At 36.8% G+C, this 72,089-nt stretch overlaps 3 protein-coding genes across 6 annotated transcripts; 2 read left to right on the top strand and 1 right to left on the bottom strand.

Annotated features, from left to right (window-relative positions):
* The first annotated feature begins 38,830 nt into the window (after positions 1-38,830).
* Positions 38,831-54,922, top strand: LOC107796724 (agamous-like MADS-box protein AGL11). 3 transcript variants are annotated; one of them, XM_016619520.2, is made up of 9 exons: positions 38,831-39,042; positions 39,947-40,129; positions 43,406-43,487; positions 43,984-44,045; positions 44,201-44,300; positions 44,773-44,814; positions 44,931-44,972; positions 53,752-53,942; positions 54,511-54,922. In XM_016619520.2, the coding sequence occupies exons 2-8, from the start codon at positions 39,948-39,950 to the stop codon at positions 53,935-53,937; spliced, it is 696 nt and encodes a 231-aa protein (XP_016475006.1). In that variant the 5' UTR covers positions 38,831-39,042; position 39,947; the 3' UTR covers positions 53,938-53,942; positions 54,511-54,922. The 3 variants fall into 3 exon arrangements, with proteins under 3 accessions (XP_016475006.1, XP_016475009.1, XP_016475007.1); XM_016619521.2 differs by lacking the exon at positions 38,831-39,042 and adding an exon at positions 39,372-39,780; XM_016619523.2 differs by lacking the exon at positions 44,773-44,814 and having other exon boundaries at positions 38,832-39,042.
* A 543-nt stretch (positions 54,923-55,465) lies between these two features.
* LOC107796727 (immune-associated nucleotide-binding protein 9) lies at positions 55,466-61,149 on the bottom strand. 2 transcript variants are annotated; one of them, XM_016619526.2, is made up of 6 exons: positions 60,992-61,149; positions 59,081-59,306; positions 57,862-58,139; positions 56,898-57,062; positions 56,691-56,825; positions 55,466-55,941 (listed from the first exon to the last, which is right to left on the bottom strand). In XM_016619526.2, the coding sequence occupies exons 2-6, from the start codon at positions 59,304-59,306 to the stop codon at positions 55,726-55,728; spliced, it is 1,020 nt and encodes a 339-aa protein (XP_016475012.1). In that variant the 5' UTR covers positions 60,992-61,149; the 3' UTR covers positions 55,466-55,725. The 2 variants fall into 2 exon arrangements, with proteins under 2 accessions (XP_016475012.1, XP_016475013.1); XM_016619527.2 differs by having other exon boundaries at positions 59,081-59,311; positions 60,992-61,132.
* An 8,128-nt stretch (positions 61,150-69,277) lies between these two features.
* On the top strand, positions 69,278-71,490 carry LOC142180150 (uncharacterized). Its single transcript, XM_075251085.1, has 4 exons — positions 69,278-69,397; positions 69,492-69,719; positions 69,926-70,421; positions 70,934-71,490. Exons 1-4 carry the CDS (start codon positions 69,278-69,280, stop codon positions 71,488-71,490), a joined length of 1,401 nt encoding a protein of 466 aa, XP_075107186.1.
* Positions 71,491-72,089: the final 599 nt, after the last annotated feature.

Genomic DNA, 72,089 nt, shown 5'->3' with positions numbered 1-72,089 from the left:
ATAGGTTCTACGAGTCACGAACGAGTCTAGTAGAGTCTTGTGGGTCGGTATGGAGACATCTGTACCTATCTTCGAGAGGCTACAGAACTGTTAGGAAATTTCCTTTTCTTTCATTCTTGTCGTGCCGAATTTGTTAAATTTGGAATTTGAACCTTTGTATCTCCATTCTCTCACAGATGGTGAGGACACGTGCTACTGGGTTAGCTGAGCAGGTATCCGCACATACTGCTAGGGCTGCAAGAGGCCGGGACCGAGGTAGAGGCCGAGGTAAAGGTCGAGGAAGGGCACGTGCTGCGACTAGAGCACCTGTCAGAACAACAGTTGAGGAGCCACTAGTAGCTCCAGTTGGGGGACAGGTACCAGAAGTACCTGTTGTTACCCCTGGACTTCAGGAGACTTTAGCACAGTTCCTGAGTATATTGGTATATTAACTCAGGCGGGAATGATCTCTGTTGCACCAAACATTCCGCAGATTAGAGTAGCTCAGACTCCTATCTCAACTCCAGAGCAGCAGGTTCACGTTGGTCGGGTTCCAGGTATAGTACCGGTATAACCTATTATTCCAGTTCGACCTGAGGTAAGGCCCAAGGCATCAGAAGAGAACAAAAGAGACTTGAAAGGTTTAAGAGGTATAGTCCACCTACTTTCAGTGGCACAACTATAAAGGATGCCCAAGAATTTCTAGAAAATTGTCACTGTATTCTCCGCACCATGGGTATTGTGGAGGTGAGCGGAGTTGCCTGGCAAATCTATGAAGAAGGTAGACCAGCCGATGCCACACCACCAACTTGGGCTCAATTTTCGGAAATGTTCTTGAAAGAATTTGTTCCCCAGACTCTCAGAGATGCATGGCGCGTAGAGTTTGAATGGTTGCGTCAGGGCACTATGATAGTGTCAGAATATGCTATCAAGTTTAGTGAGTTAGCCCGTCATGTACCTATCTTGGTTCCTACAATCAGAGAGCGGGTCCGCAGATTCATTGAAGGGCTCGAATATGATATTAAAATATGCATGGCTCAAGAATTGCAAACTGATACTCCATTTCAACAAGTAGTAGAGATTGCAAGGAAGATTGGGGGTGTTTTAGGCGAGGAAAGGGAGTCTAAGGAGGCCAAAAGGTCTTGAAGATCTGGAGGGTTCAGTGGATTTTACTCTTCAGCTAGAACCCATTATAGCGGAGGCTCGAGCAGTTGGTCAGCTAAGTCCGCACATCAAATTACTCGGAGTGCTCCAGTTTACAGTGCACCACCGACACAAGATTCTTACAGTGGTTATTCCAGTTATCCGGCACAGACTCAGTACGAGCAGCCCGACTTCAGAGGGGTTGTTATGAGTGGGGTGATACTAAGCATATCATGAGAGATTGTCCCAGACTTGGGAGGGGTGAATTTCATCAGAACACTCCAGCTACAAGCTTTATTCCAGTTGATACTCCACGTGCACAGTCAGCTAGAGGTGGAGGACAGGCGGGTATTGGGCACCTAAGAGATGGAGGCCCGACCCGTTGATTTAATCACTATAATTTGGCTGAGGCCAATACACCAGATGGTGTCGTAACATGTACGATCCCAATTTTATTATAAAAGGATATTTTCCTTAATTTGATTTGGTTCTGAATATTGAGGTGATTCCTCCTATTATGCTCCACTTATGGGTGAGCTTCTTAAATTTGTGACCCACTTATATGTTTATCCTTGTTGGGAGATTTGAAGGTGTGAGCCCGTGTCTGTCATTTATTTTTGTACATCATTGAGGGCTATAAGTCCAAAAGTAATTTTTATTATTCATTATAGTGGGTTTAATGTATTTCGGAATAATTGATTCCAATTTTTATGAATTATACGCCCTACCGGTATGAGGGTTCATTATGTGTTGTGAAAACTGTTTATGAAATATATTGAAAAGAAGAAAGAAAGGAAAATTAAAATTTCAGTTGGCATAATGTGCAAAATACTTGTGATTCGGAGTTGAGGACGAGATCCTCGCATTTTATATATGATGTGAAATATTTAAACCGGGCTACAAGTCGTGGTGGAAGTTATAAGGACGAGGTCCTTGTGGTGAAATATTTATGAGTTTAAAATTATCCCTTTGTGAAATTAATTTGTACAATAATATCAATAGAGAGTCATGCCTGTTAGACTTATTTGATAATTCTTGTATATTTTTTTGTTCATATTCATCTATTTTCGTGCTGTAAATATTGAGTTTTAGCCTATGATGTGAGTGCCCAGGTGGCGTTAAATATGACTCATTAATCCGAGTAAGTAATCATGGGGTCTTCATGCCTCACATTCCATTGTCAATGTTGTGAAAATTCAAAATGAGGTGGTGGTTAATATGAGATTAATATATGATACTAGAATTAATTATGAACGGCTTTTAAGACCAGAGATGTGGTGATGAGCATACATATGATGTGCTTCATGTCCTGATATCATTGTGATAATGCAGTGTTTGTAATGCTGAGATTGTGTTATTGATATATACATTGTGGATATGTTGTTAGGAGTTGTTTTGGTGTTACTCTGGCAGGTGGTTAGACCCAATTACAAGGGAGACTCTGCCGAAATTTCTGAAAAATTTTGGGGTTAGAAAAACATTTGGGAGATTGAGACGTGCAAAGAAGAGACAAAATTACGTTATGTGTTTGAGGGCGAATGATCCTAAGCGAGGAAGAATATAACACCCCGAAAATTTTTTGAAGTACTTCAACACTATAAAAAAAATTGATGTGTGCGTAGGCACGAGTTGCTATAGTCAGTTGAGACTAATACCATGCGTTGTTGTGAAAATCAGACATTTTGAAATGTTTGGAGTGTATGAAATTGATCTTAAAGTTTACAAATATGGATAAAAGAAATAAACTCAAAAGAGATGATGTTGTCAGGCTTATCTCAAATGCGGTAGTGTGGAATCAACTGTGAGTATATGTGTAAAAGTAAAATCATCAATTTGGTAACCTCAGAATAATTCTTAGAACGTTCGAGGACGAACGTTTGTTTAAGAGGTGGAGAATGTAATGACCCAACTTGTCGTTTTAAGAATTTACGCCCCGTTCGGTGACGTAAGGTCTCGAGCAGCTTCGTAATGTGTATTATGACCCGCAAGTGTGGTCGAGTTTGATTTTCGGAAGATTTGGAATTTAATTAAGAGAACAATTCTCATTTTTGAAGCTTAAAAGAAAAAATAATTTGACCGGAGATTTGACTTATGTGTAAACGGCCTCGGATTCGAATTTTGATGATGTCAATAGCTCCGTCTGGTGATTCTGGACTTAGGAGCGTGCCTGAAAAATTATTTGGAGGTCCGTAGATTAAGCTTGAAATGCCGAAAGTTAAATTTTTGGGAAGTTTGACCGGGGGTGACTTTTTGATATCGAGGTCGGAATTAGATTCTGGAAATTTGAATAGCTTCGTTATGTCATTTATGACTTGTGTGCAAAATTTGAAGTCATTCCGGATTGATTTGATGTATTTCGGCACAAGATATAGAATTTGACAGTTCAAAGATTATTAGGCTTGAATTGAGGTGTGATTCGTGGTTTTAGCATTGTTTAATATGATTCGAGGCGTCGACTAAGTTCGTATGATGTTTTAGGACTTGTTGGTATATTTGGTTGAGGTCCTGAGGGGCTCGGGTGAGTTTCGGGGTGATTTCGGACCATTTCTAGATCATTTTTAATTGCTGGTTTCTGCCTACAGAGGTGTGCATCGCGATCGCGAACTTTTGGTCGCGTTCGCGAAGAGCAAACAGCAGTTTGGGGCCTTGTGAATCGCGATCGCGGAAGCTCTTTTGCGATCGCGTAGAACAAATCTCTGTTGCACTGACCCAATTTTGGAATCTTATATCTCACAATTTATAAGGAATTTGGAGTTGATCCAAAAATAAAAGTTGTAGCCCTTGATGTATAGTTTTCAGAACAGTAAACTATTTGTCATTTGGAATTGTGTACAAAATGTTATAGTAGATACACTATAGGCTGTCTGGGAAGAGTTTGGAAATCTCTGTTGTACAGGGCTAATTTTGGAAGCTTATATCTAGAAATATATAAGGAATTGGGAGATAAGAAACAAATAAAAGTTATAGCCCTTGGTGTATAGTTTTCAGAAAGTTAAACCATTTGTATTTTGGAGGTTTGTACAAAAGGTTATAACTATTATACTAGAGGCTGTCTGGAAGAGTTGGGGGAGTATGTTCTTCGCGATCGCGAAGAGCAATTTTGGGGCTGAAAATTTTTGTGCTTCGCGATCGTGAAGCATTTTCCGCGATCGCGAAGAGTAAATACCTGGGCAGTAGCTATATTTCGAGGTTTCAGCCATTTTTGACATATTTGGAGCTATGGAGCTCGGATTGAAGCGATATTTTAGGAGATTTTCACCATATGGATTAGGATAAGTATTCTATATCCTAAAATATTTATATTTCATGAATCTATGATTATATTCACCGTTTAATTTGGATTTAATGGAAGAAATCAAGATTTTTGTAAAATCTTCCAAAAACAAAAATTTAAGATTTGGAGGTCGAGTTGTTATTGGAATTCAATAAAATTGGTATGGTTGAACTCGTATCGGAATGTGTGTTCGGATTTCATGAAAATTATATCGGGTTCCGAGGGGCGGGTCCCACGTTGACTTTTGTTGACTTTTTGGAATAAATTTTTAAGTCGACATATTATTATCCGGAATTATTTTTGATGAATTTTAATGGAGTTATACAATTAATTTGGATAGATTTGAGCTGTCCGGAGGTCAATTCAAGTAAGAAGGTTATTTTAGAATATCGGCCTAACTTCAAAAAGGTAAGTGTCTTGCTTAACCTCGAGTGGGGAAATTTTCCCTTAGGCATTGAGTCTTATGTGCCATTTGTGAAATGTGAAAAGCCGTGTACGCGAGGTGATGAGTACGTACTCGGGTTTATACGTGCAAAAATTCATTGAATTAAAGTCTTAGGTATTATTGTGTAGTAAATTGGGAAATTATAGAAAATTATTAAATCATGTGTTTGCCATGCCTAAATCCTTATTGTTGAATTTGTTTTTATATGATAATTTGATGTGATTGTTACTTGAAATATTTATGAAATTTTGTGAGTATTGTTGGTTTAATATTTCTTAGAAATTAATTCCAATATGAATTTTCTTATGCAAATAATTAACTTAAGCGAGCTTAAGAATAAGTATTAATATAATTATCTAAATTTGTATTAATGAAGGCTTTGCTTTATGCTGAGTAATTTTTATCTCTATTGATTGTTTTTGGGTGTTATATATATATTGTGTGGAGCCTTGAGCTATTTGTTATGAAATGAATTGGTTTTGTTATATCTTGAGAATTTGGTTGTGAAAATTGGACAAATTGTGATATAAATTGATTTTATTATGTTGCCGTGTTAATTTTTCGTGTAAATTATTGTGTTGTATGAGTTATTATTTTGGGGAGATTAGGGTAGAATTTCACCGTTGATATTATGTGGGTATAAGGGTGGCTATAGGAGCGATAAGGGTGGTAATAGGAGTGATAATAGTGGCTATTGATATTGTCTGGGCGGAGCGATAAGGGTGGCTATAGGAGTGATAAGGGTGGCAATAGGAGCGATAAGGGTGGCTATTGTCAGGGACGATATGTGATGATGTGGGGTTGTGGTGTTGATGATTTTTATGTGATGTTGTGATTTTTCTTGTGTTTATTTTTATGCCTTGTGCAATTGGTCTTGTTGATAGTAAATTGATAACAATCTGTTTTATGTTGAAATTGAGAGCTTGTGGCTATTGCCAGGCGGATTATAAAATGAAATCTGGGCACGAAGTGCCATGAGTAAATAATGAGGATATTTGGCACGTGAATTGTCCGTACAGTTGTGATATGAAATGTGGGCACGAGGCGCTGTGATGAAATGATAATGATAATTGGCACGTGAATTGTCCGTGCAATTGTGATATGAAATGAAGGCACGAGGTGCCGGGAAAATATGATGATTTAATTATGGGCACGAGGTGCCGTGGAAATATGAAAATGGGCTGAGACCCATATTTAAGAAAAATATAAAAATGGGTTGAGACCGTATTTTTATGATTATGAAATGAGGTGTCACATGATGACTTTTTAATTGAAAGAATTATATTCAAAATATTTATTTGGAAGGATTTTTACTTAGAAGGTATTATATGAAATAATTGCATTTAAAAGATATTTATTTGAGAAAATTATATTTGAAAAGATTTATTGAAAGAATTATATTTGAAAAATAATTATTTGATAAAATTATATCTAAAAGAGAGCTATCTGGAAGAATTATATATGAAAGACATTTATTTTAAGGACTTGATTTAATTGGGTATAATTGTGTTTATTAATTATTGAGTGATATTAATGGTACTTATTGTCTATTGTGCATATAACTGGTTATTTTATGTTGCCCTTATTGTTATTTGTTTTCAATTATTTTGTATATTATATTGTACAGGTTATTAGACTAGTGAGTGTCTTGACTGTACCTCATCTCTACTCCATTGAGGTTAGTCTTGATACTTACTGGGTACCGACCGTGGTGTACTCATAAAATACTTCTGCACATTTTTGTGTAGAGCCAAGTATTGGAGATATCGGACTTGAGCAGAGTTAAAGCAGGATCGTAAGGATTCAAAGTAGACCTGCTTGGTCGTCGCAGTCCCTTGGAGTCTTTTCATTTCATTGTACTGCTAATTTATAATCAAAAAACAGTATTGTATATTCGGTACTCGTGATCATTCCATGTATTCAATTAGAGTTTGTGACTCGGTACTACCAGTTTTGGGAGGTTGTATATCGTAATTATTTCCGCTGTTAGTTTTGATTACTTAAAAAAATAGCTTCAAAATGTAATTGAAATCGGCTTACCTAGTCTCAGAGACTAGGTGACATCACGGCGTCTGTGGTGGGATTTTGGATGGTGACAAGTATTTACACGAGATAACTCTATTTATCAATGTTGTTAGAATTTGTCAAATGTTTCTTAATCACGAGACATAAAATAAGCATTCTTAACAAAGTTTACATGATTGTCAATCTTGACATATTACTATTTAGAGTGAAGTTTTCGGTCTAAGAGAACTTTAACTCATGTAGTTCAATGATTTTAAGCCGATTAATCAGTTAAATACTGATTAGTATTCCTGGACCACAAAGTTTATGTAAATGCTAGAAAGTACAATAATTTAATTTCTATACCAAGCAAACATGTTCATGTAGTTTATTGGGTTTTGCATTTTTGAGCAATATATAGCTTCAATAATTCACCCCCATGTTTTGCCTTATTTAGCTAAGAAGTGCAACAACCATTAACAATGAAAAATAGCATTTTAGCTAGTGAAACCATCAAAGTCTTGGCTTGCACGCCCTTCAAAAAGCTAAATAATACTCCCTCCGTCTCATATTATCTGTTATGATTATTTTATACACGTTTCTTAAGAAAAATTAATTAGGATGAGATTTTGACTACTTTACCCTTATTCATGTCTTAATATTTAATCTTTCTTCATTGTTATTTGAACAAAGTTAGGTGTTTGTAGTATTCAAGGATAATTATTACTAAGGATAAAAAATGAAAAAGATAATCAATTTTATCTTGAACTTCTAAAGTGACAAATAATTTGAGATAATTATTTTTAGTAACCACGACTGATAATATGATACGGAGAGAGTATCAAGAAGGGAACATATCAATTCAAAGAATTTTCATTTTTCAGAAAGGAATTACAAATATGAATATATACTATCACCTACACTTAAATGGATGCAAACCATTTTCCGTGTTTTTTGCAAAATCCAAATTTGACAGAGACTATCATTGACAAATAAATCAGCCACTAAAAGGGTCAACATGATTTTCAAGTAGTCCAAAGTGAATGCCATAAACAGAAAAAATAATGGGGTAAATTTCATAAATGGTCGAAGAGAATATGTATGATGTTTGGTATATATAACACCTTAAGCAAATTTAATATCAATAAAATACAAGTATATTGGGTATATAAGAAAACAATTTAAACTTCAGTGATGCATTTTAAAATTGTACAAAACAACAAATAATATCACCAGTGAACTCGACTCTCACAATAGTTCTGCAATCTTAAAAATAAATATAAAAAGAAAAAAAAATACTCATTATTTAGATATGGGATTTTTACCTATATGTACTACATTAGAAACTTATTTACCCTCACTGTTTAGGTTTTAACTTAATTACAAGTTGATATACAATTTACCAATTATATACAAATTGGTATTAATGAGTATCCCATTATATTAGGAATTGAATAGGGAATTCCCTATTCGCTCTCTCTCTCTCTCTCTCTCTCATTCTCTATGACTATGAGAGATATTAATATCTTCATGTAGATTAACTGAAGAAATGATACTACTGTTAAGTGAAAAAAAAGAGAGAACATTAGTACCTATCAAAGTTCTTGCTTCAGATCCTATGAAAACGAGGAAGTAAATAAGAAAAATATTAGCTATGATTAGGGGTGACAAAATAATTAAAAGAACACAATTAACCACCCATATTATCCACTAAAAAATGGGTTGGATAATAAACTTTTTAAAAATGGGTCAAATATGGATAAGAACCATATTATCTATTTAGAAAATGGATAACCAATGGGTAACCAATGGATAACTAATGCGTTTAACTTTTACATTTGTAAAGCCTCAAATTGGGGGTTCCTCAAGTTTGGGAGACTAGGAATTATACCAAAAGAGTTCATATTTAAGAAGTCATGGATAATATGATTACCTATATTATCCGTCGATTAACCCATTTTTATCCGTATTAAATATGGATCGGGTCGGATAATTTATCTGTTTTTTCATTATTCATTTTCGACCCGAACCATATCCAACCCGACCCGCCCGTTTGCCACTCCTAGCTATGATGAAGAGAATCATTTTATTTATCATTCTTTTAGCTTTTTGGAATCAATAAACAAAATAGCATTAATTAGTAGCGAGTAGATTGAATTGGAAACTATGTTAATGTCACGACCCAAAATCCCACCACAGGCGTCGTGATGGCACTTAGTCTCTAAAACTAAGTAAGCCGATTATAATTACAATTCAAGCCAATTTTTTTTAAACATATAATTATAATACAAGTGTCAAAACCAACAACGGAAATAATTACAAACAACCTCTCAAGACTAGTAATACTGAGTCACGAACTTTAACTGAATACATGAAGTGATCTCAAGGATCGAATACTCAATACTGTTTGATTAATAATTAACAGTACAATAAAATGGAAAGACTCCAAGGGACTGCGATGACCAAGCAGCTCTACCTTGAATCCTTGCGATCACACTCTAACTCTGTCCGAGTCCGATATCTCCAATATCTGGCTCTGCATAAAAATATGCAAAAGTGTAATATGAGTACACCGCGGTCGGTACCCAGTAAGTATCAAGACTAACCTCAGTGGAATAGTGACGAGATACAGTCGAGATACTCACTAGTCTAATAACATGTGCAATATAGTATACAAAAATAATATGAAACAAATAACAATGATGGCAACAATAATCAACCAGTGATATACACAGCAGGGCAAGAAGAACACCATAAATACTGCTCAACAAATAATGAATACAAGTACAACCAATTAATCAAGTCTTTCAAGTATAAATCTTTCGCCTATATGTTTTTTTTCAAATAATGATCTTCAGGATATAATACTGTCCAATAAATATATTTCGAATATATTCCCTTCAAATATAATTCTTTCAAATAAATCTCTTTCAAATAAATATCTTTCGAATAAAAGTCACCGTGTGACACCTCATTTCAAAATCATAAAAATACGGGTCTCAGCTCACTTTCATATTTCCACGGCACCTCGTGCCAATTTCTCTATCACAACTACACGGACAACTCACGTGCCAATATCATCATCATTTACTCACGCCACCTCGTGCCCACATTTCATATCACAATTGCACGGACAATTCACGTGATAATATCATCATCATTTAACTACGGTACCTCGTGCTCACATTTTAAATCACAATTGCACGAATAATTCACGTGCCAATATCATCATTATTCACTCACGGCACCTCGTGCCCACATTTCATTTCATAATCCGTCTGACAATAGCCACAGGCTCCCATTTTCAACATAGATCAGACTATTATCAAGTTTACCGAAACAACAAGACATAGAAATAAACACAAGGGAAATCACAATATCACATAAAAATTACCAACGCAATAACTCCACATCATCACATATCATCCCTGACAGTAGCCACCCTTATCTCTCATATAGCCACCCTTATCACTCCTATAATAGCCTCCCTTATCCCTCCGCCTTGACAATATCAATAACCACCCTTATCGCTCCTATAGTCACTCTTATCTCTCCTATAGCCACCCTTATCACTCCGCCCGGATAATATCCCAACACACATAACAACAGTGAAATGCCACTCTTATACCCACATAATATCAACAGTGGAATGTCACCCTTATATCCTCAAAATAATACAATAATTTATACGGAATATTATCACGGCAACATAACAAAATCAATTCATATCACAATTTTTCCAATGGCCACAACCAATTCCAAAGATATAACAAAATAAATTAATTTTATAACAAATAGCCTAAGGCTCCACACAATGTGTATAAAACTTCAAAACAACAACAGATATGGAAAATACTTAGTATAGGGCAACGCCTTCATTAATACAAATTTTGATAATTATATTAACGCCTCAGTTTAAACTTATTTCATTAATTATTTACATATAAAAAATTCATAATATAATTATTTTCAGAAAATATCAAATCACCAAACTCACGAAATTCACATAAATATACAGTTAATAATTACATCAAATTGTCATATAAAAACAACTTCAACAAACGCGAATTGAGGCGTGGAAAATAGGGCTGTGTATGGTTCGGATCAGATCGGATTTAGCACATTTCGGATCGGATTTTTGGATTTCGGATTCTAAAAAATGCAATCCGAATTCGATCCGAATTAATATCGGGTCAGATCGGATTTTAAAGTTTGGATCGGATCAAATTTTTAAATTTCGGATCGGATTATTATACCTCAAAGTTGCAAACTCATATGTATATTTTCTTTGTAAAAGAGGCAGTACAGTAAGAAAAATTCATGTTTATACAATTATGAGGGTACTATGGTGCCAATAGAGCTAAATCCATAAATTATAAAAGTAATAACTTGGAGAAAAATGTAAAGGAAGTACTAATTAACCGAATTAAAGTTTAGAATTTATACATGCCCTAATAATTTTGGATTTCGGATCGGATCGGATCGGATTAAAATTTTACCAATCCGAATCCGATTCGAAATCCGAAATTTTAATAAATACAATCCGAAATTCGATCCAATTCGAAATTGAATGGATCGGTTTGGATTTTGGATATCCGATCTAAATGAACAACCCTAATGGCAGATAGATGATTTAATAAATGGCAACAATTATCCAATTTACTACACAATATGCCTAAGACTTTAACCCAATAAATTTTGTACATATAAGCCCGAGTACGTAATCGTCACCTCGCGTACACGGGTTTTCACATTTCACAAATGGCACATAAGATTCGATGCCTAAGGGGTAATTCTCCCACTCAAGGTTAGGCAAGATACTTACCTTTTTGAAGTTATGCCGATATTCTAAAATTACCTTCATGCTTGAATTGACATCCGGACATCTCAAATCTATTCAAATTAATTGTATAACTTCATTAAAATTCATCGGAAATAATTCCGGATAATAAAAAGTCGACTTAAAATTTTATTCTAAAAAGTCAACCAAAGTCAACGCGGGGCCTGCCTCTCGGAACCCGATATAATTTTTACAAAATCCGAACACTCATCCCGATACGAGTTCAACCATACCAATTTTATCAAATTTCAATAACAAATCGTCCTCAAAATCTTGAATTTTCGTTTTAAAAAGATTTTGCACAAATCTTGATTTTTTCCATTTAAATCCGAAATAAACGATGAATATAACCATAGATTCATGAAATATAATCACTTTAGGATATATAACACTTACCCCAGTCTAAGTTGTGAAGAAATTCTCAAAATCGCCCAGAAACCAAGCTCCAAAAATCACAACCGAAAATGAAGAAATGACGGATTTTCAATCCTTAAGTTTCTGCCCAGGTTTGCATTTGCGGACAAAAACTTCGCATTTATGAATGAACAGTAACCTCCCATGAACAGTGTTCATAATTGCGATACTTTGTTCGCAATTGCGAACTCCACTAAAATCCAAAAATCACCGCAATTGCGAAAAATTGTTCGCAATTGCGAATGAACAGTAACCTTCAATGAACAGTGTTCGCAATTGCGAATGAACAGTACCTCACCAGAAACCAAAAAATTCAAACTTCTCCGAAATGATCTGAAACCACCCCCAAACTCATCCGGAACCTCCTAGACACAAACCATATATGAATTTCAATCATAAAATACGCTACAGACCTGCTCACGCACTCAAAACAATGAAAAGAGGTCATCTTTACCCGATATTGACCTTGGTCAAACTCCCAAATTTCTTAACTTTACTAGTCTCTCAACCAATGATCCAAAAATACACCCAAGCCCCTTGGAACCCCGTCAAATCATACCAACAAGTCCCAAAACATGATACGAACTTAGTCGAGGCCTCAAATCACATCAAACAATGCCGAAACTTTGAATCGCGCCTCGAATCGAATTATGAGTTATGAAATTTCCAAATTCTATAATTTACGCCGAAACGTATTAAATCATTCCGGAATGACTTCAAATTTTGCACACGAGTCTTAAATGACGTAATGGCGCTATTCCAATTTCCAGAATCAAAATCCGACTTCGTTATCAAAAATTCAACCTTCAGTCGAACTTTTCAAAAATCTTCTATTTTTTCAACTTTCGCCAAAATGCGTCGAATTATCCTACGGACTTCCAAATCCGAACATACGCCCAAGTCCGAAATCATCATACGAAGCTATTGACACCATCAAAATTCCATTCCAGTGTCGTTTACTCAAAAGTCAACTCTCTGATCAACTCTTTCTATTTAAGCTTCAAAAATGAGAATTGTTCTTTTAATTTAATTCCGAATCTTCCGAAAAACAAACTCGACCATACCCGCGATCATAATATATATTACGAAGCTGCTCAAGACCTTTAGTTGCTGAACGAGGTGTAAATTCTTAAAACGACAAGTCAGGTCGTTACATTCTCTCCCATTTAAATATACGTTCATCCTCGAACGTGCCAAGAATCTTTCTGAGGACTTAATTTACTGAATATATTTACTGCACACATACTCGCGGGTGATTCTATGTCACCATAAATTTAACATGGATCCAACAACGCCATCTCAGTTGAAGATTACTTCTTTCATCCATACTTATAAACTTTAAAACCAATTTCTTACACTCCAAATATTTTCAAAAGGACTGATTTTCACATCAACACACAGTATTAGTCTCAACTGGTTATAGCAACTCGTTCTTACGCACACATCAACTTTCTCGATAGTGCTGAAGTACTTCAAAATTTTTTGGGGTGTTACGTTCTCCCCCACTTAGGATCATTCGCCCTTGAATGAGAAGTAGAGTTCGCTCTCAAATATATAACATAACTTATCTCTTCTTTCACACGTCTCAATCCCCCAAATTTTACTAACTGCCAAATTTTTCAGAAATTTCGGTAGTCTCCCCTGTAATTGGGCCTATCCACTTGCCAGAGTAATACCAAAATAACTCCTAACAACACATCCAGAACCCAATAAAGCATCATAATGTATATATCAATAACACTAATCTCAGCATTACAAGCACTGCATTATCATAATGATATCTGGACATGAAGCACATCATATGTATGCCCATATATCACGATCCAAAATCCAATTAGTCGTGATGGCACCTAACCAAACCCGCTAGGTAAGCCAATTACCAACTATCCAATTCCAATAAAATTAATAAGGCAATTAATTAAAAAAAATATCTAAAATCAATACATTTTCCCAAGAAATGGTAGTACAAATCATGAGCTTCTAAGAATAGAGTTTACAAAGTAGGTATGAAATAAATAAATCATCTGTTTGAAAAGTACATAAACAGAGTTTTATGAATCTAAGGCTACCATGAACAAGAGGCAGCTACAACCGGAACGCAAATACATCTTCAAATCCAGCTCCCATCGAACACAGCAATATCAGCAGTCAACATCTGCACGCAAGGTGCAGAAGTGTAGTATCAGTACAACCGACCCTATGTACTGAGTAAGTAACAAACCTAACCTTAGGTTGAAAGCAGTAACGAGCTAACACAAAGGTCAGGGTCCAGCTCCAATAACCAACAACAGTTCATAACAACATGAAGCGAGTAATACAAGAAGTAACTCAAAGAATAAATGCTCAGCTACATCATGATTTCTGAAAATAATTCTGCCTTCCAATGTATTAGTGAAAATCCAAATCATTTACCAAAAATATAAGTAAGTTTGAAAATAGTAATTTTTCCCAAAAATCCTTTCAACAATGATAAGATGTTTTATTTTCTTTCCAGATAACCAGTGGAAAATGCATCACTATGCCCATATGCCAATATGTGTGAGAAGTCATGAATGACGTGATACCGTACAACATGAGGAAAATGCATCTCTATGCATGTATGTCAAGTGTGCATGTCAATGCGATGCAACTCAGTGATAAAATCATATGCATACTCTCAGAGTATTATTTCACTCAGTCCTCCCACTCACTCAATCCTCACAGTCACTCAGTCCTCACAAACACTTATGCCTCACAGTCACTGAATCCTCCCAAATCACTCGGCACTCGCGCTCGACACTTGCACTCGGCACTCGCATTCAGTAGGTACCTGCACTCACTGGGGGTGTGTACAGACTCCGGAGGGACTCCTTCAGCCCAAGCGCTATAATCTGCACGGACAACTCACGTGCTGCACGGACAACTCACGTGCTATAATAAAGCCAATATGGCCTGTTGCGGCGTGCAACCCGATCCCATAATTATCCTCACAATCAGGCCCTCAGCCTCACTCACTCATCAATCTCTCCAGTCTCTTGGGCTCACAATGTCATAAAAATAGCCCGAAAGTGATGATATGATGTATCAATAAATAACAATAGAGACTTAGATATGATATGCAATGAAATAAATATGACTGAGTATGAATTTTTAATTTAAAACAAATAATTCATAGCAATATGACCTATGTGGGTCCCAATAATACTGGCACATAGCCTCAGCATAATTTTTAATATGATTCTCAGCTCAATTTCTTTAACACATAAAACTGCATGGAAAATGCCAAGATTATTTGACTACAAAATTCCACGAAACAATTACGTCATAATTTTTATGGTGCACGCCCATACGCCCGTCACCTAGCATGTGCGTCACCTCCAAACAATTCACATAACACGTATATTTAGGGTTCATACCCTCAGCTCCAAGATTAGAAGAGTTACTTACCTCGAACAAGCCGAATCCAATATCGAGCAAGCTAAACAATGCTTCAGAAATTCCATTCTGTGCGTAACAACTTCCTAACTGCTCGAATCTAGTCACAATTAATTTGATTCAGTCAACCCAAATTATAGGAATTTATTCCATATCAAAATACTAATTTTTCCACAAAATCCGAAATTACTCTCAAAAATTGCCCGTGGGACTCACATCTCGGAACCCGACAAAAGTTACAAAATATGAATGCCCATACAATCACAAGTCCAACCATACAAATTTTACCAAATTCCGACATCAACTCGACCCTCAAATCTTCAATTAAAGTCATTGAAGATTTTTACCATTTTCAACTCAATCTTTACCCATTTGAACTCAACAATCTTTTCATAAACCTTATTGATATGTATAAATAATACTATTATACCCAATAATTCTACTTTTAATCACCCATCTTTACCCATACTCGAAATTGAAGACTAGGGGTTAGAACCTTACCTCTTGGGTGAAGATCTTGTGATATTTCCTTGTTGGATTTCAAAGCTTGAACAAGATGTTGATGAACAAAGCACTTGAGCTTCTTCCTCTCTCTAGAACACTCTCCCTTCTCTCTAAAAATGTCAGATTTATGCTCCAAAATGAGTCCCAAAGCTTATTTATCAAAATGGGATTGGGTTATGAAAGTAGAAAAATTAACCCTCCGAAAGCAGGTCTGCGATCGCATAATGGACCGCAGAATGGGTATGTGGGTCGCAAAAATTGGTGCCCAGAACTGGGCTGTTCTGGTCCATTATGCGACCAGTTTGCGGTCGCAAAAGCACTTTCGCGATCACAGAATTATTCTGCGATCGCAGAATTGTCGCAGAATCTTATTTTTTTTCTGCCTTTGGTAATTTGGTCATAACTTCTTATAGGAATGTCCAAATGATGAACGGTTTGAAGTGTTAGAAACTAAACTCAAAGACCTTTTATTTGATAGGTAATACAGTATATAACACTTCCTATACTGAGAGGTATGATCATTTGAAGTTAGGTCTTGTGCGAACTCACTTGAAACTTTAGTCTATTATGAAATTTCCAACTTCTACATTCGATGCCGAAACCTATTGAATCAAGTCCGATCGACCTCAAATTTTGAATACAATTCATAAATGACATAATGAAGCTATTCCAATTTTTAAAATCGAATTCCGACCTCGATATCAAAAAGTCAATCCCCCCGTCAAACTTCCCAGAAATTCAACTTTCGGCATTTCAAGCCTAATTCCACTACGGACCTCCAAATAATTTTTCGGACATGCTCCTAAGTACAAAATCACCATACAGAGCTATTGGAATCATCAAAATTAAATTGCGAGGTGATTTACATGTAAGTCAATATCCGGTCAACTTTTTCAACTTAAGTTTTCAATTATAAGACTAAGTGTCTCATTTCACTCTGAAATCCTTCCGGACCCGAACCAACTAACCCGATAAGTCATAAATTAATTGTAAGGTATAAATTGAGCAGTAAATTAGGGAACAGGGTTGTGATACTCAAAACGATCGGTCGGGTCGTTTCACCATAACCACATCTATGGTCTTAATAGTTGTTCATAATCGATTACAACATCGCCAATTAACCTCATGTTAACAAAATCTTGTTTCAAACCTCCATTTTACTAACAACAAGACACGAGGCATAAAGACCTCATAATTATTTACCCAAATTAACGAGTCATATTTAACGCTACCTGGGCACTCACCTCGTAGGCTAAAACTCAATAATTATAACACGAATATGGCAAATTATGCATAGAGAAATTCATACAAGAATTTTTAAATAAGTCTAACAGGCATGACTCCCTATAAGTACTATATTACAAATTTAATTTCACAAGGGAGAATTTAAACACATAAATTTTCATCACAAGGATCTCGTCCTTATATAACTTCCACCGCGGCTCGTAGCCCAATTTAAACATATCAAATCATATTAAAATGCGAGGATCTTGTCTTCAGTTCTGAATCACAAGTATTTTGCACACTGTGCCTACAAAAAATTTTCATTTCCTTTCTTTCTTCTTTTCAATAAATTTCGTAAACAATTTTTCACAACACATAATGAACTCTCATACCGGTACGACATATAATTCATAAAATTAAATTTAATTATTCCGAAATCACATCAAAACCCACTGTAGAGAGTTTTAGAAAGTCACTTTTGGACTTACAACCCTCAGTCGTGTACAAAATAAAAATGATAGATACGGGCTAACATCTTCAAATCTCCCAACATGGATAAACATATAAGTGGGTCACAAAATTATGAAGCTCACTCATAAGCGGGGCATAATAGGAGGACTCACCTCAATATTCAGAATCAAATCAAATTAAGGAAAAAAAATCCTTTTATAACAAATCAGGATTATACTTGTAACGACACCATCTGGTGTAGTGGCCTCAGCCACACCACAACAAATATATCAACGGGTTGGGCCTCCCCCTCTAGGGCACCCCCTACCCGCCTGTCCTCCACCCCTAATTAGCTGTGCACATGGAGTATTAACTAGAATAACGCCTATAGCCTGAGTGTTCTGATGAAATTCACCCCTCCCAAGTCTGGGACAATCTCTCATGATGTGCCTAGTATCATCACACTCATAACAACCCCTTTGAGGTCGCGACTGCTCATACTGAGTCTGTGCCGGATAACTGGAATAACCACTATAAGAATCTCGTGTCGGTGGTGTACTATAAGAACTTACTGGAGCACCCCGAGTAATTTGATGTGCGGGCAGAGCTGGCCGACTGCTCGAGCCTCCGCCATAATGGGTCATAGCTGAATAGTAAAATCCATTGAACCCTCTAGAGCTTCGAAACCTTTTGGTTCCTCACCTAGAACACCCTCAATCCTCCTCGCAATCTCCACTACTTGCTGAAATAGAGTATCGATTTGCAATTCTCGAGCCATGCATATTTTAAGATCATAATCGAGCCCCTCAATGAATCTGCGAATTCGCTCTCTAACTGTAGGAACCAAGATAGGTACATGACGGGCTAACTCACTGAACTTGATAGCATATTCTGACACTGTCATACTGCCCTGACGCAACCGTTCAAACTCTGTGCGCCACGCATCTCGGATAGTCTGGGGAATAAACTCTTTCAGAAACATTTCTGAAAATTGATCCCAAGTTGGTGGTGTTGCATCGCCTGGTCTAACTTCTTCATAAACTTGCCACCACTGATACACTATGCCTGTCAGCTGAAATGTAGTGAAGGCAACTCCGCTCACTTCTATAATACCCATGGTGCGGAGAATACGGTGACACTTTTCTAGAAATCCTTTGGCATCCTCTGAAGTTGTGCCACTGAAAGTAGGTGGACTATTCCTCTTAAACCTATCAAGTCTCTTTTGTTCTTCTTCTGATGCCTCTGGCCTGAACTCAGGCTGAACCGGAATAACAGGTTGTGCCGGTACTATACCCGAAACTTGACCAATGTGAATTCGCTGCTCTGGAGTACGGGCGGTAGGAGTCTGAGTTACTTATAATGACCGTTGTTTTGTGAATTTAAGTCCCGTTCGGCAGCATAAGTCCTGAGCAGCTTTGTATTATGTGTTTTGACTTGCGTGCATGGTTGAATTTAGTTTCCATATGATTCAGAGTGATTTGGGATGCTTAGCCCCTAAAACGGAAGCTTAAGTCTTAAGATTTTGACCGTAGTTGGAACTGTATGAAGATGACTCCCGAATGGAGTTCTAGCAGTTCCGTCAGCTCCGTTGGGTGCTTTTGGACTTAGGAGTATGTCCGGACGGTGAATTTGAGGTCTGTAGCTCATTTAGGCTTGAAAAGGTGAAAGTCGGATTTTTGGAGATTTTGACTGGTAGTGGACTCTTTGATATCGGGGTCAGAATCTAATTCAGGAAGTTGGAGTAGGTCCGTAATTTTGAATATGACTTGTGTGCAAAATTTGGGATCAATCGGACATGGTTTGTTAGGTTTTGACATCGATTGTAAAAATTTGAAGTTTCAAGTTCATTAAGTTTGAATTGGAGGGTGATTCCTGTGTCTAGCGTTGTTTGACGTGTTTTGAGGGCTCGACTAAGTTCGTATGGTGTTTTAGGACTTGTTGGTATATTTGGTTGAGGTCCCGAGGGCCTCAGATGTGTTTCAGACGAGTTGCTGATGGTTTTCATGGTTGCGAACATGTCTGAGTTCTAGTGTAATCGTATCTGCGGACCCTGGGCGCAGGTGCGATGGTCGTAGATGCGAGGATGAAGATGCAAGTGCATGAAGGGCTGAGCTTGGTAGTCTTCGCAGATGCGGAAAATTGGTGCGCATCTGCGGCGCCGCAGAAGCGAATTCTTATGCACAAAGGCGAGCTTGAGCGCAGATGCTATTTTGGCATGCGCACCTGCGATTGCGCAAAAGCGGTAGGATGTCCGCAGGTGCGAGGGCGAAGCTGGTAAGTGGTCTTCACATATGCGGTTCTTTTGTCGCAGAAGCGGCTAATTGTGTCGCGCGTGCGGTCATACCTGGGCAGAATCATATAAGTCCAGGGTTTGACCATTTTCTTCATATTTTGAGTTTTAGACCTCGGTTTTGGGAGCTTCTTTGAGGGTTTTCAAGAAAATCGATTGGGTAAGTGTTATTTACCTAGAATTTATTATATTCCATGATTTTATCTTTATTTTTATCATTTAATTTGTATTTTATTGAGGAAAATGGAGGTTTTTGAAGAAAAATTAAAAATGAAAAATCATGATTTGAGGAACAAAATGGTATCGGAATTTGATAATTTTAGTATGGTTGAACTCGTATCGGAATAGGTGTTCGGGTTTTGTAAAATTTGTCGAGTTCCGAAGTGCGGGCCCGGGAGTCGATTTTTTGGTCGAATTTTAGATTTTGATAAAGATTGAGCCTTTATAATCCGGAATAGTTTCTTATGAGTTTTATTTGTGTTTTGAAGTTATTTTGGTCAGATTTGAGTTGTCCGGAGGTCATTTCACCCGAGAAGTTCATTTTAGAGTATCGGTTTGTCTTTTTTGAGGTAAGTATTTTGCCTAATTTTGTGTGGTGGAACTACCCCTTAGGATTTGAGTCTTCTATGCTAAGTGTAGTCTGTGTACGCGAGGTGACGAGTACGTGCTCGGACTTATTTGTGGAAAGTTGGCCTTTTAGGGTTCTTAGGTCCTTGTATTCACTCATTATGCAGTTGTTATGTTATGAATACGTCTCTTAATTACTAGTTTCACCCCTACCTGCTTTAATTAGAATTAATTGCTTCATGATCCGCCCTTGATGCTTATTTGAGTCATCTGTGCCTTAACTGAAATTGTTACCTCTTCAATTGCCATGTTATTTTCCCCCTACCTGCTTATCTTTATTTGAAGTTATAATTATCTCTTTTGTAATTGTTCATCTTTAATTGAGGCTATGATTATCTTTCTGCTGCTTATCCCTAATTGAATTTGTTGTATCTCTTTCTTAATTGCCAACCTTAAAAAAAGTTAGATATCCTATATTTTAGTTGACTTGTCCTTATTTGGAATTATTCGCCTTGTGTTAGCTCCCTCGTTGTCGAACTGTACATTGTGGACCGTTGTTACATAATATCTCCTTTCTTGTTGAGTTGTTCTTATTATGACTAGCATTCTCTATTGTGGCCACTCCTTATGAATTAATTTCTTTGTTCCCTTATCTTAGTGTTATTGTTGTTGTTGTACTTGTTGTTCTTGCATATTTATTGTGGGACTACGAGGCGATACCTCGGGATATTCCCCTGTCTTGCATATTTACTTTTGGGACTATGAGGCGGTACGTCGAGAGATCCCCTGTTGAGCATTTACTTTTGGGACTACGAGACTGTATCTCAGGAGTGCCCTTTGTTGACATCTATTTGTTATGGGGTTGCACGAGGTTTCTGTCGTGCTATTATTACTATTGATATATGCACATGCGGCGTGACAAAGCGGGAATATATATATATATATATATATATATATATATATATATATATATATATATGTGTGTGTGTGTGTGTGTGTGTGTGTGTGTGGGTTGCACATGTGGCGAGACAAGGTGGGAACATTACTATACACGTGTGGTGAGACAAGGCGAACAATTATTTTACTATTGCATACGTGGCGAGACAAGGTGGGCTGTGTCAGGGATTGATTTGTGATGGCCTGGGGGCATTCTTGTTGTTGATATTTATGTAGTGGTACACTTACTTGTGTGAGTTGTATCTTGTGAAAGTTGTGAGAAAATATTCTACGTGTTGTCCGTTCTGTTCCCTTATGCTCACTAGCTGGTATGAACTATGTTAGGACACTTGCACAAGCATACACGTAGTTAAGCACTCTTATCGGATAAGAGGTTTTCTTGATATTGTTGAGTATATATGTACACCCTTGCTTACTTACCTTCTATGTGAGAATGACTCTACTTGGCATGCGAGTCGTCAGTGCGGTTATGAGGTGTAATGAGGACACAGGATGCCAAGCATTAAGGTTCAGGTATTGAGACCCGTGAGTTGTGATTTGTCCGAGGTTCGGTACCTCGTGGAGTTTATTGACTGAAACATGATGTGAAAATGGTCGTTGTGGTTGAGTGATTACTTGTCCTTTCTGTATCTGTGATTTTGGATTTATGTTGCATTTCTGTTCATCCTTCTGTGTCATTAATTTGTATTCTGCTGATACTTGTTGTTGTCCTTTCCTATTGCAATTACTATATAGTTAGACATATCGCATAGTTTTCTTTATGTAGATATTGTACTCTGTTGTTTCTATACTTATACTTTGTTCAAGTTATTTAGTCCAGTAGGTGTCTTGACTGTACCTCGTCACTACTCCATTGAGGTTAGTCTTGATACTTGCTGGGTACTGCCGTGGTGTACTCATACTACACTTCTGTATATTTTTGTGCAGATCCAGGTATTTTGAAGTCAGTTGATCATTAGCTAGCTATGCGGACTGTTGCAGTGGAGACTCAAGGTAAACTTGCCACTGCGTTCGCAGGCTTCGGAGTCACCTTCCTATATTGTATTCATACTATTTTTACCTACTTCCAAAAAGTTGTATTTAGAAGATGTAGCAAACTCTGTAGAGCTTATGACTTGTACTACCAATTTTGAGAATTGTAAAATTTATAGAGATTCTATTTCAAAAGTTGTTAGATGTTATTTATTATTGTTGCTATTCAGTAAATGTTAGGCTTACCTAGTCCCTAAGACTAGGTTCCATCACGGTACCCAACAGAGGAGAAATTGGGTTGTGACAAGTTGGTATCAGAGCTCTAGGTTCATAGGTGCTACGAGTCATAAACGAGTTTAGTAGAGTCTTGCAGATCGGTACAGAGACATCTGTACTTATCTTTAAGAGGCTATGGAACTATTAGGACAAGTTCACTTCCTTTATTCATATCGTGCGAGTTCATTGGTCTCGAAGTTTGAAGCTTTTATCATTCTATTATCTCATAGATAGTGAAGAATCAAGCTGCAGTTATTGATGACGCTACCCCTGGAACAGATGTCGCTAGGGGCAGAGGCAGAGGCCGATGAGGAGCACGTGCCGCAGTTAGGGTACCTACCAGAGCAGCAGTTGAGAAAGCGCTAGTAGTTCCAGTTGGGGGGCAGGTACCAGAGGCTCCTGTTGTTACCCTCAGACTTTAGGAGACCTTAGCACAGTTCCTGAGCATGTTTGGTACCTTGGCTCAGGCGGGGTTGATTCCGGTTGCACCAGCTATTTCACAGGCCGGGGGAGGAGCTCAAACTCCTGCCGCCCACACTCCAGAGCAGCGAGCTCATGTTGGTCAGGTTCCAGGTGTCATGGCAACACAACCTGTGGTCCCAGTTCAGCCCGTGGTTAGGGCAGCAACATCTGAGAAAGAACAACTTAGACTTGAGAGGTATAAGAAGTACCACCCTTCCTACCTTTAGTGGGTTTGGCGAAAGATGATGCCTAGGGTTTTCTGGAGGAGTCTCACCGCATTCTCCGTACGATGGGTATTATGGAGACGAGCGGGGTTGCTTTTACTACGTTCCAGCTCAGAGGAGCGGCTTATCAGTGGTGGCAGGTGTATGTCTTAGGTAGCCCGCTTGAGTCAGCTTCACTTACATGGGTTCAGTTTTCAGATATGTTCCTGAGAGAGTTTGTACCTCGGTCCCTTCGAGATGCATAGCGCACGGAGTTTGAGTAGCTGCGCCAGGGCACTATGTCAGTGTCGGAGTATGACGTTAGATTCAGTAATTTGGCCAGACATGCACCTGCTTTGGTCGTTACAGTTAAAGAGCGTGACCATAGATTCATTGAGGGGCTCAGGTCTGATATTCGGTTCAGCATGGCTCGGGAATTATAGTCGGATGTTTCATTTCAGCAGGTGGTAGGGATCGCCCGCCGAGTAGAGGGCATGTGGGATCAGGAGAGAAAGGGCAGGAGGGGCCATGAGGGAGAGGGCAGGCCAGGTCAGGTTAGAGAGGACATGGAGGCGAGGAGGCCTCGTAGATCGGAGAGATCTACTGGTCCTTATTTTGGAGGCATGGTACGACATGGTAGAGGTTTTGTGGGTCATCCAGTTCAGTTTGCACTTCAGGCTTCGCACAGTGTTTCATGTGCTCATGGGTCTCAGTGTACCCATACCGCACAGTTCCCACAGCCACGTCAGTAGAGAGGTTACTTCGAGTGTGGAGATACCAGCCACAGGGTGAGAGATTGTCCTAGACTTCAGAAAGGTGTGTCACAACAAAGTATTCAAGCGAGTAGAGGGCGCCTAAGAGGGGAAGACCCTACCGGTTGATGTGTTTCATATAGTAGGCCTGAGGCCTCTTCGCCAGATGATGTCATACATGTATGCTTTTGATTTGTTATAGAGGGTCACCATTCGTATTTTGATTCGATTTTGCTTATCGGGGTGAGTCCCCTTATTTGTTGTTCCACCTATGGGTGAATTCATGACTTAGTATTCTGTATATGTGTTTGCCCATGTTGGGAAATTCTATGAGTAATAGCCGTGTCTATCATTGTTTTAATTCATTATTGAAAGTTACGAGACTAAAAGTGAATTTGTGTTATCTATTATGGCAGGTTTGATGTGATTCATAAGTAATTTGGTTACGATTTGTGATTTGATACTCTACCGGGGTGAGAGTTCAGTAAGTGTTATGATTTTATTGGCAGAATTGAGTTAGTGGAAGATTTCAATTGGTATGATGTGTATTCGGCTTGTGATTGAGAGTTGAGGGCGAGACCCTCGCGATTCCATGTGATTTGATATGTTTGAGCCGGGCTGCATGCCGTAGTGGAAGTTATATCAGGATGAGATCCTTATGATTTGTTCATATACTTACATTTTTTTCCTTTTAAATTGATTCGTAGTATGGTACTAATAGAGAGTTGTGCTTGTCGGGCTTGTTTGATATTTCTCTTATGTGTTTCTCCTTACATATTCAGTCATTTTTGTTCCGTGCTTCTTGAGGTTTAGCTTACGGGGAGTGTGCCCGGTGGTGTTAGTTGTGACTTATTTATTCGGGTGTATAGCTAAGAGGTATTCATGTTTCTTGCATCGTTGTTAGTGTTGTCAAGGTTTGAAACAGGGTTCTAACGGATATGAGGCTAATTGCCGGTGCTGATTTTGATTACGGGCAGCTATTGTGATCAGAAATGTTATAATGGGCCTATGTGTGGCGTGTCATGTTGGGTGGCCGTACTTTGTGGGTGTAGGCATGAGTTGTTACAACTGGTTGAGACTGATACGGGGTATGGATTTAGAATCAGGTCTTTTAGAGATGAATGGAAGGTGAGAATTTTGATTCTAAGGCTTATCGGTGTTGGTAGAAAGGATAAATTACAGTTGAAATGGTGCTGTCAGGCTTATGTAGATTGGGGTGAAGTGGGGTCACCCGCAGGTGAATGTTGGATAAGTGCTTTCAGTGATTTGAAGACTTCGAGGCAATTCTTAGCATGTTCGAGGATGAATGCTTGTTTAAGAGGGAAAGTATGTAACGACCTGGCCGGTCGTTTTGAGAATTTAAGTTTCGTTCGGCGGCATAAGGCCCTGAACAACTTCGTATTATGTGTATTGACTTACGTGTGTAGTTGAATTCAGTTACCGGATGATTTGGAGTGATTTGGGACACTTAGCCCCTAAAACGGAAGCTTAAGTCTTAGGATTTTGACAGTAATTGGAACTATATGAAGATGACTCTGGAATGGAATTTCGGCAGTTCCGTCAACTCCGTTGGGTGATTTTGGACTTAGGAGCGTGTTCGGACGGTGAATTTGAGGTCTGTAGCTCATTTAGGCTTGAAATGACGAAAGTCAGATTTTTGGAGATTTTGACCGGTAGTGGACTCTTTGATAGCGGGGTCGGAATCTAATTACAGAAGTTGGAGTAAGTCCGTAATGATGAATATGACTTGTGTGCAAAATTTGGGGTCAATCGGATGTGGTTTGATAGGTTTCAGCATCGGTTGTAGAAATTTGAAGTTTCAAGTTCACTAAGTTTGAATTGGAGGGTGATTCGTGTGTTTAGCATTGTTTGACGTGTTTTGAGGGCTCGACTAAGTGCGTATGATATTTAGGACTTGTTGGTATATTTGGTTGAGATCCCGGGTGCCTCGGGTGTGTTGCGGACGAGTTGCGGATGGTTTTCATAGTTGTGAACAGGTTTGAGTTATGGTGTAATCGCACCTGCAGACCCTGGGCGCAGGTGCGATGGTCGCAGATGCGAAGATGAAGACGCAGGTGCATGAAGGGCTGAGATTGGTAGCCTCCGCAGATGCAGAAAATTGGTGCGCATTTGCGGCGCCGCAGAAGCGGATTCTTGGGCGCAGATGCGATTTTGGCATGCGCACCTGCAGTTGCGCAGAAGCGGTAGGATATCCGCAGGTGCGAGGGTAAAGCTGGTTAGTGGTCTTCGCATATGCGGTTCTGTTGTCGCAGAAGCGACACCATAGAAGAGGTTAATTGTGTCGCAGGTGCGGTCATACCTGGGCAGAATCATATAAGTCGAGGGTTTGGCCATTTTCTTCATATTTTGAGTTTTAGACCTCGGTTTTGGGAGCTTCTTTGAGGGTTTTCAAGAAAATCGATTGGGTAAGTTTTATTTACCTAGAATTTATTATATTCCATGATTTTATCTTTATTTTTATCATTTAATTTATATTTTTATTGAGGAAAATGGAGGTTTTTGAAGAAAAATTAAAAATGAAAAATCATGATTTGAGGAACGAAATGGTATCGGAATTTGATAATTTTAGTATGGTTGAACTCGTATCGGAATAGGTGTTTGGGTTTTGTAAAATTTGTCGAGTTCTGAAGTGCGGGCCCGGGAGTCGATTTTTTGGTCGAATTTTAGATTTTGATAAAGATTGAGCCTTTATAATCCGGAATAGTTTCTTATGAGTTTTATTTGTGTTTTGAAGTTATTTTGGTTAGATTTGAGTTGTCCGGAGATCATTTCACCCGAGAAGTTCATTTTAGAGTATCGGTTTGTGTTCTTTGAGGTATGTATCTTGCCTAATTTCATATGGGGGAACTACGCGAGGTGACAAGTACGTGCTCGGACTTATTTGTGAAAAGTTGGCCTTTTAGGGTTCTTAGGTCTTTGTATTCACTCATTATGCAGTTGTTATGTTATGAATACGTCTCTTAATCACTGGTTTCACCAATACCTGCTTTAATTAGAATTAATTGCTTCATGATCCTCCCTTGATGCTTATTTGAGTCATCTGTGCCTTAATTGAAATTGTTATCTCTTCAATTGCCATGTTAGTTTCCCCCTAGATGCTTATCTTTATTTGAAGTTATAATTATCTCTTTTGTAATTGTTCATCCTTAATTGAGGCTATGATTATCTTTCTGCTGCTTATCCCTAATTGAATTTGTTGTATCCCTTTCTTAATTGCCAACCTTAAAAGAAGTTAGATATCCTATATTTTAGTTGACTTGTCCTTATTTGGAATTATTCGCCTTGTGTTAGTTCCCCCATTGTCGAACTATAAATTGTGGACCGTTGTTACATAATATTTCCTTTCTTGTTGAGTTGTTCTTATTATGACTAGCATTCTCTATTGTGGCCACTCCTTGTGAATTAATTCCTCCGTTCCTTTGAGTTCTGGAATTTTTGAGTTAATTTATTTGTCGTACCCTTGTATTAGTGTTATTGTTGTTGTTGTACTTGTTGTTCTTGCATATTTATTTTGGGACTTCGAGGCGGTACCTCGGGATATTTTCCTGTCTTGCATATTTACTTTTGGGACTACGAGGCAGTACCTTGGGAGATTCCCTGTTGAGCATTTACTTTTGGGACTACGAGGTAGTATCTCGGGAGTGCCCTTTGTTGACATCTCTTTGTTATGGGTTTGCACGAGGTTTCTGCCATGCTATAGTTACTATTGATATTTGCACATGCGACGTGACACGGCGGGATATATATATATATATATATGTGTGTGGGTTGCACATGTAGTGAGACAAGGTGGGAATATTATTATGCACGTGTGGCGAGACAAGGCTTGCAGTTATTTTACTATTGCACATATGGCGAGACAAGGTGGGTTGTGTCAGGGATTGATTTGTGATGGCCTGGGGGCATTCTTGTTGTTGATATTTGTGATAGTGGTACACTTACCTGTGTAAGTTTTATCTAGTGAAAGTTGTGAGAAAACATTCTACGTGTTGTCTGTTTTTTTCCCTTATGCTCACTAGCTGGTATGAACTATGTTAGGATATTTGCACAAGCATACACGTAGTTAAGCACTCTTATCGGATAAGAGGTTTTCTTGATATTTTTGAGTATAGATGTACACCCTTGCTTATTTGCATTCTATGTGAGAATAGCTCTATTTGGCATGCGAGTCGTCAGTACGGTTGTGAGGTGTAATGAGGGCACAAGGTGCCAAGTGTTAAGGTTCAGGTATTGAGACCCGTGAGTTGTGATTTGTCTGAAGTTTGGTACCTCGTGAAGTTTATTGACTGAAACTTGATGTGAAAACGGTCGTTGTGGTTGAGTGATTACTTGTCCTTTCTGTATCTGTGATTTCGGATTTATGTTGCATTTCCGTTCATCCTTCTGTGTCATTATTTTGGTATTCCGCTGATACTTGTTGTTATCTTTTCCTATTGTAATTACTATATTGTTAGACATATCGCGTAGTTTTCTTTATGTAGATATTATACTTTGTTGTTTCTATACTTATAATTTGTTCAGGTTATTTAGCCTAGTAGGTATTTTGACTGTACCTCGTCACTACTCCATTGAGGTTAGTCTTGATACTTGCTGGGTACCGCTGTGGTGTACTTATACTACACTTCTGCATATTTTTGTGCAGATCCAGGTATTTTGAAGTGAGTTGATCATAAGCTAGCTGTGCGGTTTGTTGCTGTGGAGACTCAAGGTAAACCTGTCGCTACGTTCGCATGCTTCGGAATCACCTTCCTATTTTGTATTCATACTGTTTTTACCTACTTTCAAAAAGTTATATTTAGAAGTTGTAGCAAACTCTGTAGAGCTTATGACTTGTACTACCAGTTTTGGGAATTGTAAATTTTATAGAGATTCTATTTCAAAAGTTGTTGGATGTTATTTATTATTATTGTTATTCAGTAAATGTTAGGTTTACTTAGTCCCTAAGACTAGGTGCTATCACGGTACCCAACAGAGGGAAAATCGGGTCATGACATTACTCCCACAATCTGTGAAATATTTGATGCAACAGAGATCAATCCTGCCTGAGTTAATATACCAAACATATTGAAGAACTCTGCTAAAGTCTCCTGAAGTCCAGGGGTAACAACAGGTGCTTCTGGTACCTGTCCCCCAACTGGAGCTACTGGCGGCTCCTCAGCTGCTGCTCTGACAGGTGCTCTTGTCGCGGCACGTGCCCTTCCTCGGCCTCAACCTCGGCCCCGGTCTCTTGCGGCCCTAGCAGTATGCACGGGTGTCTTCTCAACTGACCCGGTAGCACGTATCCTCACCATCTGTGAGAGAATAGAGATACAAAAGCTCAAATTCCAAATTCAACAAATTCCGCACGATAGGAATGAAAGAAGTGAAAATTTCCTAATAATTCTGTAGCCTCTCGAAGATAAGTACAGACGTCTCCGTACTGATCTGCAAGACTCTACTAGACTCGTTCGTGACTCGTAGAACCTATGAACCTGGCTCTGATACCAACATGTCATGACCCAAAATTCCACCACAGGCGTCGTGATGGCACTTAGTCTCTAAGACTAAGTAAGCCGATTATAATTACAATTCAAGCCAATTTTTTTTAAAACATATAATTATAATACAAGTGTCAAAACCAACAACGGAAATAATTACAAACAACCTCCCAAGACTAGTAATACTGAGTCACGAACTTTAACTGAATGCACGAAGTGATCTCAAGGATCGAATACTCAATACTGTTTGATTAATAATTAACTGTACAATAAAATGGAAAAACTCTAAGGGATTGCGACGACCAAGCAACTCTACCTTGAATCCTTGCGATCACACTCTAACTCTGTCCGAGTCCGATATCTCCAATACCTAGCTCTACACAAAAAAATACAAAAGTGTAGTATGAGTACACCACAGTCGGTAACCAGTAAGTATCAAGACTAACCTCAGTGGAGTAGTGACGAGGTACAGTCGAGACACTCACTAGTCTAATAACATGTGCAATATAGTATACAAAAATAATAGGAAACAAATAACAATGATGGCAACAATAATCAGCCAGTGATATACACAGCAGGGCAACAAGGACACCATAAATACTGCTCAACAAATAATGAATACAAGTACAACCAATTAATCAAGTCTTTCAAATATAAATCTTTCGCCTGTATATTATTTTTTCAAATAATAATCTTCAGGATATAATACTCTCCAATAAATATATTTCGAATATACTCCCTTCAAATAAATATCTTTCAAATATAATTCTTTCAAATAAATCTCTTTCAAATATAATTCTTTCAAATAAATATCTTTCGAATAAAAGTCACCGTGTGACACCTCATTTCAAAATCATACAAATACGGGTCTCAACCCACTTTCATATTTCCACGGTACCTCATGCTAATTTCTCTATCACAACTGTACGGACAACTCACGTGCCAATATCATCATCATTTACTCACGGCACCTCGTGCTCACATTTCATATCATAATTGCACGGACAATTCACGTGCCAATATCATCATCATTTAACCACGACACCTCGTGCCCACATTTCATATCATAATTGCACGGACAATTCACGTGCCAATATCATCATTATTTACTCACGGCACCTCGTGCTCATATTTTATTTCATAACCCGCCTGACAATAGCCATAGGCTCCCATTTTCAACATAGATCAGACTATCAAGTTTACCAAAACAACAAGATAAATTGCACAAAATATAGAAATAAACACAAGGAAAATCATAACATCACATAAAAATTACCAACGCAATAACTTCACATCATCACATATCATCCCTGAAAATAGCCACCATTATCTCTCCTATAGCCATCCTTATCACTCCTATAATAGCCTCCCTTATCCCTCTGCCCTGACAATATCAATAGCCACCCTTATCGCTCCTATAGTCACCCTTATCTCTCATATAGCCACCCTTATCATTCCGCCCAGACAATATCCCAACACACATAACAACAGTGAAATGACATCCTTATACCCACATAATATCAACAGTGGAATGCCACCCTTATATCCTCAAAATAATAACTCAAATAACACAATAATTTACACGGAATATTATCACGGCAACATAACAAAATCAATTCATATCACAATTTTTTCAATGACCACAACCAATTTCAAAGATATAACAAAAATAATTAATTTCATAACAAATAGCCCAAGGCTCCACACAATGTGTATAAAACATCAAAACAACAACAGAGATGGAAAATACTTAGTATAGGGCAACACATTCATTAATCCAAATTCTTGATAATTATATTAACGTCTCAGTTTAAATTTATTTCATTAATTATTTGCAGATGAAAAATCCATAATATAATTAGTTCCATGAAATATCAAATCACCAAACTCACGAAATTCACATAAATATACAATTAATAATCACATCAAATTGTCATATAAAAACAACTTCAACAAACGCGAATTGAGGCGTGGCAAATAGATGATTTAATAAATGCCAATAATTATCCAATTTCACCTTGTCACCTCGCGTACACGGCTTTTCACATTTCACAAATGGCACATAAGACTCGATGCCTAAGGGGTAATTCCCCCACTCAAGGTTAGGCAAGATACTTACCTTTTTGAAGTTATGCCGGTATTTTAAAATCACCTTCTTGTTTGAATTGACCTCCGGACAGCTCAAATCTATCCAAATTAATTGTATAACTTCATTAAAATTCATCGGAAATAATTCCGGATAATAAAAAGTCGACTTAAAATTTTATTCTAAAAAGTCAACCAAAGTCAACGCGGGGCCCGCCTCTCGGAACTCGATATAATTTTTACAAAATCCGAACACCTATCCCGATACGAGTTCAACTATACCAATTTTATCAAATTCCAATAACAAATCGTCCTCCAAATCTTGAATTTTAGTTTTTGGAAGATTTTGCAAAAATCTTGATTTCTTCTATTTAAATCCGAATTAAATTATGAATATAACTATAGATTTATGAAATATAATCACTTTAGGATATAGAATACTTACCCCAGTCGAAATCGTGAAGAAATCCTCAAAATCGCCCAAAAATCGAGCTCCAAAAATTTCAATCGAAAATGAAGAAATGAAAGATTTTCAATCCTTAAATTTCTGCCCAGGTTCGCATTTGCGGATAAAAACTTTGCATTTGCGAATGAACAGTAACCTCCCATGAACAATGTTCGCAATTGCGATACTTTGTTCGCAATTGCTAACTCCACTAAAATCCAAAAATCATCGCAATTGCGATAAATTATTCGCAATTGAGAATGAACAGTAACCTTCAATGAACATTGTTTGCAATTGAGAATGAACAGTACCTCACCAGAAACCATCAAACTCAAACTTCTCCAAAATGATCCGAAATTACCCCGAAACTCATCCGGAACCTCCCAGACATAAACCATATATGAATTTCAATCATAAAACACGCTACGGACCTGCTCGTGCACTCAAAATACTGAAAAGAGGTCGTCTTGACCCGATATTTACCATGGTCAAACTCCCAAATTTCTTAACTTTACTAGTCTCTCAACCAATGATCCAAAAATACACCCAAGCCCCTTGGGACCCCATAAAATCATACCAACAAGTCCCAAAAGATGATACAAACTTAGCTGAGGCCTCAAATCACATCAAACAATGCCGAAACTACGAATCGCGCCGCGAATCGAATTATGAGTTATGAAATTTCTAAATTCTATAATTTGCGCCGAAACGTATTAAATCAATATGGAATGACTTTAATTTTTGCACACGCGTCTTAAATGACGAAATGGAGCTATTTCAATTTTCAGAATCAAAATCCAACCTCGTTATCAAAAATTCAACCTTCGGTCAAACTTTCCAATTTTTTTTTATTTTTCCAATTTAGCCAAAATACTTCGAATTGTCCTACGGACTTCCAAATCCAAATCCGAACATACGCCTAAGTTCGAAATCATCATACGAAACTATTGACTCCATCAAAATTCTATTCCGGTATTGTTTGCTCAAAAGTCAACTCTCCGGTCAACTCTTTCCATTTACGCTTCAAAAATGAGAATTGTTCTTTTAATTTAATTTCGAATCTTCCGAAAACCAAACTCGACCACACCCGTGGTCATAATATATATTATGAAGCTGCTCAAGATCTTTAGTCGCTGAACGGGGCGTAAATTCTTAAAATGACAAGTCGTGTCATTATAGTAAATCTATTAAAACTCCATTGACAGCCATTAAAAAGCTTCAAAGCTTTGAATTCGAAAATAAAATTTCATGAAATTATTTTTTGTTTGGATTGGGTGTTGTTGCAAATGATTGAAAATATCCTTTGGAGTTTATATCTCAAATTTGAGACAATTTGGTAAAGATTCGAGGTAGTTTTGATTGAAATTTCAGATTGAAACTCGATAAAGAAGACATGAATAAATTGTATATATTTTGTATGTCGAATGTAGAAACGGTATATAAAATATCTACAACTTACATAATTATATATAAGTTGTATATAAATTGTATGTAAATTGTAGTTTTTGACCAGATTCTGTACAAAAAATGTATATTTATGTTGTAGATAAATTATAAATTTTGACCGAATTTGTATATATTTTGTAAAAAACTTTTGTTACTTCCTGTAAATATGAAAACTTAGATAAAATCGGATAAATAAGTTTAAAATCTTGTATATATACAAAAAAAAGTCCCTTTAGATATTAATGAATGTATCAAAATTATGCAGTCGCAACTCATCTAAAAACTCAATAATTTTGATTAATTTCTTGAGTTTAGGAACAGTTTAACCTACTTCCTTTATCTCTATTTCGTTGTGAGATCACTAAGCAAGGGATTTAATTAAAATGCAATATGCAAAAGTGATAAAGAAAATCCATAAAATTCATTTCCGTGGGCTTCATTCATACTAAATCATACACATAAAATTGGTCATTCCTTTCTTTCCCTTTTCTTGCATGAAGCGTGTCTTTCTCACCTTATGTTTTCCTCAGAATTGCTTACTCTAATTTAGTAATAAATGATAGATAAAAATCCACTTTCCAAATCCTTATATTTATCTGTTTTTTATTATAAGTGCACATCATTTGCCCCCTTCTGATTTGACCCGTAGATACACTTTCCCTCTTCTTTGTAAAAGTAATTTCCACTATTTAACTTTTCTCAAGTATTTCATAAAGCAGAATGAGAACTTTTCAACAGGGAGTGAAGAAACCAAATTTATTGAGCAAACTGAGAGATCTGAAATTCAAACTCATAATAAAAAAACTGGGTTAGATAATTATTAAAACCTGATCATCAATTAATAGGTTATCAATATTAAGTTATATACACTTTTAACGATATAAATATTTTTTATATTATTAACAAAATTTAACACGAGATAGTAGGTTAGTTAATATTTTTACCTGATAATCAATTAATACTTATCAAGTGATTTACTTGTACTTATTTAATAAGTGACTAAATCATATAAATATTTTTTACATCGTAGAGTGTACACTAAAGTTGAGAAGGCCCAATCAAGCCTATACTGAAATGAACCAAACTAACTTTATAAAACTTCAGTTCGATCTATTTTTATTGAAAAGTTAATCTAGTCGCCCATTCAACCGCTTAAACGATAGTACAACCGCTTAAACAAAAATATTCGCTAAATATGTAATATATGTATAGTTTATGTATATATAATTTATATGTAGTTTAGATTAACCGATTATGAAAAGTAAATAATAAGTCCGGGCAGCAATTTGTATAAAGATTCCTTTTTAATTTTAAAAAGCTGAAAAAGAAAAAAGGTCAAATCAAAATTTGGCGAAACCGAACTGAACTACGGATGGGCTGTATTGTATTCTCTTCCTACTTCTCCCTTAGGAGTCGTTTGGTAAGATGCATTAGGGAAAAATAATATGTGTATTAGCTTTGATATTATTAATCCCTTATTTGGTAGTATTTTTCAACCTATAGACCCTATTTGGTATAATTATAGAGTCCATTACTCAAATGGTCAGTCAAATATTCCAAATTATCTACTAAAGTCACTTTTCTTTTGTTTGTAACAACAAAGTCACTTAACTATGCATATTGCACTCAGAATGTCACTCAACTAGATTTTTTAAATTTTTGATTGTCAAATACCTATTTTACCCTCTAAATTATTAATTTTTTAACTTTTTTAAATATTATAAGTTTTTTATCTTTTTAATCCACATTCTGGACTTACCTATAGAAAAATATATTTTATTTATAAAATAAAAATAAAAAATTAGTTTTCAGCTCATATAATGACGGAATAATAATATACTTGAGCATAAATTTCAACCATATATAATGTATATTATAAAAATACCTTTATTTAAATAATTATTTTTATATTACGTGCATGGAATATATATTTTACAACCTTTATTTTCTTTCATTCTCAATTGTGTAAATAAATTTTTAAATTTTTGTTGTTAATACTAAAATTATTACGAACAAATTATTCTAATTAATTTGCTCATTATTTTGTTATTCCAGCATTATATATGCTTAAATTCTTTTATTTTTTTAATTTATAAATAAAATTTATTTATTATATAGGTAAGCCCATAATATAAATTAAAAAGGGAAAAATCATAATATTAAAAATTTAAAAAGAATAAAGATAAATGTTTATAATTTAGAGGGTAAAATAGATATTTGACAATCCAAAATTTGGAAAATATAGTTGAGTGACCTTCTGAGTGCTATAGACATAGTTAAGTGACTTTGTTATTACAAAAGAAAGAAAAGTGACTTTAGTAGATAATTTGGGATAGTTGAGTGACCATTTGAGTAATGGACTCTATAATTCTACGTAAAACTAATACATAGCAAATAATGGCATTAATAATACCATAATTTTTAATACATGAATAAGCATGTATATACCCCTATGCAATGCATGTTATTTTTAATACACCAAATCAAATAGTGGATAAAAATAATCCAAATATAATTAATTCCAATATTACTATTTTCAGTATTACTAATACCTTATTCGATACTATTCTTATACACCCTACCGAACGATCATTTAACGCGACCATCACATAATAATTCTTAAGAAGCCAAAAGTTGACAGTAAAATAGTAAAAAAAGAAAATGGAAGGAAATAAATTTAACATAGATATACTTCAGATTGCGAGGTCTGATGTGACAAAAGAAAGATACTGATTTGACATGTAATTCTCATTTGATGTCATTTTACTATGAATCAATTCATAGATTTTTACCTAGTTACAAAACATGCGAAGCATCTTTCTTAGATTCTGTGCGGTGGATTTACCTCTTTCTTTCACTTTCCTTTGTGTTTTTGGAGATTTTACTGTCCCAAAATTTACCCATCTAAAGTAAAATTTTATCAGTTAGAGGAAAATTGCGTCGAGGACCAACACTTCACTGCTATAAGATATTTTTACAATGCTAGAATTAGAACTACTGTTTAAAAGTTCTTAAATTAGACGTAATACTTACGTAGAGCACAATATTTACAGTTAACTATAAATAACATTTAATTTATAACATAGGCATTAGGCAGTGTAATTATGACCAATATTTTGGCTAATGAAGTCCATCTCACATGAGCATAAACATCTTTGCAAAGTGTAGACTTTGATGGCACTATTCTTTGGGACCCAAAAATATTACATTGTGTGTTGGACATCATTTGTACAAGTTGTATCTCTTCTTTTACACCTAAGAGGCCAAGACTTTTTTGTTTATAAAAGGGAAGGCCATTAGTTCATTTTAGACATACCAACAAGACTTGTCTTCAATTCTTGTTTCTTCCTTTCTTCCTTTATTAAGAGTGTTTTGTATGAAAGTTAGTATTGGGAAGCACTTGTGTGAACCCTTTCTTTGGAGTGATCTTGTGAGTTTATTCTCTTAGGGTATTTGGGATTAATTAGAGTGTTTACTCTAATTTTGTACTCTCTTTTGTACTCTTATTGTTATAGTAAATTGCTCATCTCCACTTGTGGACGTAGGTCACTTTGACCGAACCACGTTAAATTTGTGTCTTCTTTATCTACTTTAATTGTCGTTGTTATCAACTTTCATTGTCTTTGTTATTGACATTATATCGTTGTTTGGCTATATTCCACACTACCCGAGTTCCCGATCCTAACGGACAGTGTAAAGATTTAATTATAACTACGTGAATTACTTGCAATGTGAACTATTTGCAGTGTGATTCTGGGGCTAAGAGATCCAACTTAAGACTCTGAGATGCATCTTACGACAGTCTTTGATCGTTTGCAATGAACTAAAAACAATAGCTATACCACCAAAAATTATGGTGTGGTGGACGAGATTCCTCCACCCTTAACTAATTAAGATCACGTGTTCGAGCATGCGAATGAAAGATAAGGAGTACTTTTACCTTTAATGGATCTTACGCGACATGAATCTGAATTAGTCGGGGCCCAATATAATTACCGGATACCGAGCATCATAGATAGAGTAGAAAATCCAAAAAGAAAAAACAAACAAGAAGCTACATTTTTTCAAATTCCTATGATGATCAATTAACAGCCTGGGTAGAAAAATAGAAAAGACGCGATATATTAAATATACCAAATCGTGATAAATGTTTTCAATTTGTCCAAATAATAGTTGAAATGTCATCGTTTACGATTTATACATACTGAAGTTGAACATGCAAAGCAATATTCTCCTCATCTCACACACCCCTGCCCCCAAAGAAAAGAAAACAAGAAATATGTAGTGTAGAGTTCTTACTTTCGGAAATCTTTATTCTCTCCTAACACGATACTTCAAATTAAAACAAGTTAAAGAGGAGAATATTAGCAACTCTTTTTCTTAGGTATATACTTGGTGACTTCTACATAGATTCCACCAAATATCTTATATATCTTATCTAAAATCTTACTTCCTCCCTCCGTATCATGCATCTTTAGCTCTTTACACAACTATTAGGAAAAATAATAAATACAAGTTGTAGTTTATTAAGTTACCTATATTAAATGCTTTTGAGAATTGAGCTAGTAAGAAGAAGGGAAGAACTACTTCTTTAATATTACGGCTATAGTTGGAAACAATTAACAAAAATATTCTTGAAAACCTAAATTGTCCATTATTTTGGAATAAAATTTCTAAAACGACAGTTAAAATTGGATGGAAGGAGTGATTCGTTAATGATGAAATACATTGAGTGTAAAGATTTTCTTACACTATCAATCGGAACATATATAACGTATTAGTTACCATTTTTATCAGGTTTCAATTTAATGTTTAGCATAGAGATTAATTACTTGTAATTTAATTTACAAAATGATTTAATTATGTAAATATATTTAACAGTATCAATGCATAAAATTTAAATTCAGTGCATAATATTTTACCGTGTCAGTATCCGTGCATAGAACTTAAATTACATGCTTAAGACAAAGAGGTGCTAAATTTGTACATAGAATTTAAATTCTTTACTTATGTAGAGAAAAAGCAACGTAGGGAAAATTAGTGAAGTTGAAAAAAGAGCAAAACCCTATGCTATTTTTGGTTTGCAAAGCTGCAAATAAGAAACAGACCACAACACCACGTCTGGTTTATAACTAGAAAACTTTGCTTTCAATGTCATTTTCTTTGCCAGCTGCTATCTCTTAATCTCTTTTCCTTTCACATTTTGAAGTCATATCTAAGCTAAGACTATATACAAAGATATTTAGTAAAGAGTTTCTTTTCTCATTCCTAAGGTGTTTAAAAAGAAGGGGTGTAAATTTGATCAAGACTAGCTTTAGTTTTTGGAATTCGTGTGACTTTCGGAAAGGGCTTTGAAAGTCGCCGGAAAATAGCAATATTTTCCATTGAAGATAGTCAGGTCTGTTTATGTTTTTCTTAGCATATGCTCTCATCTTTCCAATGAAAAACTACAAAATTTATATTATAGGAAAATGGAAAATTATAGTATGTACTATATAGTTTTACTTTGTTTATCCCATTAATTTCCTTACATTTTTTGCAGTGTCTGAAACGTTTTTATCTCTGTTCTTTATGGCAAATTCAAGTATCGTACGTGTAGCACTTTGTCAATATTTAGATCTGCTGCTATATTTCCAGAAATTGTTGAATTTTCTTATATGAAAGCTCAAACGTTTTTTTTTTTTTTTTTTTTTTGGTTTTACAAACTTTCGAATTCTCTCCCACTTGTCAGGAGTTTTGCCTTTCGAAAACCATTCACCTTTATCTTAATAATTTTGTATCGCAAAAAAGTTTCCTAAAACAATTCTTCTCTTGTGTTGCCATATTTTTTTGCACGAGATTAATCAAACTATATATGCAATTGCATATAGTCACATTTTATGTATCTTGGAATCTCCATGTATCTTGGAATCTCCGAAAACATCGCCGCGTGTCTTGCATCCTTCAAAAAAGTAATGTATTTTTGGAGGATTTGATACGGGTGCAGCAACATTCGTAGAGTTCCGGCAACTTAAGTCATATTTGATGTTTTTTGAGAAATAAAATGGAGAGAAACCCTACTTTTGTTCTTCTAATTGGATCTTCTACAAGGATATTTCTTTGGATGGTAGTAATTGTTATTACATCGAAAACGGAGGTATATATTCTTTTTCTTTTATATGTTAGCAATGAATACAATTTTGATTTCCTCTTCATTCTCCATATTATAAGTGTCAGAATTAAAAAGGTTATCTTGAACATCTACTATTTTTTCTGATCTGTAAATATATAAAAGAATGAAAAAAAGTTGTAATTTTGTTTAGGATGGGGAGAGGAAAGATTGAGATAAAGAGGATAGAAAACAACACAAACAGGCAAGTGACATTCTGCAAAAGGAGAAATGGACTGCTGAAGAAAGCTTACGAACTCTCAGTTCTCTGTGATGCTGAGATTGCTCTCATTGTTTTCTCCACCCGTGGCCGCGTCTATGAATACTCTAATACCAAGTAAATTTTCTACATCTGTTTTTTTGTGTATATATGCTTTTTTTTATTCTTATTGGGAGAATGGGAGCTAGCTAGGGTATATATATATTCATCTCATGCTTAATTTGCTAGATTTGTCATCTAATGGTTGTATTTTCATTTCTCCTTTTCGTAAATCCTTTTGCTGACCAGAGGCTGATTCAAAACTTAAGCTCTGTAGGATCCATTAAATTTTCAAAGTTATGTGTTCGAATCTACTATTTCTTACAATTTTAGCAGATTTTACACTCAAATTTATACACCACGCCGGAGTAGGAGGGTTAAACTATCTAATTTTCAGTTTGAATTTGGACATAGAATTTTTAAATAAAATTTACATTTAAAAAATACCTAAAAATTACAATAAGTTACAATAATTAACAATTTAAAATATTTAAAAGGCTGTGTGAAAAAATTGAGATAAAAGAACTTCTTTTAACTCTACGAATAATAACCTTGTCTCATATAGTGAGAGAGAGTTATAGTACGTTTGTGTATGTTCCTAGCTAACTACCAGAAGCCTAGACAATAAAGCATGATAGAATGATATATACACTGATTCCAAGGAATTCTCTGCTCACAAGTTTAAGATGCTTCAACTCTAAATGGATTCATAATACTTTAAAAAAATTATAATAGTAATTACTAAAAGAAAAGAAATTACAAGAACATCTCTGTACAACAGTCAAGTGTTTATGTGTTGTTGATGATGAATTACTCAAGAGAATGGTATAAGCTTGTTTTCATATATTTCATGAATAATTTTTCAAATAGTCTCAAAGTACTTGGATCTGATGTACTAATACACCAATTAGAGTTCCCTAATAGTTTTGTAACCAAAATTTGTTTTCTGACTGCTTTGTGTTTGGACTAGGTTATTAATATTTGCTTACTTTTCGGGGTAAGTTTTCAAAATGGATTTAACTCATGACCCGGTGTGAAGAATTTTTACATCATCAATTATAGCCTATGTATTGAACTCCACGCCAGTTTTCAGTCGATGCTACACTAACATAAATTCATGTAAAGTTAAATAATATGCAAATCCCCCGCTCCACCCACGTCTGACCCAGGGGCGGAGCTAGAATTTCAAACTTATGGATTCAAAATTTTAATAAGTTATATATTCAATAAATTTTTTAAAATAAATACAGAGTTGGAACCGAAGCTAGTGGGTTCGGTCGAACAGCTCTCGGCACTCTAGGTCCGCTTCAGCCCCAACCAATCCTTTGGAGCCTCTTTGTAGAAATTTTGCTCCCTCGAACTTCGACGTCTGACTTCATCATTTCCTTTTATATGTTGGCTACTTGGCTTAATAACGTGGCAACAACAGCTAAAAAGAAAGTTATAGAGGAATGAAAGAGTAGTAGTTATATGCTAGTTAGTTCTCAGTGTTTCAGCCTCGGTATGCAGAAAGAATTTAGACATATATGTTAAACAGCAAGCTAAATTAGTCTTTGAAAGTCCAATAACAAGGTAAAAATATCTAAAGAACACAAACAAGAAAATGGACGTCAATCTATCAATATAAATATAAAAGACAAAGGGCATAGCATAAAGAGGTATCAAGAACTACAGTTTACCTTTGCAATGCCTTCTGATTTCTTTTCACTTTCATTGTTTGCTAACTTCTGGTTCCAGGGGTTGTTTATTTTCTATTTGTAGCTTATTTCTGTAAAAGCTTCTTTAGCTTTGGTTTTTCCTTTTTGGTGAAAGCAAATTATTTCACAAGCTAAGTTCAGGTTTTGACCTATATTTGTGATAAGAGAAAATGATGCATGGCGTATTTCTCTAGGGATTTTTCCCTTGCATGCATATGGCAAATTTTGGTACTTGGGTTCCTTTTATATAGTATATGCATTAACCAATAAATAAATAATACTAACTAAAAACTACGATTGCTTGCAGTCTCCGAAATTGTCGCCAAATGCGTGTTGGATCCTCCAAAAGACTGTATTTTCGAAGGATCCGATACGGGTGAAACAATATTTTGAATAGTCCGTGCAACATATACCAAAAGAAAAGTGAATTTGAATTAATGGAGAAGAAAATAAAGAAATGTCTTCTTTCCATCATTGATAAGGACTTGAAATAATGCACCTTTTTGTCAATTCAATTCCCACTATACATGATTCCTTCTTGTTTGAGTTTGTTATTCCTATAAATATAATATACTTGGTCTTCACATCTATATATTTGTTTCAATTTTCTTTCTGTTTAAGAAGAGAACTTGTTAAGTGTTTTTACACTTGACTTACGTTAAAGCAAATTGTTGATTGGTAATCCGCATGTTTACCTTACTATATTAAAATTTTCGTTTAATCCAGTTTTACAACTTCTTTACAATTCTTTTAGAGTTTTATGTGCTATTTAATATCACGAATAATTAAGATTTCTAGAAAACGTATGATATTTTCCTTCTTCTATTCTCTTAATTTTGTGATATTCCGAGATAAGACTTGCACCTTATAGGAATAAGGGTTTCGTCGTATAAGGTTTGACTGCAATTTTTAGATTGAAAAGTAATAGTTTTTAGTGAAGTAATAAAATAAAGGGCAAGTAAGAATTATGAGGGTAGAGCAGCATTTATGGTCCTTCCATAACTCCATATGATTTTGAAAGACATATTAATATATTGACTTATTCAATAAATACCCATCAAGTTACGTAGAAAAATATAATATGAAATCACTGTGGCCATCTCATCTAAAAGTTTAAACTGTTAGATACAACATATTTTTATTTACTTAATTAAATTTTCAACATGCTCATTACCTTGGGGCTTAATTCTTTTTGATGAGCCAAACAGTCTGCTCTGATACCATGTTAGACAAGATACATTGGGGAGTTTTGATATGCCTCAATCTCGAAGAAGCTAGTGGGTGTAGTTCAATGAATTTTTACTATCCACAACATTCTATTTAAGTCGTTTCAGCCAAATATTAAAGTTATGTAGAGAAATATAAATAATATTCAAGCTTATTAGTTTTATAGTAAAGAGAATATGACTACTAGGTGCATTTTCGAACATTTTTTCTAACTTGGTCTAGTATTGGTGACGGATTCAATAAACTCCTCTCAATTATGTACTATTAAATTAGAGTTACCAGAAATATGGTCTACTCTCGAAAAATTCCGAGTTGGGATATATTTTAAATTTTATCTTTTGATATGTGTATATCAATTTGTTTTATTTTTGTAGTAGATTTTAACTGTTAGTTATCGAATAAAACTGCTAAAACTGTTTGATATATACAGCATAAAGGCAACAATAGAACGGTACAAGAAGGCAACCGCAGAAACCTCTAGTGCCTACACTACTCAAGAGCTCAATGCACAGGTAATTAACTATAAAAACATGTCATCATATGCCTTTTAGACTGTTTAATTCCTAAAAGAAACTAAACTATCGACTATCCCCTTAGATTAGTATCATGTAATGTTAAAAGAAATAGGATATTCTTGTGTACGTTGACTAAAGCGGCCATGGAGACCAAAAACCTTTTCTATTAGAGTCGCGAGCTTGTTATAGTCGGCCTAAGGGGAAAATCTTGCAGCATAACAGTAATACCAAAGCTTTTTGTAGTGCTAGAAGGAAATGCAAGCCAATGAATCTCACCCCCTAGCGATTGAAGTGCTTACATCCCTTTAAATATAGAGGCGAGCAAAAGAACTTGTTCTTCCATTTTGAAATCTTTTGATAAACTGGATTCCTATTTCTCTCGGTTCCTTCTATCATAACCAGAGGAGTGACCCAATAAAAATAGCCCGTCATGTCTCATTTATTTTTTTCCTTTTCTTGTGTCTTTTTTTTCTTCTTTTAAATATGTTTTCAGTTTTACCAACAAGAATCAAAGAAGCTGCGCCAACAGATACAATTGATGCAAAACACAAACAGGTGATTTCATGACTGAATAGCTTGCAGAAGATTTTGCAACTATTTCTGCCTTCCAAATATATTTTTTTTCTACGCACATCACAAGAAGAAAATAAATATTGTTAAATGGTGTATTTACTGAAAAATTTAATGCAAAAACATTTTTTCAAGTCCAGACATTTGGTAGGTGAAGGAGTGAGCTCTTTGAATGTGAGGGAACTGAAGCAGTTGGAGAACAGACTTGAACGAGGCCTTACAAGAATTAGGTCAAAAAAGGTATAATGGCTTTGTCAAATTATTTCCTTCAATTTCTGTGTCTTTTTTGAAAAAACATATAATTTTAGGTCTTTCAACTTTCAGGGTTAATGTTTACATTAATTAGGGAAAACACTCCTCCCTTATATTTTTCTTCTAATAACTATGTCTTATAGCGTGTGCACCTCCACTGTTTGATCGAGTACCTGCTAAATATAGAGTAACTTAACGTATTAAGGATTAAATAAATAAGAAAACATTTCTTAGCATTTTTTTTTATCTATGTTGATATTTGAATTATAATCTCTCATATTATTTATTCACTTCGACCGCTATTGTCACACCATGGTACTTCTTACTTAATTTGAAATCTTATGTTTTCTTATAAGTGTACCAGAACTGTAAGCATTTGTAGTTATATCAAATAATTTTCCCTGATTATAGAGTGGAAAATTCAATGATCTTATCCATATTACTTGTTTTTCTTGAGCAGCATGAAAGGATACTAGCTGAGACTGAGAATTTGCAGAAGAGGGTTATTTTCTTGAAACTTGTTTGCTTTTTCTTAGTAGACTCTTAATGTTTCTGATTATGCTTTATTGATAAATACTCACTCATTTTCATCCTTGAACATGCATGCTCTTCTTATAGGAAATTCAACTGGAACAAGAGAATGCATTTCTTAGATCAAAGGTACTTCCTTTCTTGGCTTATATTGTTGGAAAAAATAATATCTCACCCAGGAATAATATCCACGATAAATAATAATATCACAAAAGAGTTACGACACCAAATTTTTTAACGGGGTAAAATATAATACCAGAGCAAAGCAATATTACCACTATAATATTACAACTTGATAGTGGCAAGAAACTATTACAACTTCAAAAAAAATAATATTTTTTATTTTATATACTTCACTATAATATTCTTTCCATTCACTATTTATCTCAAAGACTACACTACGTTGATTACTCAATCTAACCCTATGTTAGCTTCTCTCAATTTGCATAACTCCTTATAAGGGAATAGAAGCTCCTTATATATTGGAATAAGGGAATAGAAGCTCCTTATATATAAGCCTCCACCGTTGAACCAACCAATCAGAATGTTTGCATAACCAAAATCAATTGTTCCATCAAAACTAATTGCCGCCTAACATTGCTTTCTTTTCCACCAATCACATTTTTCCTTTAGTTCTTTTTTTCTCTTTTATTTAATGAGGCTGACCCCACATATATATATTCGTCAGGTCAAATGATTTTGTGATCTATTACAAACTTATTTTTAGTTCTATGATTCCGTCTTTTTTTTTTTTACGCATAAGAGATTTGTTTTTACACATGATAGATTTATCTTTTACACGTAAGAGATCAAAAAGTTATTTTTTTAATTTCAACATTGTAAAAAATTATAGAGGCCTAAAACCCCGGAAATATTTAGTAAACTTGTCCCTTTATATTAGACACATCAGTTTTTTTTTAAATTTTCCTCCCCTTTGATCCCTTTTGTTGGAGCTATTGCTCATTTTGGTGACTCAAACCCACATCTCGGGTTGTAAGTGGAGAGTGCTGACATCTGACCAAACCTTCTTGTCAGACACGTACATCAGCTAAAGTACGTAATTTGTTTGTTTGTCCGAAGATAAATCAACATTTACTTAAAAGCTGAAGAAGTTTTTATATTAATCTTGATTTCAAAGGCATACTACGATTGGCAGGAAAAGGTATTGAAGCTTTTTTGGTCTTTTAACTGAAGAAACAAGCCTTTCTCAAATTTCACTGGCCAAATCTGTCCACTAGACCTAAGAATAAGATAACAAAAAAAATGAATTAACTCTTGTTTTCTTTCTTGCTATTCTAGTTTAATAATTGTTTACCGGAAAAATCGGATAGAGTTAAATTTGTGTATGATTCTAAGGACATGTGATATAACTTGATACAAATTATAGAGTGAAATGGAAATATCTATATTCTTGACAAATGGAACGAAATATAAGGCAGAAAAAAATGATATGTTAATGAACAAGGCAACGTAATTCCCCCAAATGTGTTGAAATCCCCCCTTATATTAGAGGAATCCTACTTTATCTATAATAAAAAATATATAGTGGAGAACCCATGATGAATTGTCTTTTCCTCGATTTCCGCCAAGATTCTCTCCCATAGTGCGGTTGTAACGGCTCTTGTCTGCGAGCTCGATACTGGCTCGAGCTCGGTATTAGTTCGAGCCCTCGGCCTTGGTTCGAGCTCGATTCTGCCTTGGGGTCTCGATATTCGGGATGAGTGTTGGTCGGTCTATGCATCTTCGATAATCTCCGCTTTACCTCGTAGTTTGATTTGGATATGAGCTTGATAATGATACCGAGCTTGTCATTGATAGGTCTTAGAGCTCGAAGCTCGACGCCCTTACTTCGGACCTCGACCGAGCTTGTCATGCAGATACCCTTTGATCGAAGCATTATCGTCTCGACCAGTCTGTACGACTGACTCAATCGGTCTTGACCGTACACAGATAGTCCCCTCGTTTCTCGGAAAAAGATGTGGCGAGAAACAATATGATTTCCCAACAACTCGATCAGATATATGCTGGCGTTTTCATCGATCCCGAGCATGACGTACGTGATAGCTGTCCCATCGGTTCAGTTTTACCAGGGCATTTAATGTGTGTCAGACGGTGGTCGGCGACCACTGATATTGAACCGCCATTGCTTCAATATATAAATAGCCTTTCCTTCCACCATTCATCACTTTTACGTCTTCAATCTTCCATAATCTGTGAGTTTTACTGCAAGCTCTTTCTTAAAACGCCAAATACTCCCGTTCTTTGTTCACGGAATTTTAAATGGAAAAAATATCTAAAACTGTTTCGCAAAAAGAGACCGCTTCTTCATCTCGACCTGCTGGTGGCGAGGATGTGGAAGAGCCCCTCCCCACTTCTCCGATACCGGGTCGGTATGAGCCGATGTCGAGGTACCAATGTTTAATTATCGAAAAATTTCTCGATAAAGTCATACAAAAATGCAACTGGGATAATAAACTCGTAGTAATCCCATCGCCCGATGAATCAATTACTGCCCACGTCGAAGGGTTCTTAAGTGTTTATATTTATCCTTTCACGTTGGGACCTCTAGACCCTATCATCGTTGCCTTCTGTAAGAGGTACGATGTGACCCTCGACCAAATCCACCATTCCTTTTGGAGGATAGTGATTCTTCTTCGATTTTTCTCGAGCAAGGTCGAGGGGCGTATCTTCACCCTCGATCATCTTATGCACCTTTACAGTCCCCGACTTTATCGAGGAGGGTTGATCAAGCTTGCTCGCCGAGCAACCAAAGGTCCATTCTCAAGCATAGACGAGACTCGGGATCGAGGTTGGATGGGCCGTTTTGTTCGAATCAAAACCTTTGACCTGATCCCTGCCGATGACTTGTCATTTCTCGAGAAATGGAATATGAGCCGTGAGTAAATATTTCTCTTTGCCCGTTTTGATTTTGTAATTGTCTTTTATTTTGTTGATCTATTTTTCTTTTCTTATCACAGCCGTAGCTCGAATGCCGGAACTGATCCCGGATCTTAATCAATGGGTCAAAAGTCTGGTGTTGCAGAGACCGTACTCCGAGCGTGCTTGGGTCGAATTATCAAAGGGTCGGTGGGAGGCCCGCAGTCATGGTAAAACTTTTTGTCGATTTGTCTCTTCATCGGTTTGTATGGTAAATCTCCCTTTTCCCCTTTGTAGGACTCGGGAAAGATGTAGTCATGAGGGCCCCATCTGATGGCGAAGAAGTTCCTACCCTGAAGCAGGTAAAAGAAAGGAAGAGAAAAGGCGTATCGGGCTCTGGTGTTATGTCTTCGGAAGTGTCCCGCCATTTAAGGGACGAGCCCGAAGAAAGAGAGGATAATTTAGCCTGCATACGGGATAATGTTGTGATTCAACAGTCTTCCAATTTGGTGGAAGCAAATCAGGGAACCTTGGCCATAATCCCAGAACAAAAAGAAGCCGAGATTATCCCTTCTCGAGCTAAGATGATTGAAAGGGATACCGAGGGTGGGTCTTCTCGGGCAGTAGAAGATATTTCAAGGGATGAGTTCGGGATAGTTGACATTGGCGGATCCCCTCAGATTTCGGATGCCATGATTTGAGAGGCCATCATGTTGGAGGATCGGTCCTATGAGGGGATTCAGGAGTCGACCGATATCCATGGTTTTCTGGAGGGGCTCGAGTTAGGTGCATCGGAGGAGGTTACCAATTTTGGTAGAATGTCGGTACCCAAAAAAGTGTTGTGGTCGGGTTCTACCGAGCCTTCATCGATTCATATACTGGTGGACCGATTCCCGACCCCGAGTATCGAGCCCGACCGAAGGCGGAAGATAGTGCTCTCCGTACCTGAGGATACCCGAATTTTTTCTTCCCCTGTGGGGATTTCCAGTTACCTTCGGTCCTTGGTGACTGAAGAAGATTAATCAGTGATGAATGCGGTGAGGCCCGACTGTCTCTTCAACGAGGCCCAACATGCTTTGAATCGGGTAACTCTGATGGCATTTTTGCCGCTTCTTTTACACATAGTTGTAGGTAATTATAATATTTCTCCTTTTGTTTTTAGGCTTCGGTGTTGCATCACGAGGTCTTTCTTCGAATCCGGGAGGAGCATGATGTCGAGGTTCGGAGCCTTACTGAGAAGAGTGACTCGTACAAGCTCCTTAGTGAAAAACTTCGAGCAGATTTGACAACGGCTCGGGAAGAGCATGAGAAGATGGCTGAGCAGGTATTCCGAATGTTCCATGATAGTGAATATGAAAAAGAGATAACCACCAACAATCCGATTCTGCAGGTTCAGCAGAGGATCGAGAAGATTGGGAGGCTTAACTCATAGGTAGATGCACTACTGGCCGAGACAGAAGAATTTAAAAATTATATGGATATCCTTTCCTTGAAAAAGGAAGTCGTTCAAGCTCAGTTGGAGTTGTCTGATGCCCAACTTCGATCTGCGAAAGAAAATGCTTCGGGGCTGATCGAAAAGATGAAAGAGCTTCAGCATCGGTTGGATTTGGCCACTTCTGATAAAGCAGATTTGACTAAAGAACTTGAAGTGGCCATATCTGAGGTGATCGAGGCCAATAAAAGAGCTGATGCCAAAGTGGCTCAGTTTAGGATCGATGTTGAGGTTAACCAAGCCAAAGCTAAGAGCATGGTCGAACATGCAAAATGGCAAGCTCGGAGAGAAGCTCTCGAGGAGGTCAGAGCTCAGGGCTTTGATATTGGGGTCGAAATTGAAGCCGCCAGGGTGGAGGAGAACAAAGCTCGAAGGCTGGCCTTTCTTGAGGAGGACTCCGATGACTCGGGAGTCTGAAGATGAGGACGATCCCGAGAATACGGCCTCCGCTGAAGATTGAGTCATTTAGGGCCTTAGGTCGTTTGCTATGTTCTTTTGATACCGCTTTCGGTTTTTGTATAAAGAACTTCCTTTTGGCAGAGTTGCCGCCTTTGTACAAAAAAATTGTAAATATAAATCTTTCTTCCTTTTGAAGAAAAATAGCCTTTCAAGCTAAATAGATAGTTTGATTTTAATCTCGGTTGCCTTCGGGCCTTGTGGGTAGTCCTCTTTGCTTTATCGGGCTCGAACATCCTTCAGCCTTAAATACTCAAGTGTTCGTTTGAATTCGAATAAATGAGTAATTTTACTCGAAGTAATGTAGCCTGTAGGCATAATGGTCGAGTGAGTACTTGCTCGAACTCGGAATAAAAGTAGCCCGTAGGCTTAGTGAATGATTCAAACTCGAAGTAATGTAGCCCGTAGGCATAATAGTTGAGTGAGTGCTCGTTCGAACTCGAAATAAAAGTAGCCCGTAGGCTTAGTAGTCGAGTGAATGATTCTAACTCGATGTAATATAGCCCGAAGGCATAATGGTCGAGTGAGTGCTTGCTCGAACTCGAAATAAAAGTAGCCCGTAGACTTAGTAGTCGAGTGAATGATTCGAACTCGAAGTAATGTAGCCCGTAGGCGTAATGGTCGAGTGAGTGCTTGCTCGAACTCGAAATAAAAGTAGCCCGTAGGCTTAGTAGTCGAGTGAATGATTCGAATTCGATGTAATGTAGCCCGTAGGCATAATGGTCGAGTGAGTGCTTGCTCGAACTCAAAATAAAAGTAGCACGTAGTCCTAGTAGTCGAGTGAATGATTCGAACTCGAAGTATTGTAGCTCGTAGACGTAATGGTCGAGTGAGTGCTTGCTCGAACTCGAAATAAAAGTAGCCCGTAGGCGTAATGGTCGAGTGAGTGCTTGCTCGAACTCGAAAATAAAAGTAGCTCGTAGGCTTAGTAGTCGAGTGACTGATTCGAACTCGATGTAATGTAGCTCGTAGGCATAATGGTCGAGTGAGTGCTTACTCGAACTCGAAATAAAAGTAGTTCGTAGGCTTAGCAGTCGAGTGAATGATTCGAACTCGATGCAATGTAGCCCGTAGGTATAATGGTCGAGTGAGTGCTTGCTCGAACTCGAAAATAAAAGTAGCCTGTAGGCTTAGTAGTCGAGTGAATGATTCGAACTCGATGTAATGTAGCCCGTAGGCGTAATGGTCGAGTGAGTGCTTGCTCGAACTCAAAATGAAAGTAGCCCATAGGCTTAGAAGTTGAGTGAATGATTCGAACTCGATGTAATGTAGCCCTTAGGCGTAATGGTCGAGTGAGTGCTTGCTCGAACTCGAAAATAAAAGTAGCCCGTAGTCTTAGTGATAGAGTGAGTGCTTGCTCGAATTCGAAATAAAAGTAGTTTGTAGGCTTAGTGATCGAGTGATTGCTTGCTCGAACTCGATCCTGTTTGCATAATAAATCTTGGATATAGGATATCGGTAAAGAAGAGGGCTTTCTTTGCAAGTCATTATACATGTGTTCATGTTTTGTGTCAGGGCTCGGGCCAACTACGTAAACATAGTTTGTTTTGACTACTTGGCTCTTACAACGTTTCCTGTCGAGACACTGTTTGTCATGAAATAACGAAGTAACTTTCTTTGCACCAAACTTGATAATCATCACAGATATGTTCAATGATAAAGCCCCCAGTATTCGAGGTTGATTTTAAAGAGGCCTCAGATACTCAGCAGTAGTATCATTTTAGGTGTTACACGTTCCAATCACTTGGTAGTTGATTGCCATTTTATGAGACAAGGGTTTGGAGGATTTTCGCTATATGGCCGGTATCGATCTCTGGTCGACCTTTGCTTGGTAGTTCTTTTAGTAACGGACCTAGAAATCAACTGGTCATCTTCGACTCTTATTTTGGATTGATATCGATTGTGCACATCGGTCCAAGTAATAACTGGGTACTCGATTATATTTTTCTTCAGCCGCCGTGAAGCTATCGAGCTCCGCTCGTTTAGACCTTGAGTGAAAGCTTGAACAACCCAATCGTCTGTGACTGGTGGCAGATCCATTCGTTCCATTTGAAAACGAGATACGAACTCCCTTAGCATCTCGTTATCTTTTTGTATTACCTTGAACAGGTCCGACTTTCTGGTCTCGACCTTTATGGCTCCGGCATGTGCTTTTATGAAGCAATCTGCAAGCATAGCAAAAGAATAAATAGAGTTAGATGGTAAATTATGATATCATACCATTGCCCCATTTGACAGGGTTTCACCGAATATTTTCAATAACACCGATTCGATCTCATCATCTTCCAAATCATTGCCTTTGATGGCACACGTGTAAGAAGTGACGTGCTCGTTGGGATCGGTCATTCCGTTATATTTGGGTATTTCGGGCATACGAAATTTTTTGGGGATTGGTTTTGGGGCCGCTCTCGAGGGAAAAGGTTTCTGCACGAATTTTTTAGAATCCAACTCTTTTATCATTGGTGGATCCCCCGGGATCTGATCGACCCTAGAGTTATATGTTTCTACTTTTTTATCGTTGGCTTCGACTTGCTTTGTGAGTTCCTCGAGCAATTTAGCAATTTCGGGAGTAGTCCCCGATTATTGCTCATTTGACTTTACTATGGCTGGCTCCGTTCTGTGGGTGATTTCTCGAAGAGGATTGGGCTTCGGCCTGCTTTGTAGCTGTGTTTGGCTCTGCAATTGAGATTTTGCTGCTTGTTGGGCTTGCAACATTTCGAAAATCATACGCAAGCTAACGTCGTTTTCCTCGACGTTATGGGTATCTCGAGCTGCAGACCGAGTGCCACCATGAATGCTATTTTCGGGTTCTGCACGTAGGTTTGCCTCAATGGCTACATGCGAATTGATATCTATCGGCGCTCTGATTCGAACTCCAACGGCGTTTATAAGTAGTCTTTCGGTACTCGGTGTCAAGTTATTGTTTTCATCTTGAAGACTGGCTCCATTGTCGATTGGTGAAGCCATTTGATTGATAGTTAGTCGTTGCTAATCCGAAATTCAAGATATTTTCGGAAACAAGCGTAGAACACAATGGCGTGCTTTTTCAGATTTGTATCAAATAACCACTGTTATCCTTAGCCCCACGGTGGGCGCCAAACTGTTTATCCGAAAAATCGGATAGAGTTAAATTTGTGTATGGTTCTAAGGACACGTGATATAACTTGATACAAATTGTAGAGTGAAATGAAAATATCTATATTCTTGGCAAATGGAACGAAATATAAGGCAGAGAAAAAGAAAATATTGATGAACAAGGCAACGTAATTCCCCCAAATGTGTTGAAATCCCCCCCTTATGTTAGAAAGATCCTACTTTATCTATAACAAAAAATATATAGTGGAGAACCCACGATAAATTATCTTTTCCTTGATTTACGCCAAGATTCTCTCCCATAGTGCGGTTGTAACGGCTCTTGTCTGCGAGCTCGATACTGGCTCGAGCTCGGTATTGGATCGAGCCCTCGGCCTTGGTTCGAGCTCGATTCTGACTTGGGGTCTCGATATTCGGGGTGAGTGTTGGTCGGTCTATGCATCTTCGATAATCTCCGCTTTGCCTCGTAGTTCGATTTGGATATGAGCTCGATAATGATACCGAGTTTGTCATTGATCGGTCTTAGAGCTCGAAGCTCGACGCCCTTACTTTGGACCTCGACCGAGCTTGTCATGCAGATACCCTTTGATCGAAGCATTATCGTCTCGACCAGCCCGTACGACTGACTCAATCGGTCTTGACCGTACATAATAATGTTGGTGTAACTTACTATTCTATTTTATTTCACTTGCCATTCTAAAAATATACCAACACTAACGCGTCGGATCCTATTAGAACTTTGAAATTAGGCGAGGGTAACCTCTTGGGAAGTCTTCATGTTGTATCCCTCTTATTCTCTTGACGTGCGGCCTTCCCCGGATCCTGTATAAATGCCGGATGCTTTGTGCACTGGGCGGTCCTTTTTATTCTAAAAATGTAGTACTTTTTAAATGCCACTCGAGATATTAATCCACTTTGATCTTAGAAAAGAATAAGGCAGAGTCAAATCGAATTAATTCATAGACTGAATTTGGTATATTTTTTGTGCAGATAGCAGAAAATGAGAGGTTGCAGGAACTAAGCATGATGCCAGCAGCAGGGCAAGAGCAAGATTACAATGCTTTTCAGCAATATTATGCAAGAAATATGCTTCAACTCAATATGATGGAAGGAATGCAGCCTTCTAATTATGATTCATTATTGTCTTCTGACAAGAAGTCTCCTCACCTTGACTGAACTCAGTATGTCTTTCTCTCAAACACTTCATTCTTATGTTTCTTCTAATTAATTAGTATAAATTTCCAAATATAATAATAAGAAAAAGCACAACCCCATGCATAAGGCATCCCACGTTCATCCCACGTTCATGTAAGGTCCGGGGAATTAAGGGCCGCACCCCAAATATATAAAGCTCAAATAAGTACTGGTTTTACATGCATGAAAATTAACTAGACAGTCTCCTAACTTTGAATATTACAACAACAACAACAACAACAACAACAACCCAGTATAATCTCACTAGTGGGGTCTGGGGAAGGTAGTGTGTACGCAGACCTTACCCCTACCCTGGGGTAGAGAGACTGTTTCCAATAGACTCTCGGCATCCTTCCCTCCAAGAACTCCCCATCTTGCTCTTGGGTGACTCCCCACTTTGAATATTGAATAACATATTTAATTGTACTATAAGGAAAATAAGAATTTAGACAAGAATTTGAATGGAAAATAATGCTGAAGTTGAAGAGTTTATTTGATATATAAAAGTGAAACCACATCTTTCTCACTATAATCATTTGGTTTCTTTTCATGCAGGTTAATCCATTTGGCTGTGGAGAAAGAAATTTGGTCTTTTAGAACATATAAATAATCTTTGATCTTTGTGCTTTTGCTTTAATTTAGTACCTTGTTTTTGGTGTTTTTGAATTCTTTGCTATTATTACGTGTAACTGATGGACGTGTCAGCTTTTTTTTTCAATAGACCTTGCACCTTCTTAAAATATTTTGAGATTAGATGGAATGAACTTTTTAATGATGTTAAACTAATATGATTTGGTGTAAGCACGTCTGTGCAAGTAAGTAAATTTTCTTTGGTAATTGTTAGCCCAAATACCAATTACTAGCTTAGTTTTATCTTGAATTACACCATAGCTGGGTGATTCTTGTATGAGATCTCTATTTCTCTTGGTTTGTTCTGTTGATGGAGTATAATCTAAATTAGTGTCAAGTTATCTTTGGCTGTTCTTGATGTTAATGAATGTGCTTTAATTACTTGAATTAACTCTTCTTTCTTGCTATTCGGTTAGAATTATCAAGTGTCCAACTAATTCATAGTTGTTTGCTTGTTAGTTTCTAACCCACCCTAATTTCTATTCCACACATCACTTGTTTTTCTCTTCGATCTTAATTCTCAAGAGATCCGTTGACTCAACCACTGTCCTTTCTATTTTTTTAAAAGCAAAGAAAAATACACTTAAAAGTACTTTTTAAAAGTTTAGCCAAACAGTAATTAAGTATTTTTTAAATTAATTAACCAAATACAAACTGATAACCAAACTCCACATAGATGGTTAACCAGTGAATCTGACCAGGTATTTACATAAATAGCCCATTATTAAATTAGTCCGCCTGACATATAGACCACTTGGTTGCAATTAGAAGCCTCTACAAAATAATTTCTTTCGGGAAAATAGCAATAACTTTATGTCATACGAATAAACAGACACCGAGTTGGTTTATATATATAATGCAATAAGAGAAGAAAGAAATATCAACAAAAGGAGAAATATAAATAAAAAATAAAAGCTAATCTCATCATCCCTCAACGTAGAGAGTCCACTTCTTTGATCCTTGAGTTTGTTCTGATTGATACTCATGACCATAAACAAATATGATCTCGCAATATATAATCAACATATTAAAATATCAGTCTTTTGCATGATAGGAGGAGGTGAAAAAGAGTCAAAGCAGAGTAAATTCAGTTTAGTGGCAGATTTTTCCCAGAAGAGTATATATATATATATAACTTTGTCATAAAATATTACACACGCCATGATCTGCAGAACGACCTCGAAGCTCCTCAGTCTCCCTTTGAGCTCTCTCCAAATATTCTCTCAACTTGCGAATCTCGTCATCTGATTTCTTCTGTGCTTCTTTCGCACTTTGTTCTGCCTCCAACCGAGCAGCCTGCTCTTTCGCCAATTGCTCTTCAAGCCTATGTGTTGTATCCTTCAGCTTTGACTCAACCTGTCAAAGATGAAACAACAGCTATATAAAAAGCCCAAAGGCGCTACCTTGCTATCAGATCGCAGACCTAATTCATAGATTATAACGTACTTCCTTAGCACCAAAATACTACATACAATTCAACAAAGTTGTATTTGTATCGTGAATTTTCAAATAATCTTTTTCATCTTATCATTCTATAGCTATGTTTTTAGGATATATTTGGAAGAATACTTTCCACATATATATTTTCCAAGTTGAATTAATTCATTTACGAAATTGAGACATAATTTGCAGTTTGACCCTTGTTGAGTGAATCAAATTATCTGCTTTGGGGGGCAGAGTAAATGTCCAGCAGAATGACTTACAAATGCATATGAAGTGAAGTACTTTACTCTAGGTAGAGGGAACAAGACAGCTAAAATTACTATTCACTGCTCATAAGCGATATGATGTTCCAAACATGCCAAGTAAATTCCATAAACATGAAAATTTAGAAAGCTAAGGAAGATTGTTCAGACTTTCTCTCAAAGTCTAATATTTACCATGATTTCCAAGCGAAAAAGCAGTGCCAATTAAAAGTTTCTTTGTCGAAACCTACTATAACTACAGATTAGTAGAAGGTAGACATTAGCTCAATCCCTTGCTATTACTAAAAATGTATTGCACGATTAGCAGAGGCATCATTTGGCAATATGATATACAAGTTGATCAATGACTGATTAATTTATTTGTAGTAGTAGAAAAGGTTCAATAAAGATCAAACATACCACTTCAGTTATTCGCCTCAGTTGCTCTTCATACGACTTCCGCATTTGTTCCTTCAACTCTAATATCTCTTGCTTCGTATATCCCACCAAGTTATTAACCTCGGTTGCTTGATTTTGAAGTTTGATGGCTCCTTTCTATACATGTAACATTACAATTAATAAGTAGCCAAATTGCTGGATGAGGTCAGTTTGATTGATAATACATACCTTTAATTCCTTGAACAAGTCATCTGTATATGGTTTTCCACCATTATTCTCTACGACCACATTTACCAGGGAAAGTAGTTGTTTCAATTGGTCGGCTTTCTTCAAATGATCTTTAGACTTGTTATCAAAAAGCACTCGCCTGTTTCCACACATGGCGAGGATATCCTAGATCATAAATACAAAATACTTTAAGTTGAATACATCTCATACTTGTGTACAAAATACTTCAAGTTGAATATACCTCATACTTTCACAAGTTTGAAGAGGAATACAAGAACTAACAAAGCCAACTAAAGTTCGACGATTGAATACTAACAACATATAGCTCTATTAGTGGAAAACCTTCTTTTTCCTGACTTTTTGAAAGGGAAAAAAAAGTCTGTGTATCGCAATGTTCAAGGTGCATTGTAATTTTTCTCCCCATTTTCTTGTTCTTTAACCCTTCAAACCCCGACTGCAACATAAAACCATTAACTGGTGCTGATTTTGCTAGATCATCAACACAAATAAAGTCCAAACTATCTTATTTAATTCCAAGAATTTGAAAAGAGAAAACAAGGCAATCAAAGTACCTAGCTATGTTATTAGAAGAACTTCATTCCTTTCTCGTTTTTTGTAGTTCCTTATTTTTTTGGTTATTATAAATCAAGTCAGATGATTGGATCATAATCGTTTTCCTTTTACCATCCAACCACAGAGCAACCATTACTACCAACTCTTGCTTCTCCTGCCCCCCCCCCCCCCCCCAAAAAAAAAAAAATTCCTCACATCTTCTACTAGATTCATCCCACAAACTAATGTTTCTCAACTATCAAGATGATTAAATCTCCAAAGTGTTGGGGGAAAAGAAAAAAAAAACTCTTGAACAGAAGAATTTTCTAAATACAAATACATTTGACAAATAAAATCAATTAGCTTACTGAAAGTAAGATTGCATGAGATTATCTCTAAGCACATTATATACCTTTAAAGGCTCAGGGCAGTCACGACCTAGGTAATCGTCCAGAGTTTCGTCATTGTCCTCAAGATCATCCCCACCAGTGAAAACCAAAACCATGTAATCACTAATTTTGCCCCCAAAGAACTCCCTCAGACTCTGAACAGCAGCTTGTTCTTCTCTTGAAAAGCGAGTACGCACAGATAAAACTACAAGAACAGCATGAATCCCATCCTTGGCCATGTTGATGCATTTAACAATTTCATTTCCAATAAATTCAGGTTCAGCAGAAAAATCAAATAATCCTGCAATTCCGACAAAGTCAGCTAGTTTGGACTTTGATGTAATCAAACAACAGATCAAAGATCCAATATAGAGCATCTATACATGGGGAATTTTCTAGTGTTGAGGTCACATTGTTCAGTATGTTTTTTTTTAATAACCGTGGTGTCCGGCCCAGCTTGCGCTCACCTCGACTAATTCCACGGGATACCTGCCACCTCCCACCAGCAACAGGTATCAGGTAACTCTATCCACCAAGGCTTGGATAGATGGGAAGAAATCACCTAGTATTTGCCTCCGCTGGGATTTGAACCTGAGACCTCATGGTTCTCACCCACTTCATTGACCACTAGGCCACACCCTTGGGTGCTCTTCTTTCACCTTCTTTAGTCGAGGGACCGTGCTTTATCAGTCTCTTTAGATTACTCAGGAACAGTTAATACCATATGAGGAATGAAAGAAAACACAGTAAGACCGTCTCACCTGGTAATTTAAGATCTATAAAGAAGGATACTCCCATCAATAAGTTTACAGTTTACATACTTAAACAAAACAAGATATACATAATACACTCACAGTTCCGAGATTACACAACGACCAATTGAGAATTCTTAGAATACTTTTTTCATGCCTTTTTATGTGCTAAAATTGGGATTGACTTTTTTCAGCACTATAATTCTTTTGAACATGTCAATCGTCAAAGCATATCACTGTATATAAAATGTACTCCACATGCCAGTCAAACACAACACAAATATAGATACTAACATTTCATAAAGAAATCTGCATTATATTCCACCTTTACTTAACGACAAAACATTTGTTCGAAAATCATTAGTTATAAACATCAGACAGAGTAGTACTTGACTTACTTGAACTCTTATCAATTATAAGATACTATCTTTATAATACAAATATAGCTTGTTGCAACAACTAAGGAAAAGAAACGATTTGCATCATATACCAGGGGTATCAATCACATCGAGTATTTGGCCATCTTCTAGTACAGTCCTCTGCAGCTCACAAGTACTTGTAACACCAGCTGAGCTAGACATTGACCTGAACGCCTTTCTTCCAAGAATGCTATTGCCTGTAGCACTTTTACCATTACCTGTACGCCCAACCAGAACCAGTGTCCGAGCTCCATTTGCAGCGAATTCCCAATCATCACTTATTGCACTTCCACCCATCTTATCTTATTGAATCAAAGAACATAAAATGAAGGAGCAGTTGAGTAAATGGTGAAACAGTAGGGTCAAAAGATGCTGCTGTTCAAAGAGTACAACACTGATAGCTATATGATCATATAAGCATTAATGCATTATCAACAAAACAAACTTTTCTTTAATCAAATGTCAAACCTGGAAAGTAATGCATGTGAACAGAAAGTGAAAGTAAGTAGACTCTTAAACAGTAGGTTCCAGTCAAAGCTAGGCTTTTTCTTCTATGGAGGTAAACGAATTATGTCTAACTATAATAGTTTCGGAATGGTTAATGGATGAAAAGAGGTAAGGAAATAGATGAATAAAAATACAGACAGTTTAAGGGGCTATTCAAGGTTTTCATGCAATACTATAAGATCCCTAATTGTTTTTTCAACTGTTATCTTGGTGGTTTGTATAAGCTCGAGATTATTGGATCTAGAAGGAGTTTGAGGCATGTTCCTGAAAATTCCAATAAGCAGACTAAAGGGATGAAGTTGAACTCTAAAACAAAGTAAGAGAAGAGAGCCTTAAGAATTTCCCTTGACAACCCTACAATTAGGTACAATCAATCTACTAATGACCGCAAAAAAACATAATCAGCTTGTTTGAAAACCTTTTAACTATTAATATCTGCATAAGATAGCTTATAATGCGGATAAAATCTGTAAAGAGAAGTCACAGAAATCTTGAATACTGGTTCAACAAACTATCATACTGGTCAGAGACATATTTCGGAATAGCTTGATAAATAAGTTAGATACGGCGAGACTTGAATGTAAATCTCCTTTGAAGTCCCAAGGCCCCAATCAACACCAGGTTAGACATTGAAAAATAACACCAGGCTAGCACCCAAGTGTGTGGCTTAGGGGTCAATGGTGTGAGTTGAAAACCTTGGACGCCATATTTCAAGTCCCCACAGTTGGGTAGAGTTATCCAATACTTGTACTGGTTGGAGGTAGAGGTACCAGAGGGAGTTAAGGTGCGCTCAGTTATTAAAAATAGTAATAAGTCTATTAGGACCTCTCATTACTTGTGAAACCTATGTGAACCTAGAGCTCTTATACCAAGCTATCATGCCCAATTTCTACTATAGGTCGTGATGACACCCAATGTCGCCGCTAGTACTACTAGAACACCATATATTCTCTCTATATAGTCAACTAGAATTGGTAGAAAACAATGCCAATGGATCAAAAAATTAGTACTAATAAACAACACACAAAAAACTAAAAAACCTCCAAAAATATAACTATAAAATCAGCTTTATCTAAAGCAGCACAGAAAGGGGCTGATCCCAAGCAATTCCAACTGGACTGTGCTCATTCTTTCATACTGATAATTTGCAGTACAATTGAGATAGAAAGCAGAGAAATACTACCAAATAACTTAGCATCTTTCCAGACCCCATACCTCTGATCAAACTTGTATAATTTAAAACATGAAACAAGTTTCAATGCAGAAAAAAAACATTTTTTTTCTCACCTTAATAGAATTAAACCCTATTATCAGTTGAATATCCCCAATTCAATCAATCACTTCATTCCAATTTCTTGATTTTCCCCATTTCATTAGATCATTAAAAAGGTTTTAATCAAAGAGAAAAACAAAATCCCAATTCATGAATTAAAATCTTTATGTGAAAAAAGAAAATAAGATTATACTTTGCTTACCTTGAGAGTTGCTAGAGAGAGAACCAAGAAACTGTGTTTTCGGAATAGAAAAAGAAATAATAACCTAATCAAAATCAGTATAAAAAGCAGAGAGACAAAATCTAAGATAACTCTATGACTTAATCGATAAGTAAGTAATTGCCAAGAAGTTGCAAAATACTTGTCAACATAAAATACAAAAGGAATAGAATTATATCACAAATAGGAGTGTTACTCCATCATACTTTATTATTTAGATAAAAAATATTTTTCATTTAATACGTAGTATACTACATGTACGTCTTCTCCATTATATTCAAATTGACTTTTAAGTTTATGAATGCCAAAATTAATTCGAGAAATTAATTTAAATAGGTGCCCGCCCAAAGTTAATTTTAGACTCTCTGTAATCTAGGTTGGTAATCTCTTTAGATCTTTTAAGATTATGAAATTATTTTTCTTTTCATTTTTTTTAGTTTATGCTATTAGACTCACTAATATAGAAGATAGTTTGTTATTTATGGAATAGAAAAGTAAATAGATATTAATCAAATATATTTGATACTCCGATTTTATTAATGAAAATCAAAACTTAAAATTCTATCTTCTCATTCAAAATCCACGATACCTAGCACAACTTGTGACCGAGGGTCTTCACCTAGCAATGAGCAATTACTGGAATCATGTGTGAGTGAACAGCATTCTACGACCACTAGCTCCACAACTAAATCCAAACTTAGTGCAAGAAATGAGAGCACAATGGAATCTCCCTCCCACCTTCAATCCAGTTCCCATACTTCCACAAAACCTAGGATTGGATCTTCCGTTCTTTCCACCGGAAGCCCTAATTGTCCTCAATCCTATTCTAATGCAATGGGAGGCACCACACCCAGCACCACCTCCCCAACCACAACTACAGAACCCAAACATGCAAATGCATATGGAGAAAATGAATCTCAACCCTCCAGCAGTTCCAAATGTATGCAACCTAATGAAAAACGAAATGAACGAACAAATAGACTTAGTAGGAGAATCAATGGTGGAATTATCAAACCTAGACGAGGTAAAAATGCTCCTATTCAAGGAAACACAAGAGAAGAGGCACATACTTGCATGCCTTCAGAATTTTCTCAAATGCTCAATGGACATACGTCCTCCACAAAATCCAACGGTGGGCAACAGGGCAATGATCCTAGTTCCTTCTCTAAGGAGAAACTCAACAACCCCTAAGGATGTGGTGGTAAATGGTCATGCACATGCACAAGATTTTAATATGATTAGTCCCATTAATATCATTATATGGAATATAAGGGGAGGAAATAATGAAGATTTTAGGAGAAACTTTGGAGAGTTAATGATGCAACACATCCCTTGTATGGTCACACTTTTTGAGACCAGAATGCAATCCCATGTTTTACTTCTAAATGAATTTGGATTCTCCGATATGATTGAAGTCCTGGCAGATGGTCAAGCTGGTGGTATGGTAGTTCTATGGGACCATGCTAAGGTCAATGTTCACAACTTTGTCCGTAAAAATCATGAAATCCATGCAACCATTGAGGTATGTCCTACTAAATTCATATGGTTATTTTCATCAATATATGCTAGTACTAATTCTACTACTAGAGACGAAATGTGAAAAAATATTAAAAATATTTCTGATAACTATAAAGGGCCATGGCTAGTGGGAGGGGACTTTAATGATATTTTTAAAATAAATAAAAAATTAGGAGGGAGACCACTGAACCGTAGGTGTATTTTTAAACTTTGGTCTGGTATCAATTATTGTAATCTACTTGATCTTGGTTATAAAGGTAGTAGATACACTTGGTCTAATAATAGATTTAGTAACAACAGTCTAATTATGGAACGACTTGACAAAGTCTTGAAAATGATCAGTGGATCTAAATCTATCCAAATGCTACTGCAACTCATCTCCCCAAAACTCATTCGGACTATAATCCATTACTCATAAATCTCATACCTAAACAGTACCATAATTTTCCAAAACCTTTTCTCCTTGAACCTTTTTGGTGCAAGCACCCTCAATTTAAAGAATTAGTTACTAACGCTTGGTCTAACAATCACTATGTAATGGCTTCATCGACCTTTAAAGATCATGTCACTAACTGAAAAAACAAAACCTTTGGTGATATCTTTAGGAAGAAAAAACGAATTTTAGCTAGGCTCAAAGGTATTCAAACCTCTACTTCTTATCATTCCAGCCTTTTTCTTCAAAATTTGGAAGCTGCCCTATAATTTAATTTTAATAACATCCTAAAAATTGAGGAAGACTACTGGAAACTCCGCTCTAGAATTCAATGGCTCAACGAGGGAGATGCAAATACGAAATTTTACCATATTATGGCTACCAATAGGAAAAGAAGAAATAAAATTATTTTATTTAAAGATGATAATAATAATTGAATCGATGATCCAGGGGCCATCCTTAACCATACTACAGAGTATTTTAGTAACATTTTCACAACAACACACACCTCCAGTGATTGGAATGCTATAAGATATGATCCAAAAAGTCATAACAAGACTGATCTATCCTCACTAGATAACCTCTCACAAACGGGGAGATTATTAAAGCTTGCTTCTCCTTTAAATCATACAAAGCTCCAGGTCCGGATGGACTTCACCCATTTTTCTTCCAGAATTATTGGAACATAATTGGCAACTATGTGATTAATCTCTGTAAAGAAGCCTTCAACAGTGGAAAATTTCCTGATGGTATAAATGACACTCTTCTATGTCTTATTCCAAAAATTCCCAATATAAATAACTTAAAAAACTTTTGGCCTATAGGACTTTGTAACACAATTTACAAAATCATTACCAAGGTAATGTCAAATCGATTAAAACCCTTCCTAAACAGCCTCATTAGCCCCTATCAATCAAGCTTCATAAAAAATAGGAAGGCTAGTGACAATTCTATCATTATTCAAGAACTCATGCTCAAAATGAATAAGTATCGTGGTAAAACACACAATATGTTTTTAAAAATCGACCTAGAAAAGGCTTTTGATTGTCTTGAATGGTCCTTCATCTATAGAGCCCTCTCTTTCTTTAATTTCCCCCTAAACATTACGAAACTTATTATGAACTGTATTTCCTCATCAAAAATTACAATCCCAGTTAACGGCTCTAGAACTAATTATTCTATGTATGGAGATGCTGTCTTCTCTCATCAACCACAAAGTAGATATGAGATGCTGGGATCCAATAACCATAGGAAAAAATAACTACCAACTATCGCATTTATTCTTTGCGGATGATCTTACCTTAATGGACAAGATTAATAATAAATCTATAAAAACTATTAAACATTGACTTGATCTATTTTGTTCAATGTCAGGACAATCCATTAATAGGGTCAAATTAAAAATTATTATCTCCAAACACTGCCCAAAACCTAGAGCGACTGATTTTTAATTTTTCATTGACAACATGCTAGCAAGACTAGCTACTTGGAAATCAAACTGCCTCACAATGGCAGGTAGGTGCACTCTAGCTACCTCGTGCCTAAATACACTCCCTAATCATATTATGCAGTATACCCTCTTACCCTCAAAGACTCTTAAAAATATTGACAAAATCCAGCGTAACTTCTTATGGGGCACAAATACTACCTCCAAAAAACTACATCTTATAAAATGGGACACCATTACCAAGCACAAAAAGGAGGGTAGATTAGGGATTCGTACGGCAAAAAGCAAAAATTTGGTAAACCTAGCCAACCTTTCTTGGAGACTCCTATCAAATGCTCATTCCTGTTGGGTAAAAACTATTCATGAGCTTCATGGTAATAGAAAGAATATTAAAAATTCTTCTTTTATTTGGAATAGCATTATCCATAGATGGGATATTTATAGTAAAGGAATTACTTGGATACCCATAAGTTATCATCTCTCAATACCTGGAACACTCGTTGGATCCACTAATCCCCACCATTACGCCAATGCACCTATGGTCCCCTTGCCCAAAAAGATAACTTACTAACCATTAAGGACTTATGGATTAACAATCAGTGGGACTTATCAAAAATCTCTATGGAGCTTCATCCACCCTTAATAAATAAAATAAAAGCCACCACTCCTAATTCCAATAATTGCGACACCCCTATTTGGTCACTAACCACTAATGGTCACTTTACCAGTAAGTTGTGTTATAATCTATTAGATACTCACCCAATCATAACTCAGGACTTTACTTGGATTTGGGAACTGACTTGTCCTAACAAAATAAAATTTTTACTATGGAAATGCTTTCATAACAAACTCCCTATGAGAACCTACTTAAACCACATTGGTATAAACATTGACCTTACTTGCACCTTTTGTAAGAATGATAAGAAAATAATTACCCATATTTTTATGCACTACACAACCGTAAAAGATTTCTGACTGCACTTAGGCATAAACATAATCAGCTGGGATTCATCGAGTAATTGGCTAACAAATATTCATGACCTTAACTGTTTACTAATAAAGGGAACCATTAATTGGAAAGAAATATTTTCCTTTGCTATATGGTCTATTTGGGTTAATAGAAATAATAACCTTTTTAATAACACTACTAACAAAGCGTTTATGCAATATGCTTACAAGCTAGCAGTGGAATATAAACTCCTCACAGAAAAGGAAACTATGCCACAACAAAAAAAATTTATCTCGGTAAAATGGCTTACACCTACTTGTAACCATATTAAGCTTAACACCGACGGCTCCTTTAATGAAGAAACATCTACATGTGGCTTTGGTGGGCTATTCAGGAATAACAATGGTAAATGGGTGCTTGGGTTCCAGGGGTCTCTACCAGGCCTATCTCCCTTGCATGCTGAGCTGATGGCACTAAAGACAGACCTACATCTTGCAATGGAACAAGGATTCACTAACTTAGAAGTGGAATCAGACTCTACGGATGTCATTAACTGCTTACAAAATGGTAACACACTGCTTAACAACATTATTCACGAATGCAGGTTATTGATGTACCAGACGAGAGTGCAAACGATCGAGCACACCTTCAGAGAGGTCAACAAACCAGCTCACAAGCTGGCTAAGCATGCTCTTCGTGTCAACAATGGCAGGGATCTCGAAACTATGCACTATCCACGACCTTTTGTAACCGCCGTCTTATCCAGTGACTATGAAGGTTCTATCTACCTAGTTAAGAATATTAGGAAAGGTGCATGCACTAAGCTTGCATATTGGAAACAAAAATGTCCTACGTGACATTACTATGTTATGTAATAGCCAAGTAGGTAATGTCCCCTTGGGCAACGTTGACTATGTAAAGTCTGTTTTATGATTTTAATATAATAGATCCCTGCTTATCAAAGAAAAGTATGTACACACTGGAAAACAGGTGAAAACTCAACATCGCTATCGACTTGAGCAGTAAGCATATATTTATAATTGAAGTGTTCTAAAATTAGATAATCATACCAAAGTAATACCTATTGTCATGAATAACTATAATTGGTACAGTGATATTAATTCAAAATCTTAATCTGTTCCTACTAAAATTATTAAAGTTAATGACGTTGGGTTTGATTTTGTCCTAGGCCTAAATAATATGGTTATTTACACTCAAAATCGGATAACAATTATATTTGTAAGTAGTTTTAAGGATACACGGATTAATTTGATACAAAGCGATAAATTGAGTTGTTATTGAATAAACAAAGACAAGATAAATTCAAATCACATGAGTTGGATAGTTTCAGTCTTAATAAAATAGTCACTCTCCTCACGTCGACTCAACGTTTTATCTAGTCGGAAACAACTATCTCCATCGAAACTCAGTCATGAATTTCTACGTTCCTCCGCTAGGAACGAGCACACACAAGCCCCCAGATCCACCAGATGTTATGAATTTCCCACCCCTTACCACAAATTCCCAAAGAAACCATAACATTAACACTCAAGTTGTGAATTTGGGGCAAAATCCCAATCCAGAAGATCAGGCTACTTACAGAGGAGCCCTAGGGCTAAAGGAGCAATCTACAAATAAGGCCAGAATCAAACTCCAACACAGAAAATATGAAATTATCAACGGGAAACCAGTAGTAACATTCACAAATGAAGAACATGATCTACTAGCTGAGACTTGCAAATGGACGCTAATAGATAACTTCGATCAAAATCTCCCCCAAATTGACAAAATTAGGGCAGATTTCGCAAGAATCGTGCCTACTAAAGGGCATGTGAAAATTGGGGCCAAAGATGCTAAACATGTCTTCATTGATGTTGAGAATGAAGAAGACTACAATTTAATAGCTTCATACACCTTTATACAATTTGGTGACGACCAATCCATGAAGATATAGAGGTGGACCGCTAATTTCAAACCAAACAAGGCTATGTCTCTAGCACCGGTGTGGATCAATCTTCCAGATCTTCCATGGCATTACTACGAGTGGGCAGCCCTCTGTAGGATTGCTGGGCCTATTGGAACACCAATTGTCATGGATAAAGCCACTCAGACAAAAACCAGACCAACGACAACAAAAATGAGAATTGAGATAGATTTATTGAAACCTCTGATCACGGAAGTTCAGGTGGCCATTCAGAACCCAGAAGGTATCTTGGAGACATTCAATCAAAAATTGAATACGAAATAGTCCCCCTTTTTTGCTCTCATTGTAGAATCCAAGGTCATATAAGGGAGGTTTGTCAAAGTGCCCCCAAAACTGATCATGTGGATACCCAAAATAAGAAGCTAGCAGAAGAAGAAAAGAGGAACCAGCAGGCTGAGAGAAACAACAACAACCAGATTAACAAAGGCAGCATATATAGTCCTAATAAACCCACTTCTAGCACCATCAGTACAAAACATGGAACACAACAAATAGAAGTCGATACAAATATGAGCGACAAACAAGTCACCAAGGCTTCCACATCTACTTTAAAGGGAGGATGGCAACAAGTGGATAAAAGAAAAGGAAAAGGCAAAAACAACATCAATGTGAGTTCTTCTCCAAAGAACCCACAAATCAGTGAGGAGAATCAAGTCATAAGTCAAGGTAACAACTTTCAGCTTAATGACAATATGTTCAATCAAGTAGCTGAGAAGGAAATAATGGAGCAAACGATGAAGACTAGCACAGATAAGGAGAACATTGTGCAAGGAAAAATTGAGGAAGACTCTAACTTTATCTTTGGCATGAACTCCAGATGGGACAGAAAATACGACAACAAAACAAAGGAAAGAAAGCAGAACAAGAACGAAATGCACCACCATAACCTTAGAGTTAGGAAGAATAGAAATGTACCCTCGACCTATATGGAGAACACTGATCAACAAGCAAAAAGCAACAAGGATTCCTCGAACGGTCATGACGCCAATAATAGCAAAAGGATGCCTTCCAAGAAACAGAGATTCAAAGACAAAGTTAGTATCACTAAAGGGGTTACTACTAAGGGAGAGGATCAAGTACCCAAGACTGTACCCCAATGGACCCCCATAAACTTTACTCAAATGCAGAACCAGGATTTGGATATACTGAAGAAGAAAGAGGGAAACGGACATCAAAATCCTGAGGTTGAACCCCCAGACTCAATGGAAGAGCTTTTTAATGTTCCAGTGGGCCAAGTGCAAGAATTGGATATGGTATCTGGTGACAAGCTCAACCAGGAAATGTTTATGGAATGTATTGAAGGGGATATTGAAAAATCTCTATCAGATGATGAAGCGATCATGGAGGATATCAGAAAATCCTACCCTGAGGAGTCACTCTGCTTTCGAGACAAGGAGCAGACTAATGTTTCCAATATCAACAACTTGTCCCCAAGGAATCAACACAATATTGGAGGGAGATAATTTTTCAAAGACAAGTCTATTGACTCCTCAGTGGCAGATCAAAGCCCCTCAATCCTAATACTTCCCATGATTAATACAATATCGTGGAATATCAGAGGTATAGGGTCCAAAGGATCTCTTGAGAGACTCAAAACCTTAAAACTTCAATATTAACTTCCTCTCATCTGCCTACAAGAACCTATGGTGGATAGTAGCAAGATTGAGAAATTCAAAAGAAAGCTGAGAATACAACATGCCTTCTTTAATTGCTCTAACAAGGTATGGCCTTTCTGGACTAATGACATCAACATTAATATCCTCTAAGACAAAGAAAAACATGTTCACATTAAGGCTAATCACAATAATTGCCCCTCCTTCCTTTTAACGATTGTTTATGCTAAATGCTCTGAAGAACTGAGAAGGGAGATATGGGCAGATCTAAGGAACTTAGCTACTACCATCCAAGATCCTTGGGGGGTCATTGGTGACTTTAATATGATTACTAATAGAGAAGAGAAACTGGGTGGCAGATCTCATAGACTAGAGGAAAGCATGGACTTCATAGAATGTCTCAACGAGTGTGGATTACCAGATGCTGGTTTTACTGGTGCTAAAGTTACTTGGTGTGTAATAGGGATCCGCCCCTCACTATATGAAAAAGACTCGATAGATTGGTATATAATTCTGATTGGTTTGATATTCTCAATAGCACAACTGTCACACACCTATCCAGATCCTGCTCAGATCATGCTCAGATCATGCTCCACTTCTAGTGAAGTTGCATCACGAAGATATACAAGGAGCCAGATACTTCAAGTTTCTCAACTTCTGGACTGAACATCCTGATTTCATACAGACAGTACAGAACATTTGGAGTATTTACATCCAAGGCAATGCCTTATTTATCCTGCAGCAGAAGATCAAGAACACTACTAAGGCACTTAGTACATGGTCCAGGTAAACCTTTGGAGATATCTTTGAGGAACCTAAAATATTAGAAAACCTCATTAGGGACTAGAAGAGATCTGCATGACCAATAATACTCCAGAGAATAGAAGTGAACTTTCTAAGAGTAAAGCAGAGTTTATAAGATACCTAAAGATTCATGACTCTATTTTGAGCGAAAAATCTAGAGTTAAATAGTTCAATGAGGGTGATGCCAATACTGCCTACTTCCATGCGACTATTAAAGAGAAAAGAAGAAAGTTGACAATTAGAAGGATTCAAGATGGAGAAGGTAACTGGCTTGAAGATTATGAGTCTTTTGCTGAGGGGATTGTGAACTTTTACAAGAACCTCTTTTCAGAAGACTCCAGCAACACTGACTTTAGAGAACTAGACTGCATTGAAAGATGTATTACTGATGAGGATAACACTAGAATCAGTGCCATCCCTACTCTCCAAGAAGTCACTGACATTGTGTTATCCATAGATGCCAATAGCTCCCCAGGGCATGATGGCCTAAGTGGGATGTTCTATCACAAGTGTTGGGACATTATATCTGAGGATGTGTATAATGCTGTGAAAGCTGTATTCAGAGGCTCAACACTTACCAAATTCTACACTCACACTTGTATTGTCATGATTCCTAAAGTTGATCACCCCCAAAGTTTCTCGGACCTTAGGCCAATTAGCCTTTGTAATGTGTCTTCCAAAATTATTTCTAAAATTCTCAACGCCAGGCTCTCCAGCATATTACCTTGGGTCGTCTCCAGGAACCAATCTGGCTTCATAAAGGGGAGATCAATCTCAGAAAACATACTCCTTGCACATGAGATCATCAGTGACATCAACAAACCAAATAAATGAGGCAATGTTGTTCTGAAACTTGATATGACCAAAGCATATGACAGAGTCTGGTGGATCTTCCTTGGAAAACTTTTAAAGAAGATAGGCCTCAGTGAGAAATGGATTGATATTATTCACATGTACATCTCCAATAATTGGTATTCTGTGCCGGTTAATGGAAGAAGAAATGGTTTCTTCCAATATGAGAGGGGCTTAAGGCAGGGAGACCCTCTCTCCCCTTCTCTCTTTATTTTAAGTGCTGAATTCTTTCTCATATGATGAACAATCTTTATAATAGAGTGGGTTACGAAAGTTTTTACATGAATATTAATTATCCTAAAGTTAATCATCTTTCTTTTGCAGATGGCACCATTCTATTTTGTAATGAAAATAAGAGGTCCATGAGATTGGTATTAAGTACCTTAACTGAGTATGAGAAGATCTCTAGGCAACTCATCAATAAGAACAAGAGTTGTTTTGCAATGAGCACCAAGACCAATTTGGTTACTATCAACAGAATGAAGGCTATCACTGGCATGAAATACCAAAAGTTCCCAATCAAATATCTGGGATGCCCTCTCACAACAGGGAGAAACAAGATTGAATTTTACTCAGATATTGTGAACAAAGTCATAGGTAGAATCAGAGGATGGCATACCAAACTCCTCTCTACTGGGGGAAGAGCCATCCTCATCAGACATGTTCTTCTGGCTCTCCCTATACATCTACTAGCTGCAATGAATCCACCAAAAGGAACATTAGAGCTCATAGAGAAATTTGTAGCCAAATTCTTCTGGTCAGGGCAAGATAGTGGAGGAAAATATTACTGGGCTGCATGGAAAAACTTGTGCTACCCTTATTGTGAAGGTGATGCTAATTTTAGGAGGCTCAGTGATACCTGTAAAGCTTTTAGAGCTTAACAGTGGTGGCACCTTAGAACAACAAACTCTCTCTGGGGTCCTTCATGATTGCTAAATACTGTGATTTGAAGCACCCTATTACTATTAACTGGAATAAGGGGAACTCACAAAACTGGAAAGCCATTTGTGACATCAAAGAAGAAATGGAGCTCAATATTGTTTGGAGCATTGGAAAAGGAGATGTCTCATTTTGGTTCGACAACTGGTGCCCATTGTGACCTCTATACAAGATTACTTCCACAGAGGTCTCCCTGCCAAACATTAAGCTGAATGAAATTCTATAGCACAACACCTGGAATTGGAACATGCTCACCATTTAACCAAATGAAGACACCAAATCTCATCTTTTATCCTTGGACATTAAACTAGAGATCAGTAGCTATGATAAAGCTAACTGGAGCCTTTCCAACTCAAGAAAATTTATCATCAGCTCGACCTGGAACTCTATTAGGTAAAGGAATGACCATAACCCTTTATATAGCAACTTATGGACAAAGGACATACCATTCAAGATGCCTTTTCTCTTATGGAGAGCAGTTGGTAATAAATTCTACATTGACAAGAGAGTGGCTAGGTTTGGATTTACTCTAAACCCCCAA

Source organism: Nicotiana tabacum, chromosome 4 (assembly GCF_000715075.1).
Source record: "Nicotiana tabacum cultivar K326 chromosome 4, ASM71507v2, whole genome shotgun sequence".
NCBI classification, from domain to species: Eukaryota; Viridiplantae; Streptophyta; class Magnoliopsida; order Solanales; family Solanaceae; genus Nicotiana; species Nicotiana tabacum.
This window is presented reverse-complemented; position numbering and strand designations above follow the sequence as displayed.

Coding starts and splice junctions, on each gene's coding strand:
- LOC107796727 (XM_016619526.2), bottom strand. CDS start 59,306: ATGGGTGGAAGTGCAATAAGTGATGATTGGGAATTCGCTGCAAATGGA. Junction 56,826..56,897: donor ACTTGTTCAAGGAATTAAAG/GTATGTATTATC, acceptor TTACATGTATAG/AAAGGAGCCATCAAACTTCA. Junction 55,942..56,690: donor TGAGGCGAATAACTGAAGTG/GTATGTTTGATC, acceptor CATCTTTGACAG/GTTGAGTCAAAGCTGAAGGA.
- LOC142180150 (XM_075251085.1), top strand. CDS start 69,278: ATGATTACTAATAGAGAAGAGAAACTGGGTGGCAGATCTCATAGACTA. Junction 69,398..69,491: donor CTGGTTTTACTGGTGCTAAA/GTTACTTGGTGT, acceptor TATTCTCAATAG/CACAACTGTCACACACCTAT. Junction 70,422..70,933: donor CCTTAGGCCAATTAGCCTTT/GTAATGTGTCTT, acceptor TTTCTTTTGCAG/ATGGCACCATTCTATTTTGT.
- LOC107796724 (XM_016619520.2), top strand. CDS start 39,948: ATGGGGAGAGGAAAGATTGAGATAAAGAGGATAGAAAACAACACAAAC. Junction 40,130..43,405: donor TATGAATACTCTAATACCAA/GTAAATTTTCTA, acceptor TGATATATACAG/CATAAAGGCAACAATAGAAC. Junction 44,046..44,200: donor TTGATGCAAAACACAAACAG/GTGATTTCATGA, acceptor TTTCAAGTCCAG/ACATTTGGTAGGTGAAGGAG.